This window comes from Lipophrys pholis (assembly GCF_963383615.2).
Source record: "Lipophrys pholis genome assembly, chromosome: 5".
In the NCBI taxonomy this organism is placed as follows: Eukaryota; Metazoa; Chordata; class Actinopteri; order Blenniiformes; family Blenniidae; genus Lipophrys; species Lipophrys pholis.
In genome coordinates this window covers 10,181,107-10,251,183 of record NC_137628.1, presented here as the reverse complement: position 1 = coordinate 10,251,183, position 70,077 = coordinate 10,181,107, and the positions used below count along the sequence as shown (strand labels likewise).

Genomic DNA, 70,077 nt, shown 5'->3' with positions numbered 1-70,077 from the left:
TCTGAGCGTCATTCACACCTTCACACCAGCGCAGGTCCAGCAGCCGCAGGTGAGGCAGGCTGGGAGAAACCATGGCCGACAGGCAGGACCAGGACAGGCCGGTCACCCTCAGCTCCCTCAGACCTGAACACACAGGAACCATCATGGGGCTGTTCTCACGTCTCTGTCCACTAAACAGAAGCTTCATTAGACTAAAGGGGAAAAAGGCAACGTGTTTCCAGGCTCAACATGTCTCATCAACTTCCTGAAACCTTCATCAGTCTATGTAAATGATGGCAAACCAGCCTGGGCGTGGTTAGCTTAGCTGCTACCTACTAGGTAGCGACAGCTAGTAGCTCGCAGCTGTTTTAATCAAGTCTAGACCTGGCAGTCTGGTGGTTTGGTGGTCGGTACCTGGCAGTCTGGTGGTTTGGTAGTTTGGTGGTCGGTACCTGGCAGTCTGGTGGTTTGGTGGTCAGTACCTGGCAGTCTGGTGAGCAGACAATTGAGCTGTCTCTTGGCCAGAGGAGTCCAGGAAAGGTCCAGAGAGACTGGCTGCCGTTTGACGATTCCTGCCAGAGCCTGGTTACTGAGCGGACTGCAGCGGCTCACGTCAATATGGCTCCACAGACGCTTGTCACAGCTCCTGCACACCACAGTGAGACATCACAATGAGACACCATAAGGAGACAGTAAGACACCATAGGAGACAGTGAGATATCGCAGTGAGAAAGGGCAGGTTGCAGACGGAGACGTACCACTTGTACCAGGCTTTGCACACGGTCATGCAGGCCAGCAGCTCAGCTCTGTTCAGGTACATGAACACAGACACCCACACCTCCTTCTCGCCACCCTGCTCATTGCCTACGTCTTTGAAGGATGGCGAGGACAGCAGGGAAGGGTGGGACAGGGTGGCTGCCGCCGCCGCCGCCGCTGCAGCTGCTTCCTCTTCGTCTGAGGAAGACGCGGAGCGAGTTCGAGAGACTTTGTCACCATGGCTCCCACGCAGACGGGGCCTGGGAGACCAGACGAAGGTTAATGATATGAAGGTTAACGAAGGTTAAGCACGAACAGGCAGAATCATATTAGAGTTCAGTCACGGTTCATGTTATACCTGCCGGGTCCTCTTGGGGTTCCACCGTCTGCCGTGGAGCCGTCACTCTTCAGCCGTGAAGGTTTGGACAGAGCACTTTTCCTCTGGATGAAGCCCTGCGGGGTCATGGCGCCCCCGGCAGCGCTGCGAGGACCCATCGCCGCTTCCAGCTTAGGAACGATGGAGCCTGAGCGGGAGCAACAGAGAAGAAACTCATTCAAATAACAGTTTGGATCATCAATGACACTGAAAAGACAAAATAAAAAACATGTAAAACTGATAACAAAGCCGTTTGTTTGCGCGTAATAAACAGTGTGTGATTAACTCGGGTTTTATCGTTTTAACATAACATGTACAGCAAACAATCACCGGCTGAAGACAAATTAAAACATATTTGAAAAGTAATTAAAATTATGGCCATTTTTATTATTTGCCTCTAAGATTGTCAATGTAATGTACCACCTGTTAATAAAACTCAACTATTGGATCTGGAAAACAAAACACACAAATCCTTCAGTCTCTTTCCTGTTACTCACCCATACAAACTAAAGTGAACATATAACAACCATTTTAGTATCACAACATTACTTGCCCCTCAATTTTAGATCGACTTGTTTATTTGTTTAGAAATTTCTTTATAGATCAACATCTTCTGACAGAAAATGTTCTATACTGCACTTTAAGACGAGCTGATGCAGTTTTATTCAATGTTTCCATCATGAATCACAGAAACAGTGAAGCTTTTTGTCATCGGCTTCTATTCTGTATTCAGCTTCTGTCAGCAGCTTTAAAAAGTAAACTTCTTTTTTTTTTTCTTTTAAAGTGCATCACTTCCTGATTGAAAGGAGCTTTATAAACAAAGTTTTATTCCAAGATCTCACCAGACTGTTTCCTGGCCTTGTGGGGGCGCTGTAGAGTCACAGTGAGATAGGATCCACTCAGAAGGTCGTCGTTCAGGTCGGACACCAGGAGCACTGGTGGCTCCGGGTCTGAGTCCCAGCGTCCTTCATCCTCCGCCTCATCATCATCCTCCTCTTCATCCTCCAGCGTGTCCATCTCTTCCTCGTCCGGGTCGAACTCCTGCCCCTCGCTGTCCTCGTCCTCATCTTCATCGTCATCTGTTCTGCGCCTCCTCCTGCGCCGGTGCTGCTGCCGCTCCTTCTCCCCATCTTCACTGTCCTCCTCATCCTCATCCTCCTCTTCGTCCTCCTCATCATCATCGTCGTCGTCGTCTTCATCAGATTCCTCAGAGTCGTCTCCTCTGCGCTGCATCCTGGATCCTCCTCGCAGCCGGACTCCTCTTCCCCTCCGCACACCGTCCTTCATGCCAGCGCCTCGCTTTAGCTTGAGGATGGAGGAGCCGGCAGTCACAAAGCCTGCCCTGGTGCTCCTGGGGTTGGAGCCCCCTCGCAGCAGGCTCCTCCTGTTGGCCCCAAACGCCCTCCTGGAGGAGTGACCCCCCCGAGCATGGAGCGCCATCTTTCTCCTCTGAGCTGCAGATTCAAGGATTTCAATCCAGTGAATAACGACCCCACATATTTGCAGTTGGAATGAACTAGCGTCTCCGTCAGGAAGCCGCGACAAACCTTCGTCTTCTTCATCGCTGGCAGAGTCGTCTCCGTCGCGGCTGTGTCGATGCCGTCGGTAGATCTTTGCCATGCGAGCGTCCAGCAGTGCTGCGGCTTTCCTTTTCTACAAGCAGCCGGGAAACAGAGCAGAGACACAGTGAAGCTTCTACTATTAAAGTAAGCTCATTTTATTTCCATAACACTTTTCACAGAAAAAAAATCAAAGTGACTTATAATACGACAGTTTCCCTGTCTTACTGTATTTAAGAAATCAAAGTATCTGAAAACGTTTAAAGAGTCAATAGAGCCTGTAGAGCATCAAGAAAAGCCACAGACTGAAACATTTTTAAAGTCAGAGCTTGAGAAAAGAACAAGCTTTCAGGTCTTAAATGGGAGAGATCGACTATTGGTACCAGTTAGAGCTCTGAAGACGGTCCACGGCTGATCGGATAATTGTAACAGTCTCTTTTACCCCAAAATACAAAACAAGTAAAAGCTTGAATATAAACTTCAGCTCTTGAAACCAACTAAGCAGGCTGAATCAGAGATGATCAGACACTTGATCACAGTGATCCTGCATTTTGGCCAAATAAAGTGACCGACACCAAGAGAGGACATCATAAATGGTCAAAAGAATTACCAGCAGATGCAGAGGGCAGGAAACTCACACATAATTTAACGGTTTCCACTTTCCACAATGGACAGGAAGAAATCAATAGGGACTGGATAATATTTAAGAGCTCAAAAAGGTCTTGTTTTGTACACTATAATACTCTTCTCCTGTGAAGTGGAGGAAAAGTCAAGTAGTGCACTAAATTCTACAGATGGGATGAAAATAGTTCAGCGAATGACATTTGGAGTTCAGATCTAAACATCACACCCGCTGCAGCCTTAATTACAACAGTAAATATTTTTTTGTTTTCTACTGGTGTCAAAATCCCAACATATATAAGAGTTTATTTGACCTGAACAGGAGATGAACAGAGAAGAGAGGAGAGGTCGGTATGCAAATGAGACGTAGAAATAACAAGACTGAGATTGTCCTGACTGAAACTCACCACTGGAAGAGCGTCTGCCCGGTCGCTTTTAACCTGCTGGGACAAGAAGAAAAGTGTCACTGCCATAAACAACAACAGCAACCACAATCTTTGTATCAGCTCTCTGACTTTATTCTAACATTGCTCTGAGAAATGAGAGAGGACTTTTACACTTTTGCAGGAAATCTTAAAGCTGGGTGGCACAACAGTGCCCCCCCCCGCCCCGCCCACCGAGACCCAATAGTGCGTCAACACCACACAGTGAACACTATACACAGGCACGAAACAAGGTGAAGGGAGGAACATGAGGTGATGTTTGTCTGTCATCATGTTAACAAAACCAGACCACCACAAAAGTCTTTTTCACAAATATGAAATAAGAGAAAATAGCGGCATTCTGCTGAATAAAAACAAAACATGGCTTATAAACACAAATGTCCACAGCTTAGGTCCAAGTGCCTCCTGGAATCGATTCAGGACCATAAATCTCAGTATCGGAGGGTCAAGCTATGACGGAGCGCTCCCTCCAGTAAGAGACAGAGAATCCCAAAGAATGTATGAAGGAATAGTGGAAAATTAACAAGAATGACTGGGAATTTTATAGAGCACTTTTCAAATTCTTTGAACATTTTCACTGTTGTGGCAATAAATTATATTCTTATACTTCAAGACAGTGTAAAGACTTTAAACCCGAAACCATCAACTGACATTCCATGATAAAATAAAGTCTGTTGAACAGCATTAAACTGACTAAAAATAATCATCACCATCTAAAAGAAACAAACTCCACTGACTTTTGTTAAAAATAACTCTGGTTTTATTACCCTAGTTTTAATATTTAATGTAGTTTTTGCCCTTTATAATACCTTCATGTGCATATTGCAGCGTCTACATTCGAGCACAGATGTGCCAAATATGGTCACTTGCCTTATAAACCTTGAGGGGAAAATGCATTCAGTAGAGCAGTAGTTACACAGAAGGCCTGGTTACAATGATGTCACGGTAAAATGATCTTCCCACCATCACCAATGGATCCAATAAAATCTTCGTTTGGCTCTGAAAATATTCCCCATCGGACGTCCCCGTGTGTATGCTCACCACAGTGACACCTTCATCTAGAAAACTTAGCAGCTCTCAGAGGTTTCTGCAAAACTGGAAATTATGTTTTGTGTGACAATGACTAAAGTATTATGCGGTCGAACACAGCGATGAAGAGAAAGTTCACTTTCAGGCTCCCAGAGTCTGAAATGTATGTCGGTTCAGAAAAACCCGACTGGATCATTAGAATGCATTATACACATCTGCTGTTTTCCACAGTAAATATTAAGATGCACGCTTGTTTTTTTTTCCTATGGTTCGACAATCCAGATTAGAACAGCAGATAAAAACAAAGTTTGATATCCTGTGTGACTGTCGCAGTCAGATTGTGATGAATCGTTACCTTCAGGGATTCAACTAATCAGACAGTTCTATAATGAACCGATTGAATGGTTTTCAGACACCAGCTGCTTTTGGACAAACGTGTGCACGTTTTAACCATTTCATGACCACAAGAGACGTGATACACTCAAAGCAGCAGAAATGTCTTCAGAAACAATACTGAGCATCTGAGCTGACTGGACGCACATGTTGAATATGAAAAGTCATGAGTCAAGAAGTAGGGAAACAATGGAGAGGAGGAAGAGGAGCAGACACAACTCCTGAAAGAAAACACAATGACTCAGCATCAGATATTTATTGTTTTCTGTAACATTTCCTTCAGGAGTTGTGCCTCTTCTATTAAAACAGGTGGGGGGAAAAAAAGAAGTGGGGGTGAGGTGCACGCGACAGACGACGTGATAATCGCAGAGCAGGCGGCTCCTCTCACCAGTCTCGAGCTGATTGGCTGAGAAGGCAGAGGGGCCGCCACCAAGAGAAGTGACGCTGAGGAGGAGGAGGAGGAAGAACAGGAAGGAAGAGGAGAGGGAGGAGGGAAGAAACCACAGCGGACAACCTCGCCGTCCTGCTGGGAGCCCGCAAGACCCCCTACGGTAGCAGAGGGCCCGGGGCCCAGCCTGAGGACCAGAGGGCGTGGGGGCTGCTGGTCATCGCTGCCTGATGACTGACGGAGGCAAATAAACCCAAACATAACAGAAAGTAGAGCAACCCAGAGGAAAAAAAAAAAAAAAAGAAAGAAAGAAATGAAGGAAATCATGAAAAACAAACAGGAGACACACCTGTTAGCTTTCACACCACGCCACCAAGTGTGAGTGTGTGTGTGTGTGTGTGTGTGTGTATTTCAGACACTGTACCTCGGGGTCAGTGAGCCCCTGGACACACTTTGGACACTCCCAGCAGCTGGGCAGGTCTTTGTTGGCCACTCCTTCACCTGGAACCTGCACACGTGAATTATATTCACATTATTTACTCTGAATCAAAGACAGGAACCAAAAAGATTCAAACACTTCTCCCTACATCTCTTTAGATTTCAACTGAAAGAACAAACACCACCTGTCTGCTTGTATCTAAACTGTCAGAGTGAAGAAACTAATCTTCAGTAGACAAACTGATGGATTGATTCCCCACAATAGATTATAAAACTGCATTTTTTACATTTCTTTTATCACACAAGTTTTATTAAAGATTAGCGAAATAACAACAAGACTCTGAAACATTTCCCTGATTGAGTAAACAAGACTGCGGACTAAGATTTTTAATAAAAAAGGGATAAACGTGGAGTACTGAACAATTAATCTAAAAAGAGGTTAAAAATAATGTTTCCCTTCAATTACAGGATCATTTCACAAAAATAGGACAAAATAAACCCTAACCCACTCTGCTATAACATCTCATTTATATTAAACTTTTTCGAGGTGACATTTTCCAAATGAAAAACAAATATCTACAATTCACACCGTCTCAACTATTTTGAGACTTGCTATAATTTGTGGCACACTGTATGTAGAGCAGTACTGAAGTGTGTGTGTTTTACCGTGAGACAGGCAGGATGGACGATCTGTGCACAGTTGGAGCACTCCATCAGAGTGAGCGACGGGTCTCCAGTCTCCTCCTGGTTGGGCTCCTTACAGATCTCACACACTGCAGACAGCGGGAGGCCCGGCTACACACCCACACGCACACAAACAATAAAACACTAATATAAATGGGAAAATCCATTTCTAGGTGAATCAAAACAGTGTGAGTGAACAAGTCCATGTAGTTCCATTTTTTACAGATTATTATGTCATTATTTGTTCATCTCTACAGTACGAAAACATCTCTGATGAATAAATTCAGTGTAAAGTGAGTGGATTAATGACTATAAACAACAATAGTTCTTACAGAGAGACACTGCCGCAGCACGCAGGTCTGCTTTAGCTTCCCCGGACCCCCGAACTTCTTCATGTCTCTGCAGAAGTTACACTCGCCACACTCGGGCCTCATGCAGGCTTCACAGCGCTTACACCTGCACACAGAGACGCCGGCGTCAAGCTAACGGGTAGAAAAACTTTCAAAAGTGTGGTGTGAGCCGCACGTACCTGACCCTGCGTCGCCGCAGCACAGACATGGACGAGGCCGGTTTCTGAGGCCGCGAGATGATGGGGGTGGCGGCCAGTTTGGGACGAGGAGGAGGAGCAGGTGGAGGAGGAGGCTGGTACCACGACGGCTGCAACAATCAAAGACACCAGATATCATTTGGAGTGCAAATGATGATGCAGAATACATAAATGTTCTAGAACAGGGGGACGACAACATCTCTGTCCCTGCATCAAAACCTGGTTCCAGAAACGTTGGGACATGGTGTACAAATAAAACCAGATGCAACAACAAACAAACCATTTAAACCCAATACTAACCTGAAAGTAGTACAAAACGGTACACACTTTACATTACAACTAAGGATTTGAAGTCATGTTACAAAAACATAAATAAAAAAAAATGCACATGATGGCCTAGATTTTAAAAAAATTAAAAAGTTGGGAAAGGATTGCCTTTCATTCTCAATGTCTGTCTGGGATGACTTTAACCTTTCAGTGTAAAGTGAGCACTTGATTTTCAACATGTGATGTGGTATCTGCTGGGGATGCACCGATCGGGATCGGGTATCGGTTCAATACCAGGCATAGGTACTCATACTCATAAAATTGCCTCTGATATGACACCGATACCACTTGGATTAGAATTTTTAAACAGCTTTGAGCAAGCTGTGCACTATTTGTTTTTTCTGTGTCTTTTTCGAAAATTAACCCTCCAAATGATGGTTGGAGGCTCGCTGCCTAAAACAGTGGACTGAAATGGAGTTGCTGCTGCTTAAACTGGCTTTAGCAGTCAAAATACTGTCTGTGGTCAGTCTGTTCCACCGAGCGCACCCCCGCCCCCCTATTAGAGGAAGTGCTCACGAGAACTCGACCCAGTGCAGAACTGTGCTGGGAAGGTGGAGTCCTGCAGCAGTGTGTATTAGCATCAATTAAAAAAACAACAAAAAAAAAAAAGGATGGCGAAAAGGTAAATTTGAAGCAGCAGCGGCGGCGAGGATTTAGGAATGGCAGACCGCCACTCCTAAATGAATGTAGAGGAAACTCTTAAAAAGTTTTATTGAAAGCACTTTTGTTCAATGTTACGATATTGGACATGTGCTAACATACCAAGATTTTATTTTTTTTTTAAAAACAAAAATTATTGCAGCTATAATCCAGAGTCACGTCAAAGTCCACACGATTCATCAATTTTCCACTTCACCTTCATTTTCTAGGTGAAACGCTCCAGGGCGCAGGTGGTGCGGTGCATATCGAGCTGCTTTGCGTCGCCCCGGAGATGCTCACAGCTCATTAACATAAAGTTGAATCCAGTCATATTTATGCAATGGAAAGCAGAAGTCTTATTGATGTTGTGCGAATATCATTGTGCTTCCTAGTTAAACCTGTTTGCACTTCATTGTAATCCGTAACGTAACAGACTGTTCCGACTGCTCACCCTCTTTGGCCACCTGATGATGGGTTTTCCTGTGTAGGACAGTTTGGGATTGTCATTGGCGTGTTCCTTCAGTAGAGCCTGCAGAGACACGAGAGGTGAGACGGGCAGCTCAGGATCAACATCAAGCCTGCTTCATTCCACCAACACACACTTGATGAGTACCTTGATGTGTGTGATGAGAGCCGGGGCGTTGTGTATCCCTGCAGGGACACACTTCTTGTTGGAGGGCAGCGTCTCCAGTTTCCCCAGCAGGTTCCACAGTCCGTCCAGCTCCAGAGGAGTCAGGTGGGTTTTACCCACAGGTTTATCAGTCTGCTCTTCATCACTGTCACCCTCCTCCTCCTCCTCCTCATCCTCATCCTCCTCCTCCTCTTCTTCTTCTTCTTCTTCTTCCTCCTTTACCTGCCCGCTGGACACTTCAGAGCCAGGCAGCTTCTTTAGACCTTTGGGAGAAGATGGTTAAACATTATTCTACAGTGTTTTTACATGAAGTACGTCCCGGTCATCAGTGAAGAAACAACGATCGAACTGCTTAAACAACAAAAAATCATGTTTTCTCAATTCATACAAAGCCATACGTTTGGGCATAAGTTACTGAGATCAACCATAACGATGTGACCACAGACCACAGGGGAATAACAGATCGACATTGCATGAGGCAAACATTTTGTCCTCAAAGTTGATATTGAAAAACTGATTTATGGAGATCAATTATTGATATTTTTTCCAAAAACCTGAACAAGCTTAAATTTACAAAGAAAATGAGTACAATTCGAAGATGATGCAATAGGTTCTCTATTTGCAGGATTCATGTATGTTTCATATATTCACAGTGTGACTTTGATACTATACAAACTTTTCACTGTATTGTTAAGTCCTATAAATATCTGTTCTTGCTTTCTTCCTTTCAAAATAAATACTTTGTCCTTACCAACACCCAGCGAGTGTTTCTGGAACTCTGGAGTGAGGTAGGAGGTCTTGGTCATGCTGAAGACGTAACGCTCCAACACGTACCAGCACATCTCGTAGTAGAAAGGATAACGGAACTTCCCTGGAACCTGCGATGGAGGAAAATAACCTCTTTGAAATCTGTTTCTGGTAGTATTCAGAGCTGAGAGTGGCCAGCGTTTGCACCTACTCTTGTTCTGTCCTCGATGTTACAGATGCTCAGCTGCGTCGGGATGTTGAAGCTGTGCAGGAAGTTTCCTCCAAACACCATCGAGTCCACGGGAGTGTATACGGCATGAATCCAACCTGAGCATCAACACAGAGACATTCAGCTCCCGTCACACTGCTCACTTCCTGCTTCTCACAGTTAATCAGCTCCTGGTCAACCTGAGGGGATGATGAAGGTGTAGCCCTGCTTCAGTTCGATCCTCTGACAGTCCGACGCTCGGTCTCCCAGGAAGACGTCCCCCTGTTTCCCTGACAGGACCCAGTTCTCATAGAGCTCCAGGTTCTGGGGGGTCGGAGGGATCAGCCAGAACACCTGAAAACACAAAAACATCAACACTGTGGGAACATCACGGGAAAGAGGTGGGTGGGGTCAGGCTCTCTTCGACCTGGAGGACATCAGTCGAATGAATGAAGCATCCTTATTCTAGTCAGGTGTGTTGAGGTAGAGGCAGGACTGTAGAAGCCCTCCCCCCTCTGATCTGGACTCACACATCCATACCCACCTTGCTCCCCCTCAGGATGTGATACCAAACTGACGTCCCCCCAAAGTCGATGTGGAAGTCGGTGAAGCAGCCCTCCACACTCATCAGACAGTATCTGAGAGGAAATGATGCCATCAGTACAAGCATATGTCAAAATCTGACTCTGTTCACAGATCCGATGAAGGAAGGCTCTAAAAAGTGTTTTTTACTAGGAACGCACCGATACCACTTTATTCCAAAATGAGTAGTGTATGAGTACTTGCATTTGAGTACTAACTGATACCAATATAGAGTACTTAGGCCAATACACAATTTTTTTTCCAGAGATGTTATTTGAACAACATTCCCACATTGTGATGTCCTGACATTTAAAATTTGTTCTGTTATGGCACTGCCACATACAGTGTAAGAAAACATTTCAATAACACTTTTGTTATCAGAGAGTGTGTATGTGTGTGTGTGTGTGTGTGGGGGGGGGGGGGGGGCGTGGCCCCTTTAACAGTGGTTGGGTGCGCTGCTCGCTTGACCAGTGTGTGTGAGGGGGCGAGGGTGCATATGCGGCGCGGGTCTAGAAAAAACCTGTACATAAAAGTAACTGGCAAATAAATGCAACAAGTGTTCATCTCATGTTCTGCTTTCCTCCGGCTGTGAGGCGAGGGAGCTAACGCAGTAGAAGATGGTCTACCCTGCATCTTCCGACCACGGTCTGGACACCGGAGCAGGAAGGGTTAACACTTCGTCATAAACTGAGTATGAACATTTAACAGAAACTGCAGTGTTTGCTCTACATTCCTTTAGGAGTGGAAGGCCGCCCGTGGTGGGGTGCGCGCGGTGGAACAGACTGAACACAGGCAGTATTTTGGCTGCTAAAGCCAGTTTAAGTAGCGGCAGCTCCATGCCAGTGCACTGTTTTAGGCAACGATCCTCCAACCGTCATTTGGACGGTCAAATTTCGAAAAAGATAGTCAAAGAAAAATCCTCACTGTCCGCCCGCGCCTTGCAGTGAAGTACCGTAAACCCTTGCTGCCATAAAGTGGTATCGTGTAGTGGGATCAGTGGCAGTTTCATGAGTACTCAAGCCTTGTATCGAACAATCCTTGATACGGGTATCAGTGCATCCCTATTTTTTACACTTTGATTTGGTTTCGGAGTAATTGTGAACTTACTTCTGTACTTTTGGGTACTGCATGTCAGTGATGGAGTTTGTGGAATCTCTCTGTCTCTCTTTCAGGTGACGAGGCCACATGTTGTCCACCCAGTCGATGAGATCAACCTACACACCGACACACAGACCTCAGTTCAAGGCTTCTATTTGAATCATAAAGGAAGACAAGACAGCTGTGTCATGCTCGTACCGTGGCCGGTCTCCTGACCAGGTTCTCCAGCTTGGTGTGGCTGAACTCCAGACTGATGACATTGTAGAGCTTCTCCCTCTGGGATGGGGGCGTCTCGTAGTAACGTGTCCACTGGGCCATGGACATCTCGGTCCCCTTTTGAGTGCTCACATCCATCACATCGATCATCCGTCTGCTCCCTGAGAGGAGGAAAGCTCTAGTTCAGTGACTGGAAACTTTTAAACTCTGTACTTCATTATAAATACTCTTGTCGTGTGTATGTACATGAACACACGTAATACAGAGCTTCGAGTCTTACCCACAAACATCTTGACATCATTGACACTGAAGTCATGTTCTGGCATCCTAAACAACAACAATTAAGCAGGTTACTGATGTTCTGTTGAAAACAGAAGAATGAAGAGAAGCTGCACGGTGGCTTACTGGAGTCCAAGTCCTTCAGGTTTCTCAAACAGGATGGGGTCCCTCAGACCGCCTCTCTGTACGTACTCGTATGAAAAGTCTGACACAAAGAAACAAATGAATGTTTTTTATTGTGCTTTTAATCGTCATTATTCCGCACATGCTGCAGACTCGGCTCCCATACCTTTTCCCAGCAGGCGGACGATTCGGTCAGAGCCGAATCTCTCGCTGCTCACTTTCTCCTCCAGGTCAAACATCCTCCTACCATCAATCTCCTCGTCAGAGATGCCGTCATCATGGTAACGACGGCGGGTACCGGCACGCTGCAGAGGGGACACAGTGGGGAAGATTTAAACTGATGAGAACTTCTTTTAAATCACGACTGTGCTCACAGAAGTTCAAGCTGAAGTAGCAGGAACGATTAATGTATATGAACTTGTTTAGTGTATGAAGACATTTTCATACTAAAGCACTAAGAAAAAATACTTTTAAGACTTATGGAAATATTTCGAATGAGCACACTCAGAAAGACCAAGTGACAGAAAGAGAACAGAGAGTCCCAGGTCACGACATGTGACACGAGGCTAATCCCCAACCCAACCCCTTGATAATCTCCACCCCCCTTTTTCTCCACTACTACCTGTACAGCTTTCAACCATACAATAAGATTAGGTTAATACTGGGTTTGACGGGTGTCATACGCAGCTACACTAGCAAACAGTTTAACATTCGGCTGGCGTTTTAATCATGATGAAGCCGCTTGTCACTAGTCGGCACCATTAAACTTCACAGAACAGCACCGTCAGCCAGCCAAGCTGAGACGAGTTTCATATGTTTAAGCTGGTATCCCAGTTGATCTGAGACAATAACCAACTTAACAACCACACAAGATCTGCTTTCAATTATTCCATTACCTTACTGAAGCCTTTAAAAATATTATAAAAGATACATACTCACTGTTCAATGTAAGAAATGTCACTGTTCTATTAAAGGAAGAGGTTCCACATTTGATGACTGTATGTTAGAGAAAAGTTAGGATTAGTGATTTGTTGATGTGCTGCAGCGCTGCTTCTTTGACCAACAACATGTGTTCTCAGGCTTGATAAAAGTACTTTAGCTGTCCAACAGTTGGGACAGATGTCAATCATTTGGCCTTCTTCATCTCATCATCGGACCTCCTCCACTACGTCCATGAAAGCCTCCTCCTCCAGCTCAGCTCCAAGAGATGCACTATATCTCCACATGACCTTTCTACATCTTTATCTTGACCCCACTCAATCTCTGCTGTCACTCTGATCTCAGAATAGCTTGCTGCTCAATAAAATCATAGGAACTTCATCTCTGGCACCTTAAATTCACGGTCCTGCCTTTAGATAGAGACACTGTGTCCAAACAAAAGTCTTAATTGCTAATTTTGGTGTTTATGTTGCTTCTTTTTAATGTACTTGTAGCACTTTAAGATTTTTAAATGAAAAGAGCATTACAAATTAAATATATTATCATTATTATTCATTAAAAGTGTCCTTGAGTCTATACAGCGGCTTTTATAACACAGTCATTTGTGTTATACATCCGATGTATAAGATCCTGAGAACCACACAATCCACTGATGGTTATTGAGTTTGACAATGTTACAGTGCAGACAAACGCTGATGGAAACACCCAGTTTCACCCGAATATAGCAGGAGACTTCAACACAAAAGCCTGATTTAGATTACATACAGTCTTATTATGGTGGGCTTAGTCACTCCACTCAGAATAGATTTTGTAAATAAAAAAAGCCTTCAGATTTAAATAAGGTGTGCGTGAGGACTGGTTACCTTCCCGCCTTGGACAGAAACATGCACTTTAACAAAGAGGTCACCAAATGTTTTTAAGCTTCATACAGTGTGAACATCGTGGTCAGGGTTTCAAACTTACCAGCCTTTTGCTGTACCGAGGCTTTGAATCATCCATCATTAGTGGACATCCAGAGATCAGAGCGGGTTCTTGAGCCACATGGCTCCACCGGACAGTAAACACAGAGCTGGAAGGAGTGTGTCTCCAGCCGGAGCTTCACTTAACGCACTTATGTGTTAACTTACACACATGGTGACCGACCAGACTGCTGTTAATACAACCCAAATCAAGATCTGCTCTTTATTCTTCACAGCTGCAACATTTACCGCTTCTAGAGACTCACTGTCTTCACACAAGCGTCCACAACAATCCGCCAAGAGAACTTCATTTAATCAATGATAATGTTGTATGCATTACCGCGGTTTTGAATAATGAAAATCATAAAAAAATAAAAATAATAAAAATAATAATAATAATAATAATAATGTCAAAGGCGTCCTCAAGTGTCGAGCTTTGTTTCTCTGCTTCACAAGCAAACGCAGCTTTAATCGGACTCGTCTTGTTAATACCAACAAGGATCTGTACGTCGCATTAAAATATGCAAATATCTACAATTATTTATCTGTAACTAAAAACACGTATTTTGAGACAACAGATACTACTAACAGTATAAAGTTAACGCCGTCTACGAACAGCCGCCATTTTCCGTCCCATCACAAACATCACGAAGCCCCGCCCACAGATATGTAGTGGGCCAATCAGAGCTAAGCCGGCGAGAGATTCATTGGACCACAGCATTGTCACTCACAGCAGCATTTGTCGAATCATGATTGGTCTAGAATAACCAACAGAAATAAAGAGAAGTTGCCAATAGGCCAATGGCAGCAGGGGTTGAAATCACTCTCACACTGTTGGCCAATGTTGCTTGACGTATTTTGACGCTTTTTGTTACTGGGTAGAGATGCCGTATGTCAAAAAAAGCAGCCAATAGTGCAGTGATACATCCCCCCAAACCCCGCCTCCATCCGTTGCCCAATATAACAAGTCATCCTACATACGTGACTCAAATTAGCTACAAATAACGCGTTTCTATCTACTTACCCCCATGGTGAAGATTGGTCCGCACACTTTCACACGTCTGCAGTATCTTACGGGCGCAAAAGTCCCGTTGGGCCGTTCTGCTCTGTTACGGCCTCACATCACTGCGACACGTTTTGTTGCCTCGCCTCAACGAGGAAGCGACCGCATCTCCATAAAAGGAAAATGGACTTTGGTCGACTGGCTGCTGATTGGCTGGAAAGTGTTTATCGGCTCTTGTGATTGGTGGAATGAGTCTGTCGATCAAACATGTACGGCGAGCGAGAGGAACACAATACGCCAAAATGTGACGCGCACTCACGAATCAAACACAATATCAGTAATATTTTATAAACAAAATAAAACCACGAGCGAGCTGACGTGACGTTATAAACAAGAGGGTCCGAGTCATCATAATTCAGGGATCACAAACCACTCGGCGTCGTCTTGACGGCCCTACAAGCAAAAACCATAACAACTAAACTATACTAATTATTGACTATTAACGGCACCTCTTAAGATTTTCCTATGTTTTAGTGCAAAGAAGTACGATTCAATAGACAATCGTCCGTTTAAAAATGCTTTTCAACCAACTGGATCTTGTTACGTTTTGTTATTGTTGTTGTTTTTAAGAAAATTAATGCAATTACAATATTAAGCCCTTTTTACAATGGCCTGATACATTCAAAGCTATGTGCAGCTTGCAGTTCCATCCATCTTCTGTATCAGTTCAGAGTGATGTTGTTGGAGCTGATCCCAACACTGGATGAAAAAAGGGTTATTCCATGGAAGAGTCACATACTCATCACAAGACAAACACACTTGCATTCAGCCTTTCAGGCACTTTAGAGCATGCATGCATGAGTAGAACATGCAAACTCCACCCAGAAAGGCTGTGCTCAGACTTGAATCTCCTGCCAGTGGGTTGAAATAAGAGTGCAAACCGCTACTCCACTGTGCAATCAGCCTATGATTTCTTCAATGAATTTTATTGCATCCAAAATTATGATGACTGGCTTGACTTTGAGCGTTATGTTGCAAATCTGCAGAAAGATCTAGAAACTTAATTGCCATTGTCTACCCTTCAGGCTAAAGCTGTCAAAGACGTCTCAGAACTTGGGATTTCTACGGCCTTTAACAAGAACGTTTTTATGTTACTCAGTAGAAGAAGTTGACATTTAAATGAGCAGATGAAAATTATTGATCTGGGCAGTTGTACATTTCATGGAAATCAGTGAGAATTTGTTGCATTACAAGGATGTGTGTACATTTTTCAATGATCAATTTTCTGTTAAGAACTAGGACCAACCTATGCTAATTACAATGAAAAGTCTACCTGAAGACAAGAAGTTCATCTGAAAGTTTACAAACATCTTGTGTCTTATTGAAACCTTGCTATAATCCAGTGAAATGAAAGGCTGACATGGACAGTAAAATAAACACATTTCAGGAAGTTAAACAAAATGAATAAGAGATTCTTATTTTTTTATTTGTGTTGACAAGTGGACAAAGCTACAAAACAAGTCTGTACAAATGGAAACTTCCCAGGGCCTCTCTTTGACTTCACAAAGTCACAGATCTTAAACAAGCAGGGAAGGAATCAAAGACACATGAAAATCACACAATGCGTTGTCAAATGTCACAAAACTACTAATGACAAAGCACTGAGTCATCATCATCATCATCATCATCATTATTATCATCATGAAATATACAGTTGGAGGAGATGGTGACCTTTAGGACTGTGGCATCAGAGACAAACCACAATGAGCTATTTCAGTTCTATGAACGAGGGCTGGGGAGCACACATATTAAAAATGAGTTAAATCTTTGTAATAAACATACAAATAACAAATGAACTAAAGCAGAAAAACACCTCAAGGCTGTGTCAGTTAAGTCAAATGAAGCAGGGCTGTATCTAATTCTATCCCTAAATCCACACACTTAAAGTGATTTCTTTAACCAATCTACTGTCCATCACTTTATCAGTAAAACATTGCGTGAACTCATCAGTGGTTTCGTTTTGGTCATTGACTTGAGAAACTCATTGCAGGTGCACATCCACAACATGATAAACTGAATATAGTCGATAGCATAAGTATTGGCACCGCAGCATGGATCCAGAGTTTAACACACACAACAGGACAAATGTACAAGGGAACAACAGGAACTGTCTCAATACTTACGACAGTGACTTGTTTGGTGTGTCGAGGCTCCTGCAGAGATGCTACAGGGAAAAGTCGGACCACTGCTGTGATACTTTTAGTGATTTTATGGACATGAGGAGCTTCCTATCTTGTAACTGGTTTCATGTTTGTTGTGGAGACACATCCTGACACATTCTGAACAGTATCCAAACAATGTTTTAGTTAAAGGTTTCACTGAAAAAAACTTTTTTCACAGATCTGCATGGGTGGTGAACGGACAATGAAAGCAAAATTGTTCATTGTGTAGGGCTAAGTCGTTTACTCATGATTGTGTCACTTAATACAAACATTTCTGTTTCTGCTCAGCTTCAGTGATGTTTTTATTTGCAGATTTAAATAATCAAATCTTCAGCACAATGAAGATGGAGAACAATACACCAATCGATGGGATTTATAACTAGAAAAATAAAATGGTCACTTTCAAAGTAAAAGCAAAGCAGTTGTATTGCAAGCATCAAATGAAGTAAATTTTCATTGGAATCTTAATTTCTCATTGCATCCTCATTACATTTTCTCCTAATCCATTTCTTGTGGGCCAGTCTTGGAAAACTAACAAGTCATTGTGATCAAAAGGGAAAAAGTGGAGTTAAAATGAATATTTATTCTATAAAAGACACATTTTAACACAGCAAGCATGTAATGTAAACGTCGTTAAATTAGGTTATAGTGAGCATAAGCATCTGATACTGCTTTTTGGGTGTTGTTCTCAAATATTTTAAAGTCTGTAATTTTAATGATCGATAGTGCGACTTTCAATCCTGATGTATCAGAGCTGGATTTCAATGCTGTGATGTATTTTGTCTGGCCAGGTGGTAAATTAGCTTTAAGAGTTTGTCTCCACTGTGGAAAAAGTCATGGTGAAGAAAAGAGGATGTATTATGATAATTAATTAAAATTTGTTGTGTGGCTTTAACTGATCAGGTTTTGTTAATTCAATTACATATTAAATGTCTAAAATAAGCACTGGTCATAGATCCAAACACACAAAAACCATCATTAACTGGTATTTACCTCACAAACACCATTCAATTTGATACAGACGCTGCTAAAGTGACCACACAGAATTCAAAGCCTGAGGCAATAAAACAAAACTGTCTGTTGTGTGAAAGTGGAAATACACAGTAACTTTAAATAAACCTGTGTGAAGTGAACTCAGGACCCCAGGAGAGTAATTCTGGTCTCACTGGTCCTGCAGCTCTACCTCATCTCATCCTGAAAGCTCAACTGGTTCCTGGAATCCTTCACTTCTCTTATTTGATGAAACTGTAGAGGAAGGAACCCAGGATGAGGGCCAGAATCGCACAGCAGCAGAAGATCATCATTTGTTTCTGTGTGTGAGAGAGAGGGAGAGAGAGAGAGAGAGAGAGAGAGAGAGAGAGAGAGAGAGAGAGAGAGAGAGAGAGAGAGAGAGAGAGAGAGAATCAATTGAACAGTGTCAACTTCAGCTGAATAACAGGAGAATCACAATCAATCTCAAATGGCAACACATGCTCACGCACAAACACACACACACACACACACACACACACACACACACACACACACACACACACACACACACACACAAACAAATACACCCACAAACAAAGCTGAAACCTGAATGTGATGGTTAACAAAAGCCACAACACAACACAACACAACACAACACAACAGATTGGAGATCTGAACATTCATGTGGATAACATCAATTTGGCAGTGTCTTTTTCTATTCCTGTTCTTCGTCTTTTCTGCCAAGATTTAGCGTCAAATGTAGGCGATCAACAGGCTGATTGAGATTCAAAGATATTGACGAGGCACTTTGCATTGACCATTTATGGTAGAAAGTGGGCGAGTTGAGGGTGGGATCTGAACTGTGCAACCTTCCAGGTGGACTGTGATCTATAAAAGGAAAATGCGTGCAGATGTGCATGCAGATTTGCGTACGCACGGTTTTACCAATCGGAATTTTTCTTTGGCGCATGCCATTTTCAGCTTTTGGGCACATGTACATTTTTAGCAGGAATCCTGCACAATGTTTTATAAATGAGGCCCCTGGAAGCCATACCTCTTTGGTCACACTCAGTTCATTCAGTTTAGATCTTTTCCATTAAAGCCATCTCCTCAGGTGTGCCCCAGGGCTCTGCACTAGGTCCCACCCACTACAGTGTCCACCCAGCAGGCATCATTTCCATGTATACAAGTTACAGTTTCATTGCTATGCAGATCACACATAACTCTACCTCTCCACCAGTTCAACAATGCATTCACTTCCAAGTTTTACTTCTGACATTCTAGGCCCTCCATAACCTCACTCTCAGCTGTGCCTCCTCATTCAGTCTCACTGTCTCTTCAGTCTGCATGACCTCCATGAGGTCCAGAGCTTTCAGTCACTTGGCCTCCCACCTCTGGACCTCACTCCCACCCAACATCAGAAACATTCAATCACTGGATCATTTTGAAAAGATACATGGACTTCACTAATAGAGCCGTTCAAAAGTACTTTAATCACATTTATCCATTCACACACAAATTCATGCACCAATGGAGGTTGCTTGCAATGTCGATCCATTGGGAGCAATTTGGGGTTCAGTGTTTTGCTCAAGGACACTTCGGCATGTGGACAGGTGAAACCTCCTTACTGGGAGACGAGCGCTCTACCAACCGAGCCATGCCGCCCAGTGTTTCCCAGAGTCTCCTGTTTCAGGCAGTTTCAGTAGTCACTCACCCTGCGCGCCTCCTGCTGGAATTTAGCTGCCTTCTTGGTGTCTGCCACAGCTCTCTCCACGAAGCCCACCGACTGGTCCATGTTGCTTTCAATTCTGTCAATCATTCCTCCCTAGAAGCAGCGCAGTGAGAAAATACACCAATCGATTATAACACACATTTCTGACATTCGTCTCACGTATTTCAACAACTAAGAAGCACAGTAAGTGTTTAAAATCCACAAATACACAGAAAAATAAAAGGTTGTGCCCCTTCTTCCTTCATTTGATCAATTATATTATTGAACGTGAAGCATGAACCGCTCAAAGAGTCTTTTTTCCATAACAATCACTGATTTTAACGTCTTATCACTTCAGTATTTGCTCTTCTTGTTGCAGTCACAGTAACAAAATTAATTTAATAAATTAATTTAACTCCTCTGCTTATTTTGACTCACAGTTCTTTTTAGATAGGCTTGTCCTATTGCCCAATACATGGTCTTACTTTTTTTCCACCAAACATTATCCTCAGTATATTTATTTGACAATACATGTTTAAAACCAAGGCCTTCACTAACAAGTGGCCAAATGAAACTACAGAGGCTGTGCAGAGGATCTTTTATATTCTTGTGTGATTGACTTCTGCAACTCAACTTGTGCAATTCTAGACTTAATTGTTACTCATATTTTAATGGAAGTTTAGCAGTTTTGACACAGGTAACTGTTTGCTCAGTTTTCTATCTAACTTTCTGTGATTGTATTTGGCTTCAAGAATTACAAGATTGACATTTTTCTTGAAATAGTCCAGCTAAATAAAACACACAGTTGTGGTAAGAGAGGTTCTGTTTCAAGCTAAACACCATCGTGGAAATCTCATGTGTGTCCCCAGTCATGGTGTGCATGAAACACCCATCAAGGCTCAGCAGTGTTTCTTTCTGACATCTCCCAACAATATAACCGTCAGCTTTCATGTTTTGTCTCTGTTTGTTTGCAAGATTCCAACTCTGTCTCTGGTTTCAGGCTCCTTAACTTCCTGTCCTCGTGTCTAATTGCTGTCCCTCACCCTGATGTGTTTCACCTTTGAATGAGTGTGTGATTGTCGTCACCTGGTGACTTTTCTTGTGTTGTTGGTCCTTCTGTGTTTCTGTGTGGCTGTTCCCCTCTGTCTGTGTTTCAGTGTCCCACAGGCATAACGCTCCTTTGAACTTGAACTTTGAGTTTTGAATCTTGATTTTTGGTTTCACCGTTAATTTGTTTTGCAATAAAATTTGTTTCTTTATCAATAATGGCACTGTCAGTCATCTTGAGTCCAACTCACCCAATTCAAGCCAAACCTAACAATAATTGAACCTGCGACCCTCCTGTACTCACTTTTACTATATTCTCAAGTTCTGAACTATCTGATCTATTCATTCAATATTCTGTACTGTACAACTCCAAGGACAAAAAGGAGATTATATAAAACCCTAGATAAGATTTGGTGGACAAGGTAACATCTGTAAGCTTGTATCAGCCTGTTCTTTTGGCTTTTTGTCCATCTGAACATGAACATGAACTTTTCTAAAACAGAAACTCAAAAACGATGTTTCCACTCAATCAGTGTTGTGTAGACAGGCTCAGTTTTAAAGTCGGTAAAGGCAGTATTTCTGTGAACTGCTGTCTGAACTAACCCGGTTAGCTGTTGAGCGTGACTACATGTGTACCTGGTTTTCAACGAGCATGGCAATATCCACAAACATGTCGTGGAGTTCTTTAATGCTGCTTTCCAGCCTCATGATGTCTTTATGACGAGCTTCTATCTCATTCAGGGCCTGCTGGTTGATCTTCGAATCCATGATCTGAGGAAGGAAGGAAGGGTGTGAGAGGAGAAAGCAATAACATAAAAGGAAATGAGACAGGTTCTCAAACTTCAACAAACAGGAACCTGCTGCATTTTGAGTAGCATGATATAATTACCCCGGCGGAGAAGACAGCAGAGTTTCCTCCTTCCAGCATTTCCTCCAGCTCGTCATCAGTGGTCGCTTTTCCCGCTGTCAAATTATAAAACCCAAGTTATTGCTATGGAAATGTTTCACTGCTGACATTGCAGGTCCAGAAACCTTCGGTCACAAACAATTACATTGGGACACTCTTTAAAAAACGTACAAAATGATAACAACAATAGTGTGTGAAGTATTTAAAATTTGTACAATTGACACATTCAAGCCAAAAGTTGAAAATTTGTGTTTGAAAGTTAATTTTAAATTTGCACAACGTCACGAATGGTGCAAATTATTTCCTGTTCTTTCAGCGAAGCAGTTAATTTGTTTGGACCGATAAACAAGCGGAGCTCCTCCTAAATGTGGCGCTATAATATAAAACAAATAAAGCACAAGAGCAGCTTTCACTGGATCCATTTTCATCACATAAATCTCCACCGACCCCTCTTTAGATGCAAACACAGACACAGAATTTCTCAGAGGCCATGTTTACGCGGACCCGGGTACTTACAAAATGGTGACATTTCTCTGCATTTGGACTTTGCATTTACACATAAACTCGCAGCTACAAGTCTCCACAAACGATGATTTCTGAAAACTTGGCCACAGTGGAGATTTTGAAAAACTCGGTGTCTCCGTTTGCATCTGAAGACGGGTAGGTGGAGATTTACGTTCTGTTTTTTCCAAGATTCTGATTGGCTATCATGGCTTCATGCTCATGGTTAAGCACTGCCCCCTACAGGTTTGGCATGCTCATAGTTGCTGTGAACCGGGTGTATATGTCCGTGTAAATTAATTTCTTTTTTAAAACGTAGGGGCAAATATCTGTTATTGTAAAAACCTTTATGTGTGTGTGTGTGTGTGTGTGTGTGTGTGTGTGTGTGTGTGTGTGTGTGTGTGTGTGTGTGTGTGTGTGTGTGTGTGTGTGTGTGTGTGTGTGTGTGTGTGTGTGTGTGTGTGTGACTTACTGATCTCCAGCTGCCGGGCGATTCGTCCTTTGCTCTTGTCTCTGAAGTCTACCTGAGCCTCGTTGTACTTTGTCATCACTTCTACGAACTTCTTGGCCAGGATTGCATGCTGTGGGAAACAAAATAGAATGATGACCTTCAGCCAAGAGAGTTTCTCTTGTCCGTGTGAAAGAAATTCTGACTATTATGTTTGTGCTCAATGGGATTTTTCACAATCAGTTTGTTCTCATGAGAAGGACAAACTCAGTTAAACTGAGCAAACTTTCATTTTACTACATTTACACTACATCACTGCTGTGAAACATAAGACATGTAGGCCAAAACTCATCTGCTTGTGTCCAATCCTGCCCTCAGGATAAACTTATAACATTATAAAAGAAAAAAGCTGACTTTAGGTCAGAGGTCAGGTGCTGGAGATTTACTAAGGTCCTGCTGAAAGCATGCTCAGTTGCAAATAGAGTCCACTTTCATGCATTTTGCGATTGATTTATAAAGACACTATGAAGGAGATCCCTGACAGTAAGATGTATCTAAATGAAGATGTTGTATGAATTAGGCTCTGTTTAAATTAGTTTGGCACAAAAAAAGATCTCATATTGATGATCTGTAGAAAAAATTGACACACAACTCAAAACATATACCAGAATAAAGTCTGTAAATAAAAGCCAAGGAAATGCCTCTCACTACAATAACTCCAATATTCCATATTCGTGAATGAAACTGCATATCCCATAGCTATTTAGTAGAGCATTTTCCACATCTGTGCACACATCACCCCCATTTCAGCTTGTTTTTATACATGAAATCCTTTAGTAGATCCGGTCCAGTGTTCAGTGTTGCTTTGAATCAGCAGGCTCATAATAGACGGAAGCAGTTTTGTGTCCAGTTTGTTCTGCTGAGTCTTCTTGAAGAAAACTCGAATGCTGTTTGTCCAACAGAGATCATGAACACCAAAGCTATACAGCTGTTTGTTCTCAACAAACTTCCCAATCAAACAACTTTTAAGATGCTTCCTGGACGTGAAGCTATGAAGTAACCTTAATTGAAAGCTTAAAACAGCACACAGGAAAGTCGTTCATGCTGAGCTGGAATAAAGTGTGAAGCTGCTGTCAGTCCATACCTGAACCAAACAGGCATCCACGCTGTGTGCAGGAATTTCCAGCACTATGAAAGGCAAATTTGTGGGAATTGATGAAACTATGAGCAATCCCTGTGTTCCCGCAGTGAAATTCCTGCCCTGTTACAACGTGGATACCTGCAGCTTCTAGTCAAGGGCGGCCTATATATGTACTTTTTTTTTTCTTTTTAAATTTTGCTGGTGCGGCTTATATTCAGGTGCGCTCAATAGTCTAAGAAATATAGCATATTAAACAACTTTGAGATCTTGAAAAGTGAAGGAAGAGAAGAAGTGTATCTTCTTTTGATTTTTTGTTTCTGTATCATCTGACCTGTGACTTGCGTATCCTGAGGTCGGCCGAGGCTCTCTCATCTGTATTCGACTCAAGTTGACGCTCAATACCTATGCGCGTCCGCCCACACACACACACACGCACGCACGCACGCACGCACGCACGCACGCACGCACGCACGCACGCACGCACGCACGCACGCACGCACGCACGCACGCACGCACGCACACACACACACAGGCAAGAAAAGAGGGACGTTTCCAAAATGACTTTTGATCAGGTGTACAGCATCACCTTAAACACAATATTAGAAGTACTTTTAATGAGTTACAATCAAGAATCTGCAGTAGACATTCACACAGAAGAGTTTTCATATCATAACATATGTGGCAATTAAAGCAAGTGTGGTTTTTTTTTCTTTTTTCAATAATCTGAACTGTGCGTTGGTGGCTGTGGGTTCCAGACTGAACTTGTCATAGTATTTCTACCATATTCTCTGGATAATGGAGTCGGATTTCTAAGCATTATGAGCCGTAGTCTCCTCCAGCCCCTCCGACAGTGAGAATACTCACTTTTAAGCTTGTTTCTTGCGTTGTTGGCTGACTTTTTGATTTCATTGGTGAGAGCTTCAAGGTCGTCCTGCGTTTCTGAAAGAGAGAGCATGGACACTATGAGCAGCTGTAACAGAGACACCAATGCACTTTGAGGTGCTGAACTTGTGCTGGAGACAGATACTCTGCTCAGACGTGGGCGCCGACAGGATGGTGGAGTAGAGCTTCTTGATTTCTGTGACGCTCTCGTCAATCTTGTCAATGCTGATGCGGATATCTTCAATCTGAAAGGCAAAGAGTCACACAGACACCAGTGAGGTGAAGGTACGTTTATTCGTATGGTATTAGAGAATAGATGGACACAATCCGAATACCTGAGCGAAGAAATCATCCATAAAAGCTTCATTTTCCACAGGAACCACGATGTCGTCACCTCCAGAATCACTCTTCTGTTAAACACAGAGATTTCAGGAAGAGTTTAACACCAAAATCACCAAAGAATCCCATCACACACTCAGAAACACACCTTTAATTCATGATCCAAACAACAATTTCTTCAAGATCTTCAAACAACTGCTACTTTTCTGATTTTCTTACTATGGATGTGACTAAAATAATGTTTAGGAAGGTTTGAAGGCATTCCTGTGAAGCTTCATGACATTACAACACTAAAAGATTATATATTGACATAAGAATCAAATTTGGACAAAACATCTTTATTCCATTCTCCAAACTCAGACTCACTGAACAAACCTGACACATAAATCTTTTAATCTTTTAATTCACATGGCAAAGAGCAGCGTGGTGAACAATCACCACAGCATCAAGACATGAAATCAGTGAAATCCAGTCAGACTTTATCAGTTGTTTAGTGTTCAGTGAAGGTGTTTAGTGAATCGTCTCCTGTGAGACATTTACACAGAACCTCGAAATTGCATTAAGAAAAATGATTAACATTAAAAATATCAAATAAAAAAAATGTCAATGTGTTCTACAGCATGTATCACAGTGTCTTCAGATTATATGAGATCTTTATTTCCATTCAACATACACACCACAGGAGCACACATAAACGACATTTCATTGCAAGGCTGCTTGTTCCTCACTTCAGACTGCAGTTCCTCCTGCCGGAGGCCAGCACCGAGAACCGTCATGAGCATGTGTTCAGTCTCTGATGAGGTTTTTAGCTCACAACAAGACAGCGTTTGGCACCCATGTCCTTGATGGAAGGAGGAGAATGTTCACTGCGGTCCTCACCACTCAGTTGGAGGTCCTTCCATACTACATCTAAACCGCTGCAGCACCAGTCGGTCAGTAAAGCCTCTGATAGAAAGTGGTGAGGATGCTGCCAGGCAGATGTATCCTCCTCATTCTTGGATGACACAGGTCACAAGAAAGCACCATTCACAACCAAAAAGCTGAAATTGTAGACTCCTATAAATGGCGAGGCACTATGTTTGACTCACAGCTTAAATTCCACTTAAACACTGAGCTGATTGCCAAACAGGGTCAACAAATAGACCATTTAATGAGGAAGCAAAATTCTTCCAATGTCTGTGACACAATTTTCCAAAGAGTTTAGCATTGTTTTATTGAAAGCTTTTCCTTTACCTGCTACTACAATGGGCTGTCTGTTAAAGACAAAAACAGCTTAAATAATATCATCAAAATGTGCTCCAAAATGATCGGAACTCCTCAGAGGGACTTGGGCACAATCTGGGAGGAACAAGAGAGCAAAACGAATCACCAGCCAACCAGACCACATTCTGTCTAAGGAATTCTCTCTCATGCCTTCAGGCAGACGTTATTATGTGCCCCAAAGAAAAACTAACAGGTGCTCAAAGTCCTTCATTGCCTCTGTCTTACTTTGTGCTTATCTTATCTGGTTTTATCGATTTTTTCTGTTCTGACATTTCCCTTTGTCAAGTCCTGACAGATTGATTGATGACTGACCAAATGCATGCATGTATGTAAATGTACACACTGGGAAACTGCAAATGAATTGCCCGTTGTGGGATAAATAAAGGTGTCTGAATCTGAATCTGAATCTGAATCTGAATCTGAATCTGAATCTGAATAGACCCCACACATGAAAGATCAAATATGTTTTGAAAATGTGCCCCCACAGCAGCATTTTGTGTTGTGGGATCATTTTAACCCCAGAAATCTTCTCAGGGTTCTTCACAACTCAAATAGTCCCTCATTATTACATTTTTCATGTGTTCAAAACTATCAGAGTTTTATATTTGATCCATTTTTCGAAGCTTTTGGACTTAAAGCTGTTCTCGTTGTTTGGAGCCATATACCGGACGATCGCCATTTTCCCATTTGATTCTCTCCAGCTGGAGCCGTAGAATTGACTGATACTGATGATGTGGAAACAAGAAACCTTTCCTAATCTTGTAAAGACGTCCTGCATAAGTCTATTACATCTGGAGAAGATAAGATATACTTAGAACAATTGAACTGAGCACCCTTGGATAATTTAATATGTGCTAATAGAGACACAGGCAGATGTGACTGACGTGTAGGATTGTTATTGTGATAGTTCCTGTGTTGCTTCAGTCATTTATTTTGTGTGCCAAGTTGTGTTGTACAATATGCTTAGTTTGTTACATTTGTACATTTTGATTGTTATGTTGGTGTTCGAATAACTGCTTTGTCTTGTTTAAAGGGGTCCTAGCCTACAGCTTTTCAACACTTTCACAAGGATCTTGGTCCAAACATTTTGAATTCAAAGTTTTTTGGCCCAAATCTGCTTTTCCTTGATTTTCATCCATTTGAATATTGGCTCATATGAGCTGCAATCAGAATCTGCTGTGTCTGTGTGAGCTGGACTGTCTCCGCTCACACATGCCCATCTTGGAAAGAGAAGAAAGTGTTTCATCTCGTGGAGCCATGTGCCAGAGCAGAGCTGCCTGATTGTGGGACTGTCAAAGGGAGGGCCTAACTTGATTGGGATTGGATGAACCACCGATGAAACTGTGTAGCGTTTTACATATGTTACCATATTATTGACATCTCTGAAAGACAGTAATGTACACAAATGTAGCCTGTCCACAAGAACTTTACGTTTTCCCCTTTTTTCTTTTAAGGGGGAAAACAAATATATGTCTATACACTTTTTGTGTGAAGTGATTTCTATTACAACAGTAAACAATATTTTAATAGAGTAAGAAAGTAAGAAACACATCCACCAATGGACCCCACCAGTGGTTTTTAAAGTGTATCTGGTTGGCAGGTTTCTTTTGTCCATTTTTGATCAGAACTCATGATACAATCACATAAATGTAGTGCGAAAAATCTCAACTATTTGATCAAAACATCCACTTGTAGTACTTAATCTGTCAATAAAGACTATTTAAAATATAAAAGGAGTTTTAGAGGAAAAGGAAAGTTAAGCAGCTGAATAAAGACTCACCAGATATTTTACATTAAAGGCATCTAATCCTACATTAGAGCAGTTGTTCTTTTTACTGCATGGGCTACCCTTTTTTGCAGTGTATAAAGTAGATGATTATGTGATTGTCCTGTTGAGTATTTTGATAACAATTTGATTAAATAAAGTAAATAAAAAATATGTATGCAGATGATGTAAATGTCTCAATACTTTCAGAGTTATTCTGCTCTTTCTCTTGCCTCAGGCAATGCACATCAGCTGTGACTGGGCCCTGTTTTTCTTTGTTTTGCAGCTCTGATTATGATTGGGCCTCTTTTTATTTAGCTTTTATCCTTTATGAAGTAGCCTGGCCCGGGTTTGGACCCCCTGGTATGATCAATGCAGGAACACTGACAAAAAAAATAAATAACAGTTTATTTCACTTCCGATAAATCTGAAAGTGTTACCCTGCTCATTCAATGTATTTTAGCCTCGACTTTAACCTTTGGCGCGCCCCACTGACTGTTTGTTACCTGAATAGTGGAAGCAACCTCTAAGTGTCACGTGACCCGCCCAGTCCAGTCCTCGCATCGCACGCGCTACTGGCCTCACGCGCACGAGTCCACCAAGCAATGAATTAATCTGTTTGGATTTAACAAGCTTCTAATGGACTGTGCTCGGTCTGCTGGGGTCTTTAGAGAGGAAGGGGCTTCAAACACTAACACTCTCAGCAGGAGGTGTACTTTATTCAGAAAGGTGAAGCGGTAAATCTTCTGATATGTATTAATATGAGGGCTGGTCTTAATTCTACACGCCACCATGCCAGTCTGAGGTGTTCACCTCAGCAAATAAAAGTAATTATCTGCACATAAAAATGACCTACCTCCTTCAGCTGCGCCAGTCGGTCCTTCATCCTGACAGTTTTGGTTCAGGGAAGATTTAAAAAGTATAAAATAACAATAAAAGTTCAGATAAAGAGTGAATCCCGGACAGAGGATAGCAGCAGGAAATGTGAACGCTTCTTCTTTCTGAGACTCGTTGTCGTCAACCTAACCTGAAGTCCACTAAGCCTCCTAAGAACGGATTAGAACAACAGTGAGGACGATAAAGCTCTGAGGGAGTGAGGTCCCCCCCCCCCCCCCTCCTCTTCCTCCCCCCTTCCTCACCATAGACTACCTGCTGTCCTCTGCTGTCACTGCACCTTTAAGACACTATGAATACATTTTATTCATTTGATTTCGTCTGATTTATGTATACCTAAAACACTCTCATAGGTCAAATCTCAAGTTAGAATATAATATTAATACAAATAACAATAACAACAACAATAATAATTTCAATAGTAATAGTAATAATAGTATTAATAATAATAATGCATTTCTTCTTCTTCTTCTTCTTCTTCTTCTTCTTCTTCTTCTTCTTCTTCTTCTTCTTCTTCTTCTTCTTCTTCTTCCTATTATTATTATTATTATTATTATTATTATTATTATTATTATTATTATTATTATTATTATTATATCGTTGTTGTTGTTCCTGCTGCTGATACTTTTGTGAAAAAACATGGACATATTTGTCAATATATTTGTGAAAAGTAACTTTTTGGGTGGAAAGGGGGACACTTAACTTTATTCCATTAACAATTATAAACTGTGAAATGTGATTATCAATTAAATTCTGTCAGATTGAATGTAATATTTGCAGTTCATTAAAAGAATAATGTTTAGAAATACTTTCTTTCATATATGAAAATGTAGAAAATGATTTGCACCTTCTATTTGCGGTTGCAATATTTTAAATTATAGAATGCAATCTTAGAAATGAATGTTTTTTTTAATCTTATACTTCACCTCTGAAGTGGTGCTTCAATTAGTTGACACGGGCAGTCATAGACGTATATAAACTATACATATACGTACATGTCTACGGTGGCAGTAGTAGTAGTCGTAAACACATTTTTTAAAACTCTTTCTCATTATGACCTCTAGATGGCAGTAACATCAACTGATTTAGCCAGACAGGTTTGAGAGAAAAGCACTGATGACCACAGAAGAGGAGGGGAGAGAAGTGAGGAGGTTTATGGACCCAGTGAGGAGGAAGGAAGATAGAGGTAGCGATCCATGGTGTCAATCTGTATAAGAATTTGGGTTGACACCATGGATAAAGAAAATCCATATTTCTCCTGTGGCTCACAGTTCTTGCCAATGACTGATAAATATTTAAATGTAAAATGTGATACTTTAGAGAGAAACAATATAAAACACTCTGACAGAATTTCTCCAACTAGTTTTAATATGAAGGAGAATCCTGATTTAATTTATATAATTTTATCAAGTAGAATCGTTCATTATGTGAAGAAAATCTCTGTCTTCAGCTTGAACTCTCACTGTGAACGACAGGAAACTCAGCCCTTATTTGAATGTGGACCGAATATATTGCTGTGTTGTTCATGTCATCAAAATGAATATGCTGATGTTTCATATGTAGTATATGTATTTGAATGCAGTGATGATTGAATGGAATCGAATCTCCTGCTCGCCTCAGGCCTCATCCTTGCCACCACCAGTTTCCACATTCCGGGGTGAGGACTAATTCTAGATCATTGAATCCATGCATTCATAACTTCGTTCATAGTCTTCCGCCGGGCTCTGAGCACCAAATAACCGTAAGCCAATAAAGCTCTTCTAACGCATATTGTGAGTCTTTTAAGATTGAATTTGTCATTTAGAAACTGTCAGTAAAACAAGGAATATTGTGATTCTGTATTTCTAGAATAGTACAATATGAGAGGAGCAAAGTTTCCAGCATTCACATTTATTAAGGAACATTATCAAAAATCTGTACAGAACTGACACAAAAAGAGAAACATTCCAAACTAGACAAAGAAGTCATGGAGAGTAAAAAGACTGTAGAGAAGTTAATCGCTCCACAACACACTGAGCCGAGAGTCGGGCTTCCGGTTCAGCATCCCAGCAGTCAGTCAGGAGCTCCTTCAGTGCAGGACCCTGAGAACAAAAGCACATTCATTCAGACAGACAGACAGACAGACAGACAGACAGACGCTTTCAGACTGAACAGGCCCCGTGCTGGATCACCTGCAGTAACAGCTCCCAGTGTTCAGGTACAGAGGGTCTCTGGTCCATGTAGGACACGTGCTGGACGAGGCTCCCCACAGTCACGGCGGCTCCGAGCTCCAGTTCATATGGTAGCAGATGCTGTGGAGCAACACCACCTGCAGACAAATCACATGATTTATTTCACCGACACATCCGTCATCCATCCATCCATTGACCCATCAGACGGACCTGACAGTGACCATCTATTACTGCTTCTTCATCCAGCTTGTGATCAAATACATTCAAGTGTGTCTCAAGGCTGAAAGACAAAAATCAACTCGACTGAGATACTTCCAACCTGTATTTAGTCTGATGTCTTCTTCCTGTGAGGAAGCACTGCTGAATCTAAAATGTAGCATGACTGACTGACACCCTGGATGAAATGTGCTCATTTATCAATTTAGATAAATTTAAGAATGAGAGACGATCTGACACAAAGTTTGTGGGGCAACAGAGAAAATATTTTATAATAAAGTCCACAAATAAAAGTCAATCGGGGCCAGTTGAGAAAAGTTCTCTGAAGTGCTGAGCTGATAAGCTCCTTTAAAACACATTCAAAACACAAACGTTCTCAGCTGTTGTAAATCACATTGCGATTTGTACTTGAACATTCGTCCCAATGTTCTGCATGATCTGGACCAGACGTGTATTATGTCATGTAACATGTAAAACTGATTGTGTGTGTTATTCTACACATCTGTCAGACTTGATCCTGTTTCTATCCACACAGACCTCGATCAGATCAGTTTCTGTGTTCAGTGATAATATAAATCTGACTCATGGGTGCAGGGTGATGAATTCAGTGAGCCGTGACACAGAAACAGTCTACTTGTTACTCTTTGTCAGTCCTGAACAAAAGCGTTAGGTTTTAGTTCTCCGTTCTTCATTTGATTCATTCCCAAAACAGCAACACTCTCTTGCTTGTTGTGTGAAAAACCCCCACGAAGACAGAGCAAACAAACTCTTTAACCAGGACTTTAGGATCAAATATTCTCCAGGAAAAAGAATGAAGGTGCACACAAACAAAGGATTCGTATTTTGTTTTGAAGGATGCTGCTTTTGTCATATTTTGGCACATCAGAGACTGGAAACAGGCTTTCTTGAGGCCTTCGGCACAAGGTCCTCTGTATTTATTGAGACACTGAAATATTGTGTGTGCCTCACCTTGGAATAGGTCACAGCAGCGCATCCAGATCTCCCACAGCAGCAGGCCCAGAGCGTAGATGTCCGACTGCAGCAGGAAGGAGCTGCTGCTCAGGTTCACCGAGCCCTCCAGGAGCTCCGGGGACATGTAACGCAGCGTGCCCAGCTGAGTGTGACCCTGCAGGAGGGTGAAGGGGTCAACACACTTATTACTTGGATCACATGCAGTGATGAGCTGTGTCCTGGCCCTCTGTGAGTCTCACCTCCATGTCTGTGGCGTGGCAGTGCCGGGAGCGAGGACCCGAACAGGAGCGCAGGACGGTGGAGGACCCAAAGTCACACAGCACGCAGGTCACGTCCGCCCGCACCAGCACGTTGGAGCTGCTCAGGTCTCTGTGGCTCACCGCTGGCTTGTGCTCATCTTCATGGAAAACACACGTGAATGGATTTATAAATACAGCAGAATGTTAAATAGAAAAGATCAGAATGTTTTTGTGCTTCTGTCAATTAAATACAGGGTTTAAATGGAGAGAAAACCATTGCATTGTTATTACACACACACACACACACACACACACACACACACACACACACTCGGTTGTAGTACCGTGGTGCAGTAGGTCAGAGTGCAGGTACGAAAGTCCCTGTGATAACGACTGGCACAGCTTCAGGGACAACGTCCAGCTGCTGGTGTGTTTACTGAGAAATGAGTGGAGAGAGCCCTGAAACCACAAACACACCAGGTATTATTACAATAATTATTACAGTTACTATTTCACGATGGGCACAAGGAATGCAGCTGTCATCACAAAAAAATCTTTTGGGTACTCTGGTTTTCTCCCACAGTCTAAAAAACATGCATTGGGGGTCCCTGGGCAAGACCCTCGACCCCCACCAGCTCCACTTGAGCGCCGCTCTGTGGCTGCCTACCAATGGTCAGATTCCCCCACTGGAGATTATTAAAGTATCATTGTAAAAACAAAACAAACAAAAAAAACAACAGCAATTGTTGGTTTTTGTTGCATTTTCTTCTTGTGTTCACGTCTTTGTCACTATCTTTATTCTTGGAACTCCATTTGCTCAGTCTTTGTGGACATTTGTCTCCCAGTTCTTTGGTCTTTTTTAAACCATCGTCTGCATTTGTCATCTAGTGGTGTCGCACAGCAAAGTAGTGGTAAGGTCTTTCACCTCACAGAGAGAAACCCCCAGGTCGATTCCTTCCACATGTGTGATACTGCATAGTGAACAGTACAGGGTGTTCTCTGATTTCAGGCGTGGCCTCCACCCTCCTGTGACCCCAGGAAGCAATTTTCACTCACATATTCAGCAAACTGCAGCATAATGAACCAGCTGCCATCATCAGGTCTCCTCCCAGTGCCGAGGAAGTGCACAATCCCAGCATGCCTCATCAGGGGGAGCTCGTAAACCTCCTTCTCTGCTGTAAATCTCTGTTTCCAGGCAGCAGGGAAAACTTTCACAGCCACCGCAGATCCTTTGTACCTCCCCTGGAAAACAGTGGCAAAGTGGCCTTGGCCCACAATCTGCAGGATGTAAACAAACAGTCACTGAATGGTTCACAGACATTGAGACTTAAAGCAATCTTAAAGCTGAACTTTCCAGCTGCAGCTCGACGTGAGTGCTGTGGATGTCGGAGGACTTTGTTGTGTGGCAGGAAGACGATGGGAGGACAATGTAGTCGTGACAGGAGGACCGTGGATCCTCCTCTGAAAACAACACACATTATTTCTTTACAGCACACACAAATAGGTGATCCAGCACATAACCACTAACTGAGAATGGAACTAAACCAGAAGGACTGTGGCTGAGATGAAGGGGAGGACTGTGATAAATATCAAGGTCAGAGTTACACACAGGCAGAAAACCCACTGTGAGAAAGGATGTTACAAAATGTGTAATCAATGCGATCAATGCCTGGATGTCCCCAATCCTGAGTTTCTCTGAGTTACGTTCTTAAAGTTTAAAAAAAGGAAACAATAGAATAACAATGATAATGAACAAAGAACAGAGGACTCCATCAGAGCTGAGCTTTCTTATCATGTCAGAATGGAGCAAAATGTGGGAGAAACTGCATTCCTCTGCAGGTTTCATCATTTTATCTCTGTAGAAAACTGAATGGAAATGTAGGTTGAAAAACAGATAATTATTGATAATATTTAGAAACAAATTTTGACAGACAAATTCCGTATTTCTTTACCATGTTAGACAAGAGAACAGTAGCAGAGGTTAACTGCTTTTACTCGTCTTTACTTATCGAGAGTCAGAGACATCAAGTACTCATGAAACAAAATGTATGTAGGCACAAGGACAATGCGCAAACTTGACAGGGTACAGAACCAATCTGGACTCAAACCCGGGTCTTCTCATTGGTAGCAGGAGTGCCAGCCAATGAGAGAAAAGGAGTGTGCGGTTGTTGAAGGTCAACCTGCATGTTAAATTTGGCACAAGTTTGGCACCAGAAGCCTCCCTGTTAAAATAGTTTCAGTCAGATATTAGACAGGGGGTCCACAGACTTTCTTACAGGCAATTTGAGGGGCTCCAAGGAAAAAAGGGTGAAAACCAATGCTCTCCACATTTATTATACCTACAAATAAATACCATGCACTTATATATATATATATATATATAAACTCTCCTGGTGCAGACAGACTGGATGATAAATGTCCACTGGAATCAGTCTGATAGAAGTGATTCCTCACATTGACAGGAAAACCAAAACATGGTTAAAAGGCCCAAATTATAGAATTGTGGGAGAAAAGGCGAGAGGGAGTGGTTATTTCCCTGTGTGACATCATGAAAGGAAACTCTCAGATTCTCCTGTATGAGAACACATTCACTAAAAAGTGGAGCAAGCAAGTGAGGGAGATGACCGACTTTCAATTCTAGAGCCTCGTATACAGGCTATGGGTGTCCCCATAGCCTGTATATGAGGCTCTATGACGCTCTAGAATTGAAAGAATTGAAAGGAAGTACATTCTGCTGATTATAGGACCTTTAATGCTGAAAACCATAAAGAAAAACGTTACTTGTCTTTTTGAATGCTCTTCTCCATTTGGCAGCAAAAAACATGAGCATGACGAGCAGAAACACAACTGTAAGTTTCACTGCAGTCCTCATGAGGTCGTCTGAAATCACATGAAACAGGAAGTGTGTATGACTGTTACATGAATTCTGGAAATGACAAATAATCTTGAATTATACTTAACAGATCCTTAACAGTGTGTCCTAACGAACACACACGGTAGCTTATAGCAGCTCAAATAAAGTCAATCAGACTGTGTTGTTTTGATTTTCCAGCCTTCATACCTGCAGAGGAGGAGGAGTGGGTGCGTTTGGGCTCTCCAGACACGGAGCTCCAGGTGATGTTGCTGTTGCACAAGTCCGTGTTGCACACACACTTGCTGAAGTTGTTGAAGCGCGGTTGAGCCTTGCAGGTTGCATCAGGGCAGGACTTTTCAACCACATCACAAGCTGCACCAGGATGATCGGTAGCACAGCTTAAAACATGTAAATCATCCAGCCCGACCGATAAAACGTTTGATGACAAAGATACAAAGCTGGTCCAGACTTTGATTTCTTACCAAGAACATCGACCTTCGGCTGGCCATCCACCATCCAGAAGTAACCCACACAGCAGTGTGTGTTCTCGCACAGCTGCACTGAGCCGCTCACGTTTCCAGCAGCAGTGTATTTGTGGTTCTGTGGCGTCACCTGGAAAACACACCGCCTCTTCTGAAGGGCGGACTGGCTGGAAATGCAGATAAACAAGCACTCTGAGGAAAAAGCAAATAAAAAGTTTGAGAGTGCTGATAAAGATGAGGAGTAATGACAGCACGTGGAATAAATTCAAAATAATATATGGTAGAGAAAGAGCTTTCATGATGGCAGGGAGCCTCAAAATGTGAACAATGAGCCCAAACATCAAGTAAAAGTTTTTGAACCTTATAATAATGCATTAATGTACTTTTTAAAAAGCAGAGCTGCTTTTGGCCTGCTTGGTGTGATATTAAACATTCCCAACCACCATGACTGTAAAACACTGATTTTGCATCAAAGATTATTTTGGAATGTGTTAAGTTTTTATTTTTTTTTAATTTATATAGCACATTTTTACCACTTCAGCACTCTCATTATGGTAAATAACATCCAAGGTGTGGCGAGTCAATCTAATGACTGATTCACTCACACAGATCTGTATCGATGGCTGCACTGCAACGTGGGAAACTACCGGTTCGAGCTGCGAAGACAAGCAACAAACTCTGCTCTACATTTGTGTTTTGATTTGATAAATAAAAGATACTTTTTTTTTGGAATCATGATATTTTTCTCTTCTTGGACACTGTTACATGCCAGGCAGGGGCATAGTGAAGTTTTGTTTGTTCCCATCAACCAAAGAAGTAAAAAGGTTTTGAGGGCAAAAGGAGACGAGGTGTCATGGCTGTTGATGTATGAATACACAAGTACAATTGTTGCTCTGGTTTCATTTTCTTGTCCATATAACGCAAATAGGAGTGCCACTTTTTTTTTTTTGAGATTTTTTCAAAAAGCATCAACGTATCATATCATGTATTCGGAAATGCGTCTAATTTACGGCCAGAGGTTTGTGATAAAGGAAAAGGAACTCCACTGATGACTTGTCTTTTACCCTGCCAGACACACACTCAGAGCAATCAGAAAGAACAGGGGTATTTCTATAAACTCTGTGGCCTCAGGCAGGACGCACCCCCACTTTGTATTCAGTTCAAGCACATAAAAAAATGCTGTTTTCAGGCCTTGCCTTTTTCAAATGCCACTATTTCTTCCTGGTCTATGAACTACACACCTTCACATTGTCAGGCCCCGTTTACACGACAGCGTAAACAAGTGTAACTGCACACCTTTCATCACCTTTGTGTGTGTGTGTGTGTGTGTGTGTGTGTGTGTGTGTGTGTGTGTGTGTGTGTGTGTGTGTGTGTGTGTGTGTGGGTGTGTGTGGGAGGGGGAGGGTCCATTTACATAACGGCTGTGTTTGGAGCCACCTCAACCATTACCTTTTTATGCCGGCTCCCATTATTTCACCGCTTTGGTAAATAGTTGTTCTACTCATACGCGAGCAACAAAACCATGGCGGCCTCAGTAGTGGCATGAGTCCCAGTCTGTATTCTAGTTTTACAGTCCATATTGCTAGATTTAGGCCCTGTTTACACGACAACGTTTCACGTGACAACACCTAATCCGCTAAAAAAAAGGAGTGCGTTTACACTACAGCAGCAGACCCACTGACAACGATGTAGTTAGTATGCCGGGCCACTGGAGGGCGCTGTTTCTTGATTTTGTAATGAAACTACACAAACGTGTGCGCAGAAAACAATACACTATAAACGTGAAGAAAATGGAGAGAACCCGACATCCGCATGGACTGATGACACATCGAATGCTATCAAGGGTGAGTCTCAACTATTAAACTACTGATCTGGATGATAAAACTAGAATATAGACCGCGGGTCGTACCACTACGCGGCCGCCATGTTTGTTCACAACTGAATGAGCAGGAGGGAGGGGGAGAGATGTGCATGCGCAGTAACAGGCTCTGTAGCCTCCATCAGTCTCTGCAGGAGGGATTTGCGCCGTGAAAGAATCTTTCCACCTTGGGAGCCGGATTAAAAACTTTGTGGATACAGTGCATCCGCAAACTGGTGCCGTGTAAACGGACCCCCCAAAAGTGAAGAAGGTTTTGCGGATACACTCGAATTCGTTGTCGTGTAACCGGGACCTTATAGTTAAGATTCACCTCTCATGGCATTGAATTAGTCATCTGTCCAGACGAATGTGGGCTACTCTCCATTGTGTTAATGTTTATAGTGTATTGTTCTCTGCACACAGCATCACTTCATGGTGTGATGTGCTAACTACATCGTTGTCATTGTGTTTGTCGCTGTCATGTAAAGGCAACGACGGGCAAGGTCACTTACAAAGTTGTCTTGTAAACAAGGTCTTGGCGAAGGAGACTGTTTTCGTTGATAAATGCAAAACCACCTCTTTCAAAGGAAAAGCTAACTTATTGTATTACAAACATTATGTAAAGACAAATTATAATTTGATTCATAATTTCTCATTGACCCTTCCAGCACAGAACAGTAACTCAGGCCTCCACAGTTATTTAAAACAAATAGCACATGCAGCCAAAGCTTCTTGATAAATCCTCCAAAGAGATCTTTCCACTCACCCAAAGTCGAAACCAGCCGCCACAGCATGGTGATGCGTGTGAGCCCAGAGACCGAGGCGGCAAGCAGCCACTTCCTCGTCTCCTTTATCGTTCCTTGGAATGTGAGAGGAGTTTCTCACATCAGTCTGCATCACTCCCACTGCCACACACCTGCTTCTCTATCTGAGCCGGACATTTGTGTTGTCTGAGATCTGATTAGAGGATGAGGAGTCATAAAGTTTTAATCTAAAGAATATGTGCACAGATCACCTCTTCGGTCTGCAATAAACTAATCGACTTTGTCTTTTTATTTGAAATAAAGTTCCTGTTGAAATTCATTCTGATTTTGCCAGATAATTATTGAAATCTGCTTTTTTTTTTTTTTGCAACTCCCACAATTTCTCACCTCACAAGTATTACATAGTATGACTCCTGACTTTGTGTGTGTGTGTGTGTGTGTGTGTGTGTGTGTGTGTGTGTGTGCGCATGTGTTTATTTTTCTTTTTAATAGTATGTGAAGCACTTTGCGTTACAACCTTGTATGAAAAGTGCTATATCAATAAAAGTTAATATAATTAACTAATTAATTGCACAATTTTCGTAATTATTAGCGATTAATCGCATTGTTTTTCTACTGAAGACTGAAGCTTGTAATGGATATTTTTTGAGGGAAAACCACTAAATTAATGTCGACTCAACACAGAGACTGTATTAAAATTCAAAGACTATTTCTATGACGTCCTTTTAGCTTTGCATGAAACTGTTTCTCTCCAAGATTAGCAAAATAATAAAAACATAAATCAATTAATTAATAAACATCCTACATAAGTCTGGGTGTTGTTAGATTGCAGGTCCACCACTTTGAGGATTTGAATATTTCTAGAAACAAAGTTGTAAGCTTATTACATGTACAAAGTGGAAATAATATACTGTAATATCCACACACACAGCCAGGGAAAGAGACAAAGAGGAGAAATTAATATTTTACTTGCAAGTATTTCCTCCAGCTTTAGCAGTTTGGTGGCTACTGGTCAGCCAACATGGCAATCTGTTTTGCTGCAGAATTACTTCTATGGTCATTATATTCGGCTTTAAAAAGTCAAGTTAATGATTCTCACCTTCTCAATCAGCCATCTGAGTACTTTTTAAATTGAAACTTTTTGCCTAAATATAATTCCACTTGGTATTATGTTGCTCTGTAGTCATGGTGCTGTGGCTGCTCGGTATGGGAGTTAAAAAAAGAAAGAAAAGAAAAACGAAATAAACAAAACTGCATTAATGAAGTTAGATATATTTAGGGAGTTAAACGTTTCAAATCAATTAATAAAATTTTTGACAGCACTTGCTGCACAACATGCAAAGTACACACAGAAAGACACTGTGAGGGGAGAAGAATTGATACACTTGAACTTGGCGTTTACTACACACATCACAGGTTTTACTATATATATATCTCTGTGTGAAATCTTTTCTGTCGAGTTTGCAGTTGCGATACTGAAAATTCTCACTTGTGTAACGAATGAAGGTTTATTTAAAATCTTGTTTTCGCTGTTGAGGTGTAGATCACCGCATTTCCCACGGTACGTGAAGGCACCACGCCCGGTGGCCGCGCCGCCCTCCGCCTCTGACTCACCGTCCAGACTCACAGACCGCTTGTGTGGATCGATCCTGCACATCCTCTCCTCGTCTAAAGGTAGGAAACAAGAGGCGGAATAACGCTGGAGCCCGGGGGGTCTGTGAGGGGAAATCAGGTCATTTTTATATTTTAACAAAAAAAAAAAAAAAAAAACATTTAATTGAACGAAAACGCGCATTAAAGTGTCAATTTGCGCACAAATTGATCGGAGAGCCACACAGAGCGAAGATCACTCTGCTGTGATCCCAACCCAGAAGAAGACTACCCCAGACCACTACATGTATTATAAGTGTGAGGTTGCTTGCGGTGCCGGGGGCGTGCGGTGCGTGCGTGCGTCCTGCTCCGATGTCCGTGCGTACCGCCTGTCGTCTCCTGCTCTGATTTCGAATTCTCTCTCCTACCCTGCTGCAGATCACTGCTAAAGTTTCAGAGAGTGTTTGTGGGGTCTTCTTACAGCTTTCTCTCACATTTACAGTTTTCCATATGGAGCGCGTAGAGCGCGCAGCCACACCTCTCCAGTGAGGACACAAAGGGTTAAAAACAGGAAGAACATGGGGTGGAGGCCGTCAGCCGGATATTTTTCCCCTAGCCATTGTCTGATTGACATTGTCAGGTCTTACGGAGAGATGAGGTTGCAAGAGGGAAGGCGATTCTCGAAACACCCCACCCCTTGATCCACACTGAGGCCCGTGAGGCTTTAAATCTGCAGAAATGATGGACCACTGAATGGAGTGCATTCACATACTCATTATGTCTGATTCCTGCTGCCTCATAGCTAAAAAAAACCAACTCATAAAAGCTTTCGATGTCGAGGAATTTTCTGAATGTGACTCCGGAAAGTGTCAATCTTTTCTGCTTTATCCAAGAGCAGAAGGCAGGGTCCACCACACAGAGGAAACAGAGCCGTACACTCATTCACACACTTACAGGCAGTTTAAGGTCACAAATTAAGCTCAGACGCATGTGGAAGAAATCTCACCAGGAGATTTTCTCTCTCACTGCAGCAGTGAGTGACTCACAAAATTACACTCACTTTCACATATTCAAGGAATTCAGAGTCACAAATCAACTTTACATGTTTCTGCACGATTGGACAGAGACTCTGTTCTGAGTTGAACCCAGGATTTCCCCACGGTGAGGAGAGGTGCAAACCACTACACCACTGTGTGGCCATCTCGTAAACAAATACATGTGCGTTTAAAAGATTGTTCTCATTTCAAAACTTTCACATGGGAATTCTTTAAAATGTTGCCTTCGACAGGAAAGATGTGTCAAAGAGGTTTCCCATCCCCAACATGATCTTTTTTGCTTTTTTTAGTACAATTATTTGTATTCATGAATGAAATATAAATTATTTGAGTTAAATACACATTTTTTGAAACTGAATTTGTACTGAAATTAAAATATTGGAACAAGTTTAATGTTGTTACAGTCGCAGGCCATTTATTAAGAATCACAAGGTATTTCTATCTAAAACAGTTGTGCTCTTATTACCTTTGGATCCCAGCTGCCGCTTCATGATTTTAAAACATTATGTTGGACATGATATTACTACTTGGTATGTGCAGAGTCGGGGGAAATGTGGTTCACTAACCTCAGGTTCGTGTCAGAAAGCTCAAAGTTAAAGAGCAGAGACTTTTTATTTTCTATTTTTGAGATGTTCTACATGTTACTTTTATTTTGACCTCTGAACCTCCCACACAGTCAAACCCTTGTTTCTTTCTGGTGGTTTGGAAATACCCATGAAAGACTGAAATATTATCCCAAATAACAGCAGAAGCGACTGAAATGAGATTACCGAGCTGTGCTGGTGTTTGTAATTATGACAAACACACAAACAGTAACTGGGTAATTGAAGGTTTGTGTTGTGGAAATGCCGGGAAATGCCTGGAGTGCAGATTGCAATGCAACCCACTCGCTACAGATGATCCCTGAATGTTTGTCCTGGAAGATACAAGAAGTGATCAGTGCAGAGGAAGCTGCTGATCTTCTCAAAACAGAAACAGGCTTTTTAAAATTAAGCTTTCCTTCTTTTCGCTCATGCATAGTTTTGGTTGCTTTACGTTGAGACACCTCTCAGCTGAACTAATCAATCAATAAAGATGTATATGTATGGATGGATGAATTCATGTCTAATTAATCTGCACTTTTCACTTCTATTTTGCCCTGCTTTATTCATAAAATATAGATGAAGTGACCGCAGAGAAGATGTGGTTGAACTTGTCAGACTTGAAGATCCAATGGAGCCGAGATATGTGCCAAAGATGTTCGGCCTTTTTCAAATAAAAAGGACTAAACAAACTCTTCTGCACCTTTTAAATTCATCGCCCAGTTAGTGTGCGCCAACTGCCTGAACCAACATCTACTAGATTAATAGTTTTAACCTTTTGATAGACAGCAGGGGAAGCCTGGAGCACCTGGCGACCTTTAGCCGTTTCCAGGTTGGCAGCAGCTAAGCTGAATCTTCTCCTCAGCAGCTTCTTGCTTTGTCGCTGCACTCGTTAAAGGCTGTTAAAGTCAGTGGAAGCAGTTTGCTTGTCTCAGCCTTTACAGGAAGTAGTATTTTTATTGGTTTCTCTGGATCGAGCCGCAAGATTGCACATGCGTGGCTCTTCTACAGAAACTTTCTGCTGCTTAGTTTCCATGAATGATCCACATCATCTCTACGGGTGTAGTTCAGGGAGAGGTTGTTGGTTTTGCGCAGCAGAACCAGGTGCACCACTTGTCTTGCTCTTCAAATGACCAACTTGATGGTGTGTTGGCGGTGAGTTCATGAAAGGTGACCAGAGGAGGCATTCGGAGCTGCGGGGCGCCTCTGCTGCATGTCATTTATTTGTTCTGAGGAAACTGCCTCGTCGTTAGGCTCTGGAATTTCAAGTGTGCAGCAAATTGTCAAAATACTTGCACTGGATCAGGTTTGTGAAGTTGTTTTCCTTGCACACGTGAGTAAAGAGTCATTAAAGAAGATATGCTTAGTCCACGTTGGTTCCCTTTATTCTCTGAGCTCAGATCTGTAAACCAGTCTTCACTGACATGTGAGTGCAGGATTTAGCTTGTAAACGCCGTCACGCAGACTGTCTGAATTGGCATCATTCTGCTTGCGCTCAGACTGCAGCCGAGATAGAGTAAACATTCCAATGCTGATTTGTGCATAATCAATACGTATCTAGGAACCTTTTGAAAGCACTGGTTTGTTGTGGGACCTATATGCGATTTATGGACCCTGACCCTAATCCTGACCTAAATTCATATCTATTCTAAGATCTATAGACAAAATATTAATATCCACTTAATTAAGCATCAGCTTGAAAGCAAAACCACAAATATCATTGTTATATAATTGTAAATTAATTCAGGCATCAAGGGGTTAAAGGCATCAATCCAATTTAGTGAAAACTCGTCGTTTTGTGGGGGAAGAAAATCCCATTTCTATCAAATCAACAGGTCAATTGTTGCCTGATGAATCCAGTCTGTCCTCAGACAGCCTCTGTAAAACTATGGGTGTGTTTTTCATGCCTTCTCTTGAACACACCCAATCCACCACACATCATCTGTAAGGACATCCACCTTTCTCTCCCACACTGTACAACTGGCGCTGAGGCTTTTTATCGAGCTTTTAACATCATTAGTACTTAAGTGGAGTGTTTCACCGACTCTTTATAGCAACAGTGACTGTGGAAGCTTGAAGCTTTTGGCTGATCGTGACGTACGTGTTATGAATCACTGCAATAACAACATTTGCAAAAAGTAATATCACTGTAAAAAAGATGTTTGCTTTTGCATGTCGACATGCCGATTCAGATGGAGCCACACTGCAGCCGATCGTACTACCAACAGATTTAGATTTTTAAGAATTGATAAAATATTTCTATTCTATTCTATTCTATTCTATTCTATTCTAAACAGCTATGTATTGATGGAGTGAGTGGAACAGAAATGGGCTGCTGAGCAAACACAAGCAAGTCTTTGTGTTTGCAGTTCATGCAGGTTATCTTTAAATGTTTGAACACAGCAATTTATCAGTTTGTGGAGAGATAACGAAGAGATAACAAAGCTTTTTGTTCGCTTTACTGCAGAGTTAGGAAACGTATGATTACAGTTGAATATCAGCAGGGAGGAAGTTAGAGCTTATCTACGTACTCTATAACAATCACCCTATTAACACTGTGCTGAATGAACCTTTTGTTTGAGTTTTGATCGTCACACCTCATGTGATCACTTCCAAAAAACTTCTCACATATAACCAGTCAATATTTACAGTCACTTCAATTCAACTTTTTTAATATAGCACCAAATACAACACATCATTTCTCGGTGTTTTTTTACAGAGAGAAACCCAACAAATAAATATCAATGATGATAAGAGTTCTGGTCTTTCAATAAATGGACAATTATTTTACAAACTTTTCGTCCAACCTGTCTGCATTATTCCAGAATGTTTAATTTCTGATGCTTAAAAACAGTTTTAGCAGTGTTTTCTGCAAACATTGAATTGTCTCATAACTTTAAAAAAAAAAAATACTTGAGCTTTTAGCAATAGTTAATCCAGGAGCTGTTCATTAATGTAAAATATCAGTTTTTTTTCATGAATAGGCAGAAATTTGTCTGATAAGCAATAGAAATAACAAATTGAGCACAACATAAAATGTAATGGGACTTTTTGTCATGTAAATAAAACTTAAAATAATCTAAGAGTCATTTAGCGTAACCTGTCACGATTCCATTAAAGTAGCGCATCATAAAGCTATCTTAGGCTATGTGAATTACCATATAATCTGACTGAATCTAATCTAACCAGGTTTACTGAACCTTACACAAGAAAGAAATCAAGAGATTAAACCTCCACTCACATGCCATTTAAACTACCATCAACTTGTGTTGCAGGTTTAACCATAATAAATCTCCTCTGATTCCTTATAGATGGTGTGGACTGTCGTGTTCCTGCTGGCGTCTGCCGTCACTGTGGGTGAGTATCCTGACACTTGTCAACACGTGTACCTCTTGCTCTCTGTGAAACGCTGCTGCGTGAGTCCGTCTTTACTTCTCAGTTCACACAGCACACAGTGAAGTCCCGCCACATACGGAACATCAGTTTGCTTATAACCCGCTGAATGGGGTCCAGTCTGCCTGTTGTAAACACAGTGCATGGTGGAGGTAGCATCATGGGTTGCTTGGCTGCTTTCGGTGCTGGAGACGCTGAACGTATTGAAGGAAGAGTGACATGAGTTTCATGAAGTTTGTAACAAATGCAGTGTGTGAACGTTGATAAACTGCCGCAACAGCAAGCGTCTGATTAAAAAGGCACAGAAAGTCCAGAGGTGGGACGGATGAAGCCACAGTCAAACTCTTATTGAATGAATCGCATCTGTTTGTTTATGGGCCACGAAATTCCGTCTGTGGTACTGGAGGCTTTGAGTGTTTCAAAGTAACAATGAAACATGAGATGAGAGAATCTCTCTTTACGAGGGAAATGTGTTGCTGCTTGTCAGAAAACGGTTTGAATTGAAGCTCTTTGTTCTGAGATGGCACCAACAAGCTGAAGCTCACATGGAGCGGTACAAAGGAAGAGTCCAGGAGCCTCGTTCATCATCAGTGCGTACAAACATTCCCACACAAAGTTTGGAATTTATCAATTTTTACTTGTACTTAGGGATGAGTGTACATAACAGCACGACTCTGACCAGCTTATGCGCGTAATGTGTGAAGGCTAAAATAGAGCCGTGGCGAGGATCTGAAACGTGAGAGCGCCATGGATCGTCTAGCGATGTTGGAAGATTTGGCGAACCGTGTGCTCTGCAGGGAACGAGTTGTCAAAGGGTGTTGACCTGTTTGCTGGGAGCACGTCTCCAGTTATTGTTTTGCTCATGGGTTCTGTATCACTGAGTTTAATTACAAAAGTCTCGTAGGACTCCATTGGTTAGAATTCTCACCTGTGACGCCGGACGCCGTGTTCGATTCCCAACCAAGACACAATTTTTTGTTGTTGTCTTGATCGGCTATGAATGGATTTATGCTGTGATTTACGCTCCATGTTGGAGCGATAGACAAGAAGAGCCGAAGTGCATCCGGCTCCTGTCAACTTTGGGATGTTTAATGTCAAACCACTTTTTTTTTTTTTTTTTTTTTTCTGTCGCTCTCTCCTCTGATTGAACAGAATTTACTGCGGTGGTTAACTTATCCCATGCTGCATTTTTCCTATTGTGACTCTCCCAACATTCAGTGTACCAAATAATCTTTCTGGTTTGTTTCAACCTCACTGACAAGTCCCTCAATATCAGTTTCAGAAAAACAGAGATATTTATAAAGAGGCATTTTGTTACCATAACTGGTTAATTTGAGGCGTTTCTGAAGGAGAACGATCCTGAAAGTGACGAGCATTGTGACTAAGAACAAGTGGGATTTATCCACGCTGATGACTTATTGACGTGTGTTTGACCCACGTACACGTTTGATGAATACATATTTATTGGCACTTACACACATTCTTAATTTCATTTGTGAGACTGTATTTAGAACCTTTTCTACTCACTGGTGATAAATGAAGCCTCTGACCTCAATCCAACTCTGTGAAAATAGTTCTTGTAAACTCAAAGAGCCTGAGCGCATCACTGAAACCAGAACGCTGAAGGTTTGTCTTGAACAGGTGATGAGCACCAGTGAATGGAAATGTTGCTGTTATTGGTAGTTTCTGACAACTCACACTAGTTAGAAAAGAGGTTTATTCTTTATCTAGTCTCTTAAATACAAAGTTTCCCAAGCAGAAGCTTCCAAAACAGGAAACTCTCAGAAACGTTTGCCTTCAGCAGAGTATCTGTGTCTTTGTCCCTCTTCGTCTCAGAGTCCTACCGCCCCTCTGATACCCGCGAGCGTCTGAACCACGGCCGCCAGCTGAAGATCCACCTCCCCAAGAATTCGGACCGGCTGGAGTTCACCCCGGCCGACCACCCGGACAGGACCGTTGTGTATTGGGAAAAGGGCAGAACTAAATCTAAGTAAGCAAGCGGTCACAGCTTCTCTGTGTGGTTGTAAAAAGAACGATCATGAAGGTCTTTACTGCTGCTTCGACTTTGTGCTCATTGTTCTGTCTCCCACAGCATGAGAGGCAAGGTGCTCGGCTTAAATAGCGACCGACGCTGGATACTCGACTCGGTAATCAAACATCTTTGTTTGTGGAAACACGATCACTCGTCCGATTAAATGTTTTAATGATCAGTCCAGTTTGTAGTGAAAGGATAGGCGCGTGTCCATGACGCAATCTGATCACCCCTGCTGAGACAAAAGGAAGTGGTGAAACTGTAAGATTCTATAATCTAATGCAAAGTCTGGCACATGGCTCGAAGGAGCGATCTGCATTCTGCTGACTGCTCAGCAGACTTTTAACACATTAATACAACAAACCCATCAGAGTGTGTTTTTATCATACTCTTCAACAACTTGGCTGCTACTTTGTGCTTCGCTGTGACGAGAGCAAGGTTATTTCTTGTGACTAATAAAACCGTTTCTGTGTTACAGCTGAATAAATAATGAGTGTATTCATATAAGCACACAGAGGCCTTACAGCAGGTATTGAATTTTTTTTTTTTTTAGATGCAGCAAGTACAAATGTGCAACAAGTGTATTTGCCACACAACAAACATTGTTGTGGTCAGACTTCAAAACTAGAGCGGTGTGAACCGGTGAGGCTCTATGCGGTGGGATTCGCTCTTTATCGTCTGTCCACAGTTCCCCTCGACCCGTCTAGTGCACTGATGTTGTGTCCTTGTCTGTGTCAGGTGACGTATGAGGACCAGGGGACGTACACCCAAACAGACTACTGGAATAAAGAGGTCTCCACCGTCAGAGTGGCCATCACACGTGAGTCAGTCCAACTGATCAGTCAGAACTGATCAAACCGTGAAAATATCACAGAAGTCAACCTCAATATTCAGGAATAATACCCCGGAACATACCAACTCAGAAATCAGACACAACGACGAAAGAAAATGGACTAAAAACAAAGTGGGACAAACTGCTCTGTCCCCTTCAGGAATCTTGATGACGTCCATGAAGATGCCCGTTGTTTGTCATGACGATCATGTTTCACGCAAATTTTCATGTTCGACGAACGCAGCAGTTTATTTTCACCCTTTTAAAACATGATTGAAAGTATTTATTTATTTATTTGATTTGATTGTTTCCATGCCTGCATTGGCGGAAATCAGATGTCAGTTTGTGTATTAGCAGGAATTAACAAGTTAAATAAATAAGCCTGACGCGAGACGTGACTGATCTCGGCGTCGGCTCAAAGAATCTTTTTATTTTTATCCATTTTTCGTTCCTCTCTCTTTCATTTCAGCCAGATTAAACTACTTGAAGCGTGTGGCAGGAGATAGTCTCTATGTGTCCCTGGAAGGAATCAACGGACACGACGCTACGCTCGTCTTCTCTTCAGACAATAACAACGTGACACTGGTGAGGAGGATTCTGGGGAGACGGAGGCTCCGAGTGGTTTTACGTGCACAATAAGCTATGTCTGTGGTCGGGATGTTGTTTTATTATGCAACATTTTGTGTACAGAATCGTTTTTCCCATAAAACTTCAATTGCTCAACAGTTTATAGTCTGTGGTCAGTTTTACACCGGGACTCTGACTTTGTGGTCTTAGTGTTGGAATATGTCCAGAATACAGGTGAAATGAGGATTCCTCTATTATCACTTTAAAGCTTGAATTGGCCTGTTGGCAGCCAATCTAAATTTGATTCATCACACAACTGAAATAAGCTTCAAAGGACGAAGCAGCTTCTTCTTTGCACATTTTACCTTGTGTCTCGAATGTCTTTAATCCCAGAGGTGGTTTAATCTGTCTTCACAGTTTTTAAAAAAAATTACATTTAGATTTAAGTATTTTATATTCTGTAGAACATTAATTACAACTATTTTTTTGGGAGCCGATCTGATTGGCCTAAGAAAGGCGTTGGACCCCCTCTGCAACAATGTCCTATTAATATTATTATTTTTACTATTATTATAATCATCATCATCATCATCATCATCTAAAACATGTTTGTTATTATTCCCAAAGTAGCAATAAAGAAAAAAATGTATTGGAAAAAATACAAGTACATTTGATATTTTTGATCAGGACTGAAGTTGATGCTGTGAAAGTGGGAAAAAATTAATGTACTTTTTAGGATTAGAATATTCTTTAATATTCCTTCCAAACTAAAGAAAAGTAGATAATTTTCATGAATTTCAGAAAGGTCGTTTAATAAAATGATCTAATAACCAAATTAATTTGATGACCTGCTGACCTTCCTCCTCATTATTTCCACGCTATTCCCATTATTTTTTTAAAGAATGTTATATAAATAAATTTTCTAAGATATTGCTTGATGATTTGTAAAATCTGTTTTTAAATACTTGTGTGAATGAATGTAATGTAATGTAATTGGATTATTTTCTTCTCTTTCACTGTGAGGTTGTATAGAAGGCCTCTGCGTGGGAATTTTGTAACTGGATTTGTGTTGTTCAGGTGCGTGACGGAGCTGTAGTGTCTCAGGACCTCCCAGACTACTGGAACAGAGTTCAAACTCACTCCTTGAACATCGAGATAAGGAACGTGAACTTCAGCGACGAGGGCCATTACACGCTGAGGGACCGCCGGGACCGGGTCGTCTCCGTGACCAGGATGGACCTGACAGGTGGGCGGAGTCGACACAATAATTTCAGAGGGTGGTCTTTTTCCACATTTTAAAAACAACTAAAGTGTTAATTTGGTTTCAATTGTTCATGCGTCCTTCAATGGAAGTGCAGTAGTTTCTATGCTGGATTGGACCAGTGGACCAGACTTCATTCTGCTCGTGCTCCAGGCATTCTCGCTCTTTTTCTTCCTTGGACCACTTCTGGTCCTGAACACTGCAGACTGTGATGAATACAAGACTCCTGAGGGGCTTTTCCAATTATCTCTTTGTTAAAATGGGTCTGCGCTTTGTTTTTGTCCTTTTTTCTGCTTCTAACACGTCAATTTTGAAGACTGAATGTTCTCGTGCTGCATCCCATCCATTCACACACAGCCAGTTTTATTCACTTCATCTGACGTAACAGTCATCTGAATACTCAACAAGCAGACAACACAAACAAAGCCATCCTAATAATGAAGCTGCAGATGATTCCAGTTGGTTTTTGTGATGTGACGCTATGACAAACATCTTGTGGAGGAATAAAAAAACTCAGATGTATTCTAAATATCTGAACTCCAGCGGGTTTGTTTTAGTCCCAGTAGCGGGAACATTGAGTTGAAGGAAAGCTCCATGTTAAAAATAATCATAGGACAGGTTTAGTACAACCCACATGTCACCTGTCAGTCACCCTGTGGAACGCCAGCTGCTGTGTGTTGACAGAACGGTCTGAACCGAGCAGCCACTTTGTGCAACGTACTTTCTACTTTGCGTGAAACACACACGAATAAAACACTTTCTGAAACACTTCTGTTAGTTTGTGCTTCAAACACTCTGATGACTGTTTTTACAGTCCATGCATGTGAATACATTAAAGGTCCTTTATTATGCAAAATTCCATTCCTGATGGTTTTCTAACAGTAACATGTGTCCCCATAGCCTGTGTATAAAGCTCCAGAAGTGATAAAGGTCTGTCATCTCCCTCACTTGCTTGCTCCACTTTTTAGTGAATGTGTGCCCATACAGGAGATTCAGAGAATTTCCCTTCATGATGTCATGAGGGGAAATACCCACTCGCTTTTTTAGTGGATTCTCATTTTGACCCTCCCACACTGATATGCTTAATAAATTCAGTATATTATGAAAAACCGTAACAGTTAGCCTTACAGCTAGCAGAAGCTAACGTTAGCTACTTGCCAGTGACTGCAACAACACACAACCAAACTAAGTCTCATATTTAGATGCAATATTGTTAACTCACCATCTTCAGGAGCCTCCTTCTTCGTCAGATTCTGCTTCAAACTGGTTGAACAACAGCGTTTATACAAGCCAATGCGATATATCAACTGTAAACATTAACGCATGGTATCGGAAAGCTGCGTTTTCTTTTCCCTGAGACGGACCTGGAGTAGACGTGGACAGACACAGAAACAGCTTGTTCTTCGTAGAATCACCTGAGGAACTTTTAGACAGGATGAGATTCAGGACCAAGGCTGGATTTGGGGAAATACACTTTGAAAACAAAGTTGTTGGACCTCTGACACAAGGGTTAGTTTATTTACCTTTAATGGTCCCATATTAAAATGTTTTTCAATAATTTCACAAACTAACCCTTGTGTTTAACCTCAATTAATCATGACTCATATTTTAAGTTCAGCCTTTTTTATTGCAAGTTTTCAGTTTGATTTATTTAACATCTTGATTTTTAGTTCTGCTTCATTGTTTTTTCTTCTCTTTGTTTACATCTACTCTCATTGTATCTGCACTTTTTCACATTTTAGGTCTATATTTTTCAAACATGTTTTCAAAGTGGGTCTTTTTTTTCTTCTTTTTTTTAACATCCTTTCATGCATCTTACTGCGCTTCCCATTTTTTTCTCCATTCATCTTGTGCACCTGTTGCATGCTGGGAGATAGGTTTGATTGCAGGCTGCAAATCACTCTTATCTGCTGTGCTAATTACGATAATCATCCTGAAGGTAATAGAAAGGAGTCAGAATACACAGAGCATGCATGTGGTGGATTGAAAAATAAAATGTAACTGAAATCAATTTGTGAATCAGAGCTTTGCTGACCCGTATGAGGGGTTTATGACTCCGTGAAGGGAAATAATGTAAAAGATTTGGTAAAAACACAAGTAACTTTTGAGGTTTGCGAGGTGGAGGGATCCTAGGAAGCTTCAGATCCTGAACCACAGGTTCTCGGTCTAAGGCTGACACTCTGCATCTGCTGTGGTTTTCCTCTGCAGACGAGCACGAGTCCACAGAAGGAAACCCTTTACTGGCTCTGCTCCTCCTCCTCGGCATCCCGGCCGGAATCTGCTGCTGCTGTCGCAAGAAGATCTTCAAGAAGAAAGCTGCTGCAAACGTCCAGGTAGAAACCTCACACACACACACACACACACACACACACACACACACACACACACACACACACACACACACACACACACACACACACACACACACACACACACACACACACACACACACACACACACACACACCCCTCCATTATGTTACTGCTGCAGAAATAATTCCAGCCTTCATCTCTAATATCTTCACACATCTAATTCATGTTGGTGTTGAGCAGTTTAGTTCCTGAAACACTAAACTGTTTTGCTACATCAAATCAAATCTAGTAGTGGATTCTTCACACTTGTTCTCCTGCTGAACCTTCACCAAAAGTATTTTCCAACAATGAGTCAGCAGCAGCGCTGCTGCACAATATATTAGAATTGATTGTTGTCAGGATATCAACATGTGCGAAATGTGTAAATTAGTTTTCCTTGCATTCAGGATCTGGAAATTCAATTTTGAGAAACTGAAGTAAGAATAGTTGTGGTTGATTAACAAAAAATACACAACAAAAAATCTGAAACTTTATTATTTCATTGACTAATTTTCTTTCTTTTTTCTAATTTACTTAATTATTTCACATTTGGTTGTTGTGGGGCAGGGGTAAGAAGTATTATAATAATAATAATGATACTTATGATTATAATAACGACAAGACCCAGGCAAGGTTTTGTAAATTAGAGGCAAGAGAGAGACCACTGTTATTAAGTACTAATCCCAAAGTGCAAAACCATTAACATCATCCACGTAAGTGTTTCTATTCATCACTGTTATTGTGATTTTAAATACCTTAATCACACGTTTGACTAAAGTCATTCAGTCATAAAAGGAAACTTGTTTTCTCAGTCGGTTCACACTGGTTAATACACTATTAGGTTATTGTTGTGATTTGTTTTTTAATCTATGATGTTCAGAAGAAACTCTTCTGTTCAGTTTGTGCAACACGTTTGCCTGAATGAGTCAAAGAGGGTCATTCCAGTTCACTTGTTTCCAGTTCATATCCAGTCACTGCATTCAAGTTGTCTCTGAACTTTTATCTTTCAAGTGGAAATTTCATAAATTGCATTCTTTCTTAAACGAAAGTGTTCAAATAATGTGTATCATTCAAGAAGAAAACTTGCCAAAATAATCCGTGATCGCTACAACAGCTAAAGCTGCTATAATACCTAAAAGAGTTCACGCAGGGTTTTTTTTTAATATATGTTATGATCAAATTAAAGAGATCATGGAGGGAAAGGGGTATTAACTATTTTAGGCTCAAAAGCAGAAAAAACTTAGTCAGGATACTGTATTTTCATTAAAACAAAACATAAATAACCAAATGTCTTGAGTAATTAAAAAGAGAATAGGAACAGAAAGAAAAAAAAAAACACAGTTATATGACATTATCTTCAAAACAGGTCAAGAGGATTACTGAGATAACTTTTCATGTGTGTGTGTGTGTGTGTGTGCGTGTGTGTCTCAGCACACCATGAGCTCCCCTGAAGCCATCCACCCCCCTCCCGGGGGTCCCGTGGGTCCGTGTCCTCCGTACAACGCTCCGGGTCAACCAGGAGTGGTGAGCTCACTCTGACCAGTGTCCTCACGGTGTAAATACCGTATCCCATGATCCACTGCAAGTCTCATCTGTTGTGTGTTTGTGTTTGCAGTACTACCAGAACAATCCCAACGCCAATCTGGTATGTAGGATATGACGGGACACATCATGTGGCAGACGTGTTTCGATCTACCAGCTTCTGTCTAAATGTTTTCTCTTCTGCTCTTCTTCAGGGTCCTTCAGTTTACCCGCCTCCTGCAGGGCCACAGTGGAACGGCCCCCCACCCTCCTCCGTGAGTCTCTAAAGCCTGGCCAAACTCTGTAAACAAACTTCTAACGGCAGGAATCTGAATCTGGCTTTAATTGAAGGCACATTTCTTTGAGCTGGAAACTTCCTGTTTCCTGTGTTTTGTGAGCTCACATCTGATTGCGCCTCCCTCTGCAGGGTTTCAACCCGTCGTACCCTCCTGCCAACACTTCCTACAACCCTGCAGCTCCCATGATCCCCCCCGGCCAGCCTCCACAGTGGTCCGGCCCACCCCAGGGTCCCTACCCCCCTGCTGGACCCACGGCTCCAATGGTATGATCCGGCTGAGAGGAATTCCCGAGTGGGAGGCTCGTCGTGTCGGCCCGTCACCTTTGACCTTTTGAGCTTATCCACACAGACCGCCTGAATCAAACTGGTGTTTTGAGCTTCAGCGTGGTGGGAGTGGTGAGAGAGTCTCAGTCCTCCATCGGGTCTCACTGTGAGACTTCAGATTCTTCTTTCATCAAAACATTTGTTCATGAACTCTGAACCTCTGTAGTTTCTCTGATGCACAGGCTGTCATGCTAACCTTCCCACTCCTCATGAATTTATAGAGCATCTTCCTCCCATTCGCTGCTGTAACTTCTGAACTGACTGAGTAAATCCGTCATCAGATTGACACCTTCACATTAAAACACATCAGAGCTTTAAAACGTCTCACATTCTCCTCTTACAAGGAAAGAAAGAACCAGAATTTTAAGCTCTGAAGCGTTTTAACTGCAAAGAAAACAGACTGAGAAGTGTAAATAAAGTGCATCTTTGGTAGTAATCAGTCATTAGAAGGTTTCAATTAAATGATTAAATAAATGATTCCCAGCTTTTGGGTTCCACCTTAAACCAATCATCCATCTTTTTTTTTCTTTTTCTTTTTTTTATAGCGATTTATCCAACTTGTTTCTGAACCATATGAGGAAACATCAGTAGCTGGAGTTTTAATGACGATATAAACTTGAGTCGCGCTCTTTTCAAAGCCTCCACATCGGCGGAAACTATAGCTTTGCATCTCAGCTGCTGAATGCATCAACATTTTAAAGTTTGGAAAAACATGTGAACTCTACTGGTTTCACCTGTGACGACCCGATGAGACCGACTCTCAGTTCTACAGCAGAACATGTATCCGAGTCATTTATCGCAGTGCCTGCTGAATTTGCTGCTGAATTGGTGCTTTTTGGTGCATTTTGTTGGTGCTTTTAGCTCATTTGATAAAGAGTTAGTTTTTGTAAAGCCTTGATATTTTATGTTATTGAGCACTTATTCATACATGAATGGAAACCAAAGTGAAAATATCATACCAGTAAGTAGTAGTGGTGGCTGGAATATTGAAATTATGCTATAGAAACTACATAATAATGCACGAACATACAATAAATAGCAGAGCTTGTATTTGGTTTATGTTCGCTGACGGTTTAAACTTTTATAATGTGACTCATTGTTCCTTTTGTCTCATGTGTTGTTTTTTACTGTGTAATATGTCATGACTTCAGTTCTTTCATGTTTTCTGTTTTTGAGTACTGTCATCATCGTTTCACGCACACACACACACACACACACACACACACACACACACACACACACACACACACACACACACACACACACACACACACACACACACACCTCTGACAGGCGTCTAAAATGACGCACAACCTGAATTTAGCACGTCTGCCTTCATGAATATAGAACGTCAGACGTGTTCCAGATGAGGAGTTTATGCATAATTTCATCTGCAGCATCTGAAAAAAATTTTCTTTGATTGTTTCTACTTTCAACATTTGAAAAGGGGAGAGATGCTGCTGTTATTGTGTTGAGATATTTCCTCACCTGGCCCACCTGTGACTTTTAATCGTTGTATTTGATTATAACCTCGACTGTTACAATTAGTTGTTTTTTTTGCCAAATTGAGTTTTATTTGCAGCAATGCTCCAATATTTTGTAAGCTTCCTCCAACAACACGTCCGACTTCTCCGTGTCACGTTTCAGTTTCACTCCATCCAATCAGACCATGATGAACACAAGCAAACAAACACAGACACAAAAACGTTTCCAGCAGATTGTTCTTCATCGACAAGCGAAACGCTGATTTGAACACTCGGTCTGCACCGATGCCATTGTATCGGTTAATCAATCACCCACAATGTGCAGGCAAACCAAAAGCACAATCTGTCTGCAGAAACATTCAATTCATCAAGTTTCCTACAAGATCTTAGGACACCAGACCCTGTCCTTCTTGTTCAACCTTAATAATGGTCTTATGTGGGAGGGGTTGTCATGTTGTCACAGTCATGCTACCAAAGATAGCGGAGGATCTTGTGACAGTATCAGTGGGGACATTTCTTTACCAAATCAACCCTCGTTAAACTAGCGGGGGTTGAGGATCTTGCAGTGCAAGTTTGTGGGACGAAGCAAGAGTACCGAGAGGAAACTGACACACACAGGGAGAACATGCAAACGCCACACAAAAAGAACGCAGCCAGTGCTTGAACCCACAACCTTCTTGCTGTTAAGCGAGAGCACTAACTTGATAATTCAAGTGTTACACCAGAACAGCAGTTTCTGCAGATCCTGTCCAATATCTCCATCTATACTCAACTTTTTCTCTGCCTCCTTGTTTTTGGTTCCTTGGATTTACTCCTCTGCTGAAAGCACCGGTGACGTTCCTTGCCAATATTGTTACGTTATGTCTTGACGTTTATTGTAGTCAACTCTGATTGAATGACGGGGGACATTTTGCAGTCAAGAGAAATCGATACTGCAAAGTGTAGCAGAACAACAAGTCAAAAGACTGTTAAAACTGCAGTTTGTAGAAGATTGAAGGGTCAGTTTGTCACTTTGTTTAATGCATGCTATGATATTACACCTACATGTGCCTTGTTTTTAGGTCTTGAGGTTTTTTTTTTTTTTTGTCTTGTTTTTGTTTTTATGAGTTTGGAGCATGTCTTTCATCACTTTCATTAAAGATCACTTTCTGTTTTACTCCTTCTGTGTTTTGGTCCTCCATCTCATCCTGACATCCTGGTGCTCAGGTACGACTGGCGCCGGTGCCACAACAGGCTTGTTCAGCAGGAAAAGCCGTTATTCCATGAAACGAAGTCACAAACATTACTGGTGTAAAATGATCACTGCAGAGGCAGGCAGCTCGCAACACGTGTTCCCGTTTGTCTCTTGTCGTTTGAATTCATACAGCAGTAAGAGGTAGTTCTTGTAGGCATTAAACAAATTATTGTCCATCTACAAGAAATTGAAAAATTGTGGGTTTAGCTGCAAGATAAAGGAAATGTTTGTTAGACATTCTGAACACTGTGTGTTTGTGTGTGGTAGGGTTATTATCCAGCTCCAGTCATGTATAGCGCCGCCTCCCCAGAAGCAAACAATCAAACTGTTGAAGAGGGCCTGAAGACGGCCTCCCCGCCTGCTGATCCACCAGCAGCTACAACCACCGCACCAGAGGTACACACACACACACACACACACACACACACACACACACACACACACACACACACCAGCTGAACATGAGTTAAAGTCTTTCAGCTAAAGGAAATGTGTGTGTGGCAGCAGAATATATCGTACCAGTCATGTCCACCATAATCCATCTGGTTTTTAAAAGTAAAATAATGTCTCATCAATGGAGAGGGTCCTCTTTCATCTACTACGATTTTTTTTTTACCTTTAGAATCGTTTGTAGCCATCAAAACTACTTGGCTACTTGATTACACATGGTATCTGTCTGAAATAAAGCAGAGAATGCATTAAAGTCACAGTATAAATGCTTTCTGAGAATAAACATAACTGCATAGTTGATAATCCTGGTCCAGCAGCTTTTATTCCTTCTGTGAATTTGTTCCTCAGCTTTTAGTCTCACGGTAACCGTTTCTACGCTTTTCTTCAGTCCTTCAAAAGTTTCACACACTCTGAACTCTTTCTGCTGCTCTCGTTCTGTTTTTTTAGTTTTAAATATCAATTCTGATGTGTAGCTTTTTATTTCTGTAGACATTTTTATTTGAATTAAATACAGCAGTAATGTCGGTTTTTCTGCGGTACTGTAGTAGCATTCTGTTGTCATACAATGACATCTAGTGGTGATCGATGGTATGTTCCACTATACTTTTTTATATGAGTTTCTTCTGGATATAACTCGCATGACGAGCCAAACAATTAAACAAAACGTAATTTATAGTCCAGAGATAACTGTACTGAATTGACATAGGAAGGACTTCAGTGGGCTGATTGGTCATTCAGTCCAATCAAGAGCGACATCTGGTGATGTGTTGTATGGTTGTACAGGACATACGAGTGTTGTACTGATCCGTGTGATCCATCAAGTCTTTCCTCCGTTAAACCTCCACCAAGGTTTTCCCAGCTTCCTTGTACTTAGTCACCCACTTCACCACTTGCCTTTACAACTCCAGCTACCACTCATGAACTTGCTGCCACCTCGCAGTAGCTTGTGACTCACTACACCACCTGGTGGTTCAAACTGACATTACATAACTTCTTTCAGATAACGTTTAAATTCCTGTTTTCTCACATTTTGTTGATTATTTCAACAGTACAGTAAGAAATATTTTCAGATGTTTTAAAAGAAGGTGATAAAGTAAACAGCAGTGCCTTGTGTATTGTGTTGTAGGTATATGTACTGAATCTAGTAATGAAACCAGCTGGCTTTAGTCGGTCCAGTCCTGTAAATCCAGCATCTACAATAAAAGAGCCTGGTGTTCCTGGGGGGAAAAAAAAAAAAACACTCAGGGAAATTTCATGACCTAAATATTACATACTGTACCTTGAAGCAAAATGTACGATAACTAGGACCACTACAAGGAAAAAGAAGTTATTGTTCAATGTGTTTCTCCTCCCAGGCTGAAGTTGCGTCCTCCCCCGTGGCTCCAGTTCCTCCCTCCTCCACTAGCAGCCTGCCCACCGGTGACGATGCCTTCCAGTTCCAGATCAACGGCGGGAAAAACTCCACCAACTTCCTGTAGGCGTGTTGAGTCCTGGACCAGTCTCCTCCCAGTCCCTCCTCACTTTGGTTTTGAAGTGCCACTACAACCCCTTTGTGTTTGTCTATAAATCATTCGAATCAGAAGCAGAGAACATTTACGTTCAGGTAAAGAAACAACTCAAACCTCTTATCAGGATGATTGTTTGCCTCCTTGCCTTGATCAGAAGTGATCGATATAAAACCCACTCAGTGGTTCTGTTAGAGCTTAAGTATTTGAGCTGCATTTCCCTCCGTATGCCCGAGGACTTTCCAGGAAACTAGATGGTTTTTCTAGATCTTTGTTATCCAGTGTGGTCAAGGAAGTTTTGATAAATAGGCAGGATGGTATTTCTACATATAATCTGTTGTACTTTTTATGTTTACCTTTTCAAAAATGCAAAACAAAGGTAAACGTTTGCTTGTGGTCTGAAATCACTGACAGATGTTTTCCTCCGACCCGAGTGCGGGCCATTTTAAGAATCTGTACTTTTATCACATGATTTCCTTCAATCAAAACAATGTAGACTAAACCAAGTTCTTGAGGCATTGTACAGTTTAAATCCAGAGTGGGAGCAATTTTTCATGTGAAACGTTTGTCCTGGAACTTGGTTTGGGCCTGAGTTCATCTGATCGTTAGAGAAATTCTCGGTTCCCGTGGTAAAAGCTTTTGTTTACTGTCGGGGGCGAGAAGACAAAGCAGGATGAAGGTGTTTGATTACACTGTTTGGAAAAGAAATCTTCTTTTTATTATCTGATGAGTCAATCTTGAAACCATCAAACAATGGCATTCATACATGGCCATGCCAAATGAAGATTAACTTGATATAAATGAAGGAAACAAAATAGTCAATCAGGGTAGAGACAATAAACTCTTTTAATAACAGTAGCAGCGAATTGAACCCGAGGTGTGTTCAGACTGTACAGCGTGAGGTAATGGCTGCGGCTGGAACCTGAACTGAACCCTAACCCCGGCTGTAGACGGAGGTCAAGCTACCAGGGAACACTGACTTTCTGAAAACCGCAGTCGTCGTTATTAAGTTTGAACATTCTAATTCTACTCTGTGTTTCTAAAGGAACTTGATCTTTGTGACGCATTTGAGTCAGATCTAAAGCCAACAAGCTTTCCTGGCACTAAAAAGAGATAAACATGTAAATTAGAAGCACATGTGAGGTGATGTGATCCCTGCAGCACTCAAGTCGTGGTTAAAAGGGAACAGAGCTGCAGCGCAAAAATCTAAATTTGCTTGTACCAAACACGGGCTGATATAAATGTTCTCCAACTGTACAACTTTGTTTCTGCAGCCATGAATTCATCATGAAGCCGATAGAAAGAACTATAGTTAGGACTTTGTGTAAAATGTAAAAACCAACAGAATCCATTTATGTGCAAACAATTAAAACTCTGTCACAATGTGGAATTTAGAAACAGAGAGGATGTTTAAAAGTGAGACCGCATTGACCTTGAGGGATCTCTAAAGACCATTGACTGCTCAAGTGGTGGAAAAGTGCTATAGAAGTAAAACCCATTTCCCATTCATTTGAATGGAATAATGGCAACTCAGAAATGAGCCTCTTTTGAACACACCTTCAGGTTTCTGATCTCATCAGAAAGTGTTTGTTACATTTATTGTCAACACATTGACATTATCCACTCAGTAACTTTACGGAGACGAGAGTTCTGCTGCTGACTTCAGACGACTCTGAGATTTCTACATTTCCAGGGCCGGTGCTGGTTAGTCTGATAAACACACATCGACCTTAAACTGAAGCCACGTTCAGCACTTTCTCTTAGAAAACTAACAATTCAACAACTTGGCAAAAACACTCATTTGTCAAATGAAGTAATCCGGTGGCTCATCTCTCGATGGCCTGTTTTGCTGTTAGGTTTTCTGAACATTATGAATGTTGAGTTTGAGCTGCACACTTGTGTGAAATAATATACCGACCGTCATTGGCAGAGTAAGGTGTGTAAGGACATTATAAAGACTCGCTGCCATTTTAAACTTAAGAGTACTTTTTAAAAAATTCTAATTAGATGTGTAGGGGATGCTGTGGCTCAGTTGGTGGAGTTGTGGTTCCTGAATTGGATTGATGCGGGTTAAATTCCCCATATAAGGCAAATCCATAATTTTTCTTTTCTATCACGTTTTTGAGCGGTCCGACCATCTCGTACACACTCAAAGTAAAGCTGCTGCTTCTCCACAGTACAGGAACCAATGAAAAGGGTTCATGGATCCAATCAGGAAGTGTCCTGGAGAATATCCACGGGGTCAACCCAGGACCCTCTGGAGGGATTAGACTTCGAGTGGCAGAAGCATAGTTGTGGGAGACACTAATGTTTGGGCCTGGGATTGTGATCCCTACAGGATTTTGGAGGAAGAAGGGAGAATGGACGGAGCTTTGATTTCACTTGTTTAGAATTGTACAAACCACATTGTGGATGCAAAGACAGACATTTGGCAAGTCATCTCTAAACTTAGATAGACATTTCACATTTAGGTTGTATTGGAGGAAGTTGTTTTTGAAGGCGGGTTGATGGATGCTGTTATAGCAGCTAACCAGTGGCCACACACAGCTCAAGGACGATGAAACTTCTCTGAACTGCAGAACGATCAAAACTGTTTTGTGACATTTTTACGTTCTTTTAATGCCTTTAGTAGGTTTTGGGGAAATAAATAATCAGGACGTGGAAAGTGGTTGTTTGGAAAAGACCAATATGTTGGAAGCAAACCTCGTCTTCCACAGTCAAAACCTTTTCTCTGCTTGTATGACATTGGCTTGCAGGACATTTCATCCACTCTGGTCAGTTGGAGTGTTTAGAAATATCTCAGGTGTGGTTTCCAGCAGGGCTGTACTCGGGATGATTTTTTCCGATAGAAATTAGCTGTTCTGAAACATTTCCTACCTCATTTTCAGATTTGATGCTTCTCCGAAGATTCGTCCTCTTCCAAGCAGCTGAGTCCGGTTTGCTTTGGTTGTGAATGCTTTAACAAAACCGTAAGAATGCACCAGTAAGAACCAGTACAACTGCCTTCCAGAGCGGCACCATGCCTCCTTAATGCTGCAGAAAAAAAAAAACCGCTTGTCAAAAACCTGTGATGTCTTTCATCATTCACACAAAGCAAATAGTGTAGCAGACTCATGTTCTTTTAATTCCTTCCATCATGAATTGACAGAAATACGGCGAGCTGTTGGGGTGTACTCTGCCCTCGCATATAGTGAGCTGTGATTCTGGCACCCTGCGACCCTGCAGGATCAAGTGGTATCGAATGTCGAAGGATGGATGCGTGTGTAACCAGTTACTGTGGACCCTTGACCCTCAGTCCATCACATTTACATTCTGCGTTGGAGGATCTGTCAGATTTCTGTCCGTCTGAAACATAATATGCAACATGCGCAGGTTTCAGCTTGGGCTTATTTTCTGCAAAAACAACTATTAAACTGTTACTATTCACACAATGTGAACACAGTCGGTGCCTTTTCATCTCTCAGGGTGAAGCTGGCCTCATCGTCTCTTTCTGTAGATTTTCACTCAAACTTCTAAGTGTCTTTAGTTTTTTAACCACATGTTGTAAAGCTGATGAATTTTCACACAGTCGGTGTTGACGTGTGTTTTACTAACCCAGAATTTCTCTTGTTTTGATGTGTAAATGTAACACAGATTTGTAGAATTTGGTGACTCGTGTGTGTTAAACCAATGTTTATTAATACCTCTCATTTTGTAACTTCTCGATCTGAACATGTATAAACAACTTTGTGTCAATCAAACTACGCATGAATAAAGTGGAGTTCGAGACTTTCTTTGTCAACATTTTGACATTTAGACAAAAAAAGAGCAAGACTTGTGCAAGATTGGATCAATATTCATGAGTACGGCAGGGGGCCGAGCAACCCCAGTGCTGCTGATATGATCCAGCAGGAGCTGCTGCAGAAGTTAACACTGGATCCAACAGAAAAACATAAGAAAACAAACTGCCTCACCTCCTCTACCCTTCACCAATCGCCTTCCGTGACTGGGACATCCAATCCTGGTTCTTCTTCAACTTTCTCAAACTGAACAGAAAGAAGACAGATCCTCCTCTTTGGTTTCAAGTCCGCCCGTCACAGAAGCTCAGAGTTTTTCTTCTATCCCCATCTGCCCTGTTTCTTCTCTCCTTCCTCTCAGGGTGAGAGTCCTTCCAAACTGACAGCGACATTGAGATGTCCACCTCCTCCACCTCTCTCTGCCTCTTACCACACTGCTCCACTTCCCAGTCACTTCCTGTTTGAACTGAAAGTCAAAGTTTGGGCCTCCATAATGTTTAAGTCACAGGTTAAACTGTTAATTATTCCCTGTGTTTTCTGTTACAACATGAGGAAAATCTCTGTTCTTCAGCTAGAGTCTGGTTAACTTAGCTTACACTTTTAAATCAACCTTAAAACATCTTTGAAAACAAGTTTGTTGGTCTTTTATCTCACCTCAGGGACCCTGAGTGTTTAAAATGCACCGATACGTAATATTATCCTACTTTAACGATGTAGGGATGAATTGAGTTATTGAACATGTAACTATAATGTTGAAATAGTAAGATTTGGACCTTTTGGAGAGAAACGTGTTTCTCAGATCCTAAGACTTTTGGATATGAAGTTATTTTTTGGTCTTGGAAAGAACAAGCCCAACCTCACACTGCAAAGGTGGAGAAACTGACCTTCAAATTGTTGACATGTCAGTCAATGCGTCACAGCTTTTCCATTATGAGGACGCACCCGGCTGAGGGACGGAACTGCTCAACCATTTGGTATCTAATGTTCATACCAGAGGAGGCATTTCTAATGAGCTGGGGTGAAAGCCAAGTAGCTTTTGTTTGCTCAAACTCTTCCACGTGCTTGGACGTGCCATTAATGTGGAGGCGTGTTTGTGTCAAATTTAAACAGATGAATGGGGGCAGATATCTGAGGCCTGCAAGCTAAGCAACACAAACTCCCACTGTAAATGTCATCAGCCTTTTCACGGTTTACTTTAGTACGAGTCATGAATGCTCGTGCAAATAATACTTCCTGCCAGTTATGTGCACCGGGTGATTGTGAAGTCCGTGCAGAAAAGCCGCTCGTTAAACACAAAGAGACATTCACATTGTTGTGCGTTTAAAAGGGTCCGTTTTTATTGCAAAGTCAAAGCAGGATTTAAGCGCACACACATTTTCAGGAAAATTGATTTGTTCATCAAAAATCATTTTTAGAAGCGACAACAAACTGGAATGCAAATAAAAAGCCGAAGCATGCAGCGGTCCTTTCTGCACGCACACACCAGCGACTCTGTACTTTGGATAAACGTTATAAGGCACAAACAGCATTTGAATTTGCAAGATTACATTTGGAAAGCTGCCAAAAAAACTCCTCAGCAGTGTGGAATCAAGGAATGAAGACAGGTCAGACGTGACATCGAACTTCAAGCAAAACTCCTCAGAAAATGGACAATTTGATGCCTGTAAGTGCGACTCCCGGAGTCACTCAGAAGGAAACACTCATCAGAGAAAGCGTTTGGTGAAACAGAATAAGAAATCTTCCATTGGCTTTGGCCAGCTAACATGGTTAGCTTAGCTTGGCATGAACACGATGTTGGTCCTTTTATTAAAAAGAAAAAAATAGGAAAAAGAAAGAAGCACAACAAAACAAAAGTCTTGCGGTAATGAAGCAGGAATACCTGAACCTAAAACCCTCTGCGATGTGTGCGTTCAGTCTGGAACAGTTTTTAAACGTAGTCATGAATATCAACTGTCCTCTTGCTTTTCTTTCACTTTCTGTTTGCAGGACATTGTGGAAGTAGAGAAAACCACCATCAGCTTCTCAGAGCTTTTCTTGAATCTTGGGTCAGTTGGACGCGTCTGGAATGATTTGGAATGTTTGAGAAAACCCTGTAAAACTTCTGACCGATGCCTGAGGTGAACGAGCTCTTCAGCCGTCTGTCCTCGTCCACTTCTCCATGTCTCTCAGCCTCTTCTCCAAGACCTTCACCTGCTGCTCCAGGCGAGCCGTCTGATCGGCCGCGTTGGAGCCCCCCGACGAGCCCACGCCCAGCAGCACGCACACGCACACCAGGACGGCCAGGCGGATGGCCATGGTCTCCGTGCCCACCCGGAAGTCGCTCAGGATGAAGGCGAAGCACGCTGCGGCCAGCGCCACCTTCAGGAGCCACAGGGTCCGTTTAAGGGTGGAGGCCAGCAGCCGCAGGGCCAGAGAGATCAGCCAGTAGCTGATCAGCGCCACCAGGAGCCACTGGACCACGAAGATCACGCCTTCTGGCGTCACCTTGTTCACCGGGAAGCTGACTGCAAGGAGAAGATCTGAGGTTACAAAGGTTTACCTGAGCAGAGGTTCTTCTCTGGGGAACCTTTTAGATTGGAGTTTTTACAATTTCCTTTAAAGTGGAACTTTTTCTTTTTCTTACTTGTTCATGCTTTTGGTTTTTACCTTTGATCAGAAACCAAACTCTTAAACATATTTCAAAAGAAAAGCTCCTCACTCTCACCAACTTATTCTCTCATGACTCGTGACTGTAATTTCCTTTTCCCCTTTTTTCCTGCCTCTATAATGCAGAGGTTCATGTTCTCATGTTAACACACAACATGAAATACATTCACATCTGTCTTTTCTCTGTGCTCTTTCAACAGATTTTAAATCTCGCTGAGGTTTTTCTCCACCACACAGTTTAGAGATGCTGATTGTTGTGACTGAATGAGGAAATAAAACTCACGCAATCGCTGACGTCTTGTAATTTTGTGCAGAAGACTCAATAGACTTTCACCAATATGACGCAGTAAAAGCATCTGATTTCATTTTAATCAAAGATCAAAATGCTTTTTATCGAGAACAGATGAGACAGAATGTTACACCAGTATATATATATAAAAAATACATTTTTCCGAACTTTAAAATTGTTCAAGAAATCAAACAATCTGAAATACCAATTCATATTTTCTTTGGAGGAAAACTATGTGGATGTTTGCAACGTTTTGTCAGTGTTTGTTTTTGCAAAATCTATATGATTTTCTATCTGCTTTGAAATGAATATGAATACAAACTTTTCTCATGTTTTCATCACAGTTTCAACATACCTTGGAATACAAAGGTGTAATAATACAAAGGACACTTCATAAATAAAGAAGAAAAGGAGAAATTAAAATGACAAATCTTTATAATCATTATTTGTTTCCATAGTTTCTTTGTTTTTGGATTTCTTATTTTCTTTTCTTCTCTTGAATGGCATCAGACATAATGAAATGTCATAAATATCTAAATATGAATCATCCCTTTTTTCAGTGATGACCTCCTGTCATATGCTTTGTCAACCAGTGCAACATGGTTAGGGGGGAAAAAAAAATATCCAACATCATTTAAAAGATTTTTTCTAAACTGTGAAACTGCATTATTCTTGGAAATAAAAAAAAAAGGAAATAAAACCTAAATACTCATGAAAAAAACTACTTTGATGTAAATAAAGATTTGTGTGTGCATTAAATAATCAGCTTGAACTTTCCTATTTTAGAATAATAATAAAGATTTGGCCACGCTTGGAAGGTTGCCAGTTTGACCCCCACAGCAGGTTGTGACTGTGGGTCCCTGAGCAAGACACTTTACTCAGGGCAGCTCCACAGAGCAAAGTAACGTGGCCGCTCCCCGCTGAGTCAATTTGGTTAATTCGGTAAAGAAATTTTCCAAAGGGGATTAATAACGTGTCATGATTATAAATACATGTTCACAAAAAAAGGAAAGTGCCCAAATGACTGTGAACCTTGTGAAAACATGATCTTCTGAATTCAGCCTGAATCTTTCTTGATTCTTCTGTACTTTCACTGCTGCTTGGCTTTAACGCCATTGTTTGTGTTTCAGTTGTCATGGCGACAGACCATGAGACCATGTGCCATCCTGGTGTGGAGGGGGCACTCGTTTTCTTTCTCTTTAATATTTATTGTATGAATTTTATATTTTATTTACTTACACCAGAAGGGAAATATTTTTTTATTGTGGTTGGCATGATAGTTAGTTTGTTTGTTAGTTCATTGGTTTGTTGGTTGGTTAACAGTATGACTCAGAATCATGTTATTGGATTACCGATGGGAAGGCTAACAGATAATGGAACAAGGAAGACTTGACAGAATGTTCAACAAGATCTGGATCACATTCTCGCTGGCAGAGGTGTTGGTTCTCCGAGTGCCTTCCTGTTGTTATAATGTTTGTTCATAGTTTAAAGGACTTTTTATATACTGTTTGTAGTTCTGAAGTACCCCCTGGAGAGCCTTCAAGTACCCTCAGGGGTACGTGCACACTGAAGACCACCAGGAGGACTCTGATGATGACTCAGTGTACTGCTGCGTCTGACAATTCAGTGTTCACAGCTTTTCTACAGTTAAATGGCTTGGTTCGAGGGGAACTCTTTTCCTATTCACCTGTCCATGTGCATAAAACAGTGAGTGGGAAGTATAAAGCTGTGAGTTCCAACCTGGATTCCAAAGCTAGAGCAGACGTGAAAAACTGCCCACTGAGTACTTGTGTCTGCCAGTGTTTGGCCTCAACAGGTTGTGGCACGGGTACAGAGAGTAACAGCACAGAGGAGCATGCGCTGCAGGAACTGGAAACTGAAAGTCATTCTGCTGTTTCAGCCACTGTTACAGGATGGTTGCATTATCAGAAGTTATAAAGCATGTCTTTGGGTTTGTAGGGCATTAACGTCTTTTCATAGTATCTGTTGTATGACCTGCAACTGATGCAGTTGTACCATGAAGTTGGCTGGAGGGTAACCACCTCGGAAAATGCTGCAAAGATGCCACCTTGGGTTGAAAAATGTACAGCAAAAAACATGTGTTCATCTTATTATCATTATCTGGGACTAAGAACACGTAGAACTGCACCTTAGCAACTTGCCTCAGTGTCTTGATGTCTAGTTTAGCTGCTGTGAGTTTAAATATAAAGCTGAATGACTACAATCTTCATACCCATTGTTTTATGGAGAAACAGACCTCCAGTGACACCTCACGAGCATCCTCCACACGTGGTGTGAATGTCTCTGAGCTGTTGATGGACTCGGTCTTCCTCACCTTGGATTCCTGAGACCTCCAGCAGGTTGGAGATGTGCTGCAGCAACACGTTCAGACCACCGGCCAGACCTCCTGCAACAACCCGCAAAACCTGAGAGAAAGCCTGGAGAGGAGGAGGAGGGGGGCTTGGATCAGGGCTGCTTTACATGTATGATCAGAGAAACAGGAAATGATGAGAAAAGATCTGATCTGCTCTTTAAAGTACAAAATCCAGTTAATCAGATGAGAACTAACAGGAAACACAGTAAACATGTTTGTTGTTGCGTGTACTTCTATATATTTCTTTACTGGGCAGCTTTGTGAGCATGTTGCGCTTCCACACGCTGCTGCCTCCACCTCTCACCTTCTGAACCGACACCACCGTCTGCTCCCCCGCCAGCCTGCCCAGGTAGGTCCTCCCCTCCCCGGCCAGGTCCGCCAGGGCGGCCCGGAGCTCCTGGATGGTTCGACCCTCCGACACTTTCTCCGCAGAGACACAGAGCAGCAAGGCGCCGAGCAGCCACACGCAGCCGGAGCGGGGGGACATGGTGAGTTTTAATGGAGGAAACAAACTTTTCTCCGGCGGAAGAAGAAGAAAAGTTTTTCCACCAGGATGAAGGATTTGACTTAAGCGAGTCCGCCGCCTGCTGGGCTGACAGAAAAATAATTTTCCGTGACGTGTAGCTTTTCCCTTTTCACACTGATTAAAGTATTTACAGTAATTTTGAATTTTACGTCTTAATAGATGATCAAAGAAAGAGAAAGTGTCAGAAAAAGACCGAACGGGATGAAGAGGGTGACGGTCCGGCAGTAACGCGGGTCCATGAACGCAACATTCCCTCCGTGCGGTTAACGTGATGCGTTCATGGAACCTTTAAAAAAAAAAAATTACAATTTTTTTACCTCATGAATATTGACTTTATGCCCCCCCCCTAATATTAGAGTAATTCCTCAATGAATGTTTTGATTGTCAAACTATATTCACATCTGTAAAATGTCTATTAATTTGAATTGATTTGAACGTGCAAACAGAAAATAAAAATGAAAGTGCTTTCACATTCACAGTAGTGTGTAAAAGAATAAACTCATTTTGTCAGCTCCACTTCTCCACAATATATATAAACCAACCTGTTTTGAATTCAGAATTCAGAAATACTTATTTCATATTTTTGGTTTCAGGTTTCCCTATTTGACTGTCTGACTAAATGGAACGTTTAAGACTAGCGCCCCCCACGCTTCAGTGGTGAGGACAAGAATTGCAGGCAGGCTGGCAACTTTACTAAAGTGAGTGATGATTCACCCTCATGTGCAAATCATACATTAAATATAGCCTGATTATACACGTGATCATGACAAAACTAAAAACAAACAAAAAACCAAAAGGAAATACATAGGAAATAACAGCATTTTGCCAATATTTCAGAGTCAGTCATCGAATCAGTGACGTATCGAATGAAGCTTCGGACGTCTCTGATCACGTGACTTTTCTGACACATGCTCCAGTGCTCCAGCTTCAAATGCACTATCACTAACTGTAGCCTTCTATCAATCCAAAACACCACTCAGACACATCAAATCACAATACAGATATAATGCATATAAGATATACTGGTGCTCTCGGGCGTCTCGGGCTGTGTGAGCACTGGCAGGGAGACAGCGGGTCAGGCTTGGCCGACCATTGAGGAGAATGCTTTGCTGATCCACAGCCGAGAGAAATAAAACTTATGTTAAAGATGGTCTCCACAGCATCACTCTCTCATGGACTCTCAGGAGGGTTTAACTACAGGCTTAAATAAGAATCAGCAGTACTGTGAAACTGCTCTCAAACATTCACTTATGATCAATTATCTGCAGTCATAACTCTTTTAATTATATTATCATTAATAATAGTAATTACATTTTCTCTTTAAATGTACAGGATTATAATAAATCATGAACAAATCCGAATGATTCAGTAACACT

The 70,077-nt window shown here is 41.7% G+C and overlaps 5 protein-coding genes across 10 annotated transcripts in view; 1 reads left to right on the top strand and 4 right to left on the bottom strand.

Moving 5' to 3' along the window:
- The window catches only part of kdm2aa (lysine (K)-specific demethylase 2Aa), a 17,101-nt gene extending 1,963 nt beyond the window's left edge, over positions 1-15,138 (bottom strand). The window contains exons 1-23 of one of the 4 annotated variants that reach the window (XM_080463975.1): positions 14,986-15,138; positions 12,230-12,368; positions 12,067-12,145; positions 11,942-11,988; positions 11,644-11,822; positions 11,455-11,561; positions 10,310-10,403; positions 9,966-10,119; positions 9,769-9,884; positions 9,562-9,688; positions 8,793-9,073; positions 8,631-8,708; positions 7,196-7,323; positions 6,999-7,122; positions 6,649-6,777; positions 5,969-6,052; positions 3,699-3,731; positions 2,659-2,764; positions 1,954-2,565; positions 1,094-1,259; positions 738-995; positions 462-625; positions 1-123 (exon numbers count right to left, since the gene is read on the bottom strand). The exon at positions 1-123 is cut by the window's left edge and continues 24 nt beyond it. In XM_080463975.1, the coding sequence (XP_080320101.1) occupies positions 1-123; positions 462-625; positions 738-995; positions 1,094-1,259; positions 1,954-2,565; positions 2,659-2,764; positions 3,699-3,731; positions 5,969-6,052; positions 6,649-6,777; positions 6,999-7,122; positions 7,196-7,323; positions 8,631-8,708; positions 8,793-9,073; positions 9,562-9,688; positions 9,769-9,884; positions 9,966-10,119; positions 10,310-10,403; positions 11,455-11,561; positions 11,644-11,822; positions 11,942-11,988; positions 12,067-12,145; positions 12,230-12,368; positions 14,986-14,991 (3,334 nt within the window). In that variant the 5' untranslated portion in view covers positions 14,992-15,138. Of the gene's footprint in view, positions 124-461; positions 626-737; positions 996-1,093; positions 1,260-1,953; positions 2,566-2,658; positions 2,765-3,698; positions 3,735-5,968; positions 6,053-6,648; positions 6,778-6,998; positions 7,123-7,195; positions 7,324-8,630; positions 8,709-8,792; positions 9,074-9,561; positions 9,689-9,768; positions 9,885-9,965; positions 10,120-10,309; positions 10,404-11,454; positions 11,562-11,643; positions 11,823-11,941; positions 11,989-12,066; positions 12,146-12,229; positions 12,369-13,965; positions 14,260-14,985 lie in introns of those variants that run through there. The other 3 variants (XM_080463974.1, XM_080463973.1, XM_080463972.1) reach the window with 3 other exon arrangements.
- Positions 15,139-16,410: 1,272 nt separating this feature from the next.
- Positions 16,411-29,323, bottom strand: LOC308110233 (syntaxin-3-like). The gene is made up of 10 exons (XM_080464414.1): positions 29,019-29,323; positions 25,131-25,205; positions 24,941-25,040; positions 24,778-24,852; positions 24,245-24,315; positions 22,797-22,905; positions 21,806-21,879; positions 21,553-21,687; positions 19,873-19,983; positions 16,411-18,496 (listed from the first exon to the last, which is right to left on the bottom strand). Exons 1-10 carry the CDS (start codon positions 29,046-29,048, stop codon positions 18,419-18,421), a joined length of 858 nt encoding a protein of 285 aa, XP_080320540.1. The 5' UTR covers positions 29,049-29,323; the 3' UTR covers positions 16,411-18,418.
- A 1,610-nt stretch (positions 29,324-30,933) lies between these two features.
- Positions 30,934-35,444, bottom strand: LOC308110045 (bone morphogenetic protein receptor type-2-like). The gene is made up of 8 exons (XM_080464069.1): positions 35,436-35,444; positions 34,005-34,115; positions 33,711-33,932; positions 32,999-33,113; positions 32,655-32,812; positions 32,413-32,569; positions 31,228-31,364; positions 30,934-31,137 (listed from the first exon to the last, which is right to left on the bottom strand). Exons 3-8 carry the CDS (start codon positions 33,798-33,800, stop codon positions 31,021-31,023), a joined length of 774 nt encoding a protein of 257 aa, XP_080320195.1. The 5' UTR covers positions 33,801-33,932; positions 34,005-34,115; positions 35,436-35,444; the 3' UTR covers positions 30,934-31,020.
- A 4,774-nt stretch (positions 35,445-40,218) lies between these two features.
- On the top strand, positions 40,219-60,482 carry LOC308110044 (uncharacterized protein). Its single transcript, XM_080464068.1, has 14 exons — positions 40,219-40,286; positions 45,150-45,195; positions 47,068-47,221; positions 47,324-47,378; positions 48,002-48,083; positions 48,565-48,680; positions 49,740-49,908; positions 52,132-52,256; positions 53,706-53,798; positions 53,890-53,919; positions 54,011-54,070; positions 54,223-54,357; positions 57,403-57,531; positions 58,941-60,482. Exons 2-14 carry the CDS (start codon positions 45,150-45,152, stop codon positions 59,061-59,063), a joined length of 1,317 nt encoding a protein of 438 aa, XP_080320194.1. The 5' UTR covers positions 40,219-40,286; the 3' UTR covers positions 59,064-60,482.
- Positions 60,483-64,180: 3,698 nt separating this feature from the next.
- On the bottom strand, positions 64,181-68,980 carry LOC308109991 (voltage-gated monoatomic cation channel TMEM109-like). 3 transcript variants are annotated; one of them, XM_080463969.1, is made up of 4 exons: positions 68,851-68,980; positions 68,480-68,767; positions 68,137-68,239; positions 64,181-65,370 (listed from the first exon to the last, which is right to left on the bottom strand). In XM_080463969.1, the coding sequence occupies exons 2-4, from the start codon at positions 68,660-68,662 to the stop codon at positions 64,997-64,999; spliced, it is 660 nt and encodes a 219-aa protein (XP_080320095.1). In that variant the 5' UTR covers positions 68,663-68,767; positions 68,851-68,980; the 3' UTR covers positions 64,181-64,996. The 3 variants fall into 3 exon arrangements, with proteins under 3 accessions (XP_080320095.1, XP_080320096.1, XP_080320097.1); XM_080463970.1 differs by having other exon boundaries at positions 68,480-68,762; positions 68,851-68,960; XM_080463971.1 differs by having other exon boundaries at positions 68,480-68,916.
- Positions 68,981-70,077: the final 1,097 nt, after the last annotated feature.

What these genes read in the sequence shown, in the direction of transcription:
- LOC308110233 (XM_080464414.1), bottom strand. Translation starts at nt 29,048, where the DNA reads ATGAAGGACCGACTGGCGCAGCTGAAGGAG. An exon ending in CGCCCGGCAGCTGGAGATCA is followed by an intron (nt 21,880 to 22,796) that starts GTAAGTCACACA and finishes ATAATTTGACAG; the next exon opens with CGGGAAAAGCGACCACTGAT. An exon ending in CTGCTGTCTTCTCCGCCGGG is followed by an intron (nt 21,688 to 21,805) that starts GTAATTATATCA and finishes TTCCTTCCTCAG; the next exon opens with ATCATGGATTCGAAGATCAA.
- LOC308110045 (XM_080464069.1), bottom strand. Translation starts at nt 33,800, where the DNA reads ATGAGGCATGCTGGGATTGTGCACTTCCTCGGCACTGGGAGGAGACCT. An exon ending in CTGCTGTGACCTATTCCAAG is followed by an intron (nt 31,365 to 32,412) that starts GTGAGGCACACA and finishes ATTTGTCTGCAG; the next exon opens with GTGGTGTTGCTCCACAGCAT. An exon ending in ACTGGGAGCTGTTACTGCAG is followed by an intron (nt 31,138 to 31,227) that starts GTGATCCAGCAC and finishes TTTTGTTCTCAG; the next exon opens with GGTCCTGCACTGAAGGAGCT.
- LOC308110044 (XM_080464068.1), top strand. Translation starts at nt 45,150, where the DNA reads ATGGTGTGGACTGTCGTGTTCCTGCTGGCGTCTGCCGTCACTGTGG. An exon ending in AAGCTGCTGCAAACGTCCAG is followed by an intron (nt 52,257 to 53,705) that starts GTAGAAACCTCA and finishes TGTGTGTCTCAG; the next exon opens with CACACCATGAGCTCCCCTGA. An exon ending in ACGGCCCCCCACCCTCCTCC is followed by an intron (nt 54,071 to 54,222) that starts GTGAGTCTCTAA and finishes CTCCCTCTGCAG; the next exon opens with GGTTTCAACCCGTCGTACCC.
- LOC308109991 (XM_080463969.1), bottom strand. Translation starts at nt 68,662, where the DNA reads ATGTCCCCCCGCTCCGGCTGCGTGTGGCTGCTCGGCGCCTTGCTGCTC. An exon ending in CGGTGGTGTCGGTTCAGAAG is followed by an intron (nt 68,240 to 68,479) that starts GTGAGAGGTGGA and finishes CCTCCTCTCCAG; the next exon opens with GCTTTCTCTCAGGTTTTGCG. An exon ending in GGAGGTCTCAGGAATCCAAG is followed by an intron (nt 65,371 to 68,136) that starts GTGAGGAAGACC and finishes TTCTCCTTGCAG; the next exon opens with TCAGCTTCCCGGTGAACAAG.